This window comes from Choloepus didactylus, chromosome 25 (genome assembly GCF_015220235.1).
Source record: "Choloepus didactylus isolate mChoDid1 chromosome 25, mChoDid1.pri, whole genome shotgun sequence".
Taxonomy (NCBI): Eukaryota; Metazoa; Chordata; class Mammalia; order Pilosa; family Megalonychidae; genus Choloepus; species Choloepus didactylus.
In genome coordinates this window covers 6,931,689-6,996,089 of record NC_051331.1, presented here as the reverse complement: position 1 = coordinate 6,996,089, position 64,401 = coordinate 6,931,689, and the positions used below count along the sequence as shown (strand labels likewise).

Genomic DNA, 64,401 nt, shown 5'->3' with positions numbered 1-64,401 from the left:
AAGATGACAGAATGGAAAATGAAAGCATAAAAGAAAGAATGGGGAAAAAAATTGAAAAAATCGAAATGGACCTCAGGGATATGATAGATAATATGAAACGTCCAAATATAAGACTCATTGGTGTCCCAGAAGGAGAAGAAAAGGGTAAAGGTCTAGGAACAGTATTCAAAGAAATTGTTGGGGAAAACTTCCCAAATCTTCTAAACAACATAAATACACAAATCATAAATGCTCAGCGAACTCCAAATAGAATAAATCCAAATAAACCCACTCCGAGACATATACTGATCACACTGTCAAACACAGAAGAGAAGGAGCAAGTTCTGAAAGCAGCAAGAGAAAAGCAATTCACCACATACAAAGGAAACAGCATAAGACTAAGTAGTGACTACTCAGCAGCCACCATGGAGGCAAGAAGGCAGTGACACGATATATTTAAAATTCTGAGTGAGAAAAATTTCCAGCCAAGAATACTTTATCCAGCAAAGCTCTCCTTCAAATTTGAGGGAGAGCTTAAATTTTTCACAGACAAACAAATGCTGAGAGAATTTGCTAACAAGAGACCTGCCCTGCTGGAGATACTCAAGGGAGCCCTACAGACAGAGAAACAAAGAAAGGACAGAGAGACTTGGAGAAAGGTTCAGTACTAAAGAGATTCGGTATGGGTACAATGGAGGATATTAATATAGAGAGGGAAAAATATGGCAAACATAAACCAAAGGATAAGATGGCCGATTCAAGAAATGCCTTCACGGTTATAACGTTGAATGTAAATGGATTAAACTCCCCAATTAAAAGATATAGATTCGCAGAATGGATCAAAAAAAATGAACCATCAATATGTTGCATACAAGAGACTCATCTTAGACACAGGGACACAAAGAAACTGAAAGTGAAAGGATGGAAAAAAATATTTCATGCAAGCTACAGCCAAAAGAAAGCAGGTGTAGCAATATTAATCTCAGATAAAATAGACTTCAAATGCAGGGATGTTTTGAGAGACAAAGAAGGCCACTACGTACTAATAAAAGGGGCAATTCAGCAAGAAGAAATAACAATCGTAAATGTCTATGCACCCAATCAAGGTGCCACAAAATACATGAGAGAAACACTGGCAAAACTAAAGGAAGCAATTGATGTTTCCACAATAATTGTGGGAGACTTCAACACATCACTCTCTCCTATAGATAGATCAACCAGACAGAAGACCAATAAGGAAATTGAAAACCTAAACAATCTGATAAATGAATTAGATTTAACAGACATATACAGGACATTACATCCCAAATCACCAGGATACACATACTTTTCTAGTGCTCATGGAACTTTCTCCAGAATAGATCATATGCTGGGACATAAAACAAGCCTCAATAAATTTAAAAAGATTGAAATTATTCAAAGCACATTCTCTGACCACAATGGAATACAATTAGAAGTCAATAACCATCAGAGACTTAGAAAATTCACAAATACCTGGAGGTTAAACAACACACTCCTAAACAATCAGTGGGTTAAAGAAGAAATAGCAAGAGAAATTGCTAAATATATAGAGACGAATGAAAATGAGAACACAACATACCAAAACCTATGGGATGCAGCAAAAGCAGTGCTAAGGGGGAAATTTATAGCACTAAACGCATATATTAAAAAGGAAGAAAGAGCCAAAATCAAAGAACTAATGGATCAACTGAAGAAGCTAGAAAATGAACAGCAAACCAATCCTAAACCAAGTACAAGAAAAGAAATAACAAGGATTAAAGCAGAAATAAATGACATAGAGAACAAAAAAACAATAGAGAGGATAAATATCACCAAAAGTTGGTTCTTTGAGAAGATCAACAAGATTGACAAGCCCCTAGCTAGACTGACAAAATCAAAAAGAGAGAAGACCCATATAAACAAAATAATGAATGAAAAAGGTGACATAACTGCAGATCCTGAAGAAATTAAAAAAATTATAAGAGGATACTATGAACAACTGTATGGCAACAAACTGGATAATGTAGAGGAAATGGACAATTTCCTGGAAATATATGAACAACCTAGACTGACCAGAGAAGAAATAGAAGACCTCAACCAACCCATCACAAGCAAAGAGATCCAATCAGTCATCAAAGATCTTCCCACAAATAAATGCCCAGGGCCAGATGGCTTCACAGGGGAATTCTACCAAACTTTCCAGAAAGAACTAACACCAATCTTACTCAAACTCTTTCAAAACATTGAAGAAAATGGAACACTACCTAACTCATTTTATGAAGCTAACATCAATCTAATACCAAAACCAGGCAAAGATGCTACAAAAAAGGAAAACTACCGGCCAATCTCCCTAATGAATATAGATGCAAAAATACTCAACAAAATACTTGCAAATCGAATCCAAAGACACATTAAAAAAATCATACACCATGACCAAGTGGGGTTCATTCCAGGCATGCAAGGATGGTTCAACATAAGAAAAACAATCAATGTATTACAACACATTAACAAGTCAAAAGGGAAAAATCAATTGATCATCTCAATAGATGCTGAAAAAGCATTTGACAAAATCCAACATCCCTTTTTGGTAAAAACACTTCAAAAGGTAGGAATTGAAGGAAACTTCCTCAACATGATAAAGAGCATATATGAAAAACCCACAGCCAGCATAGTACTCAATGGTGAGAGACTGAAAGCCTTCCCTCTAAGATCAGGAACAAGACAAGGATGCCCGCTGTCACCACTGTTATTCAACATTGTGCTGGAAGTGCTAGCCAGGGCAATCCGGCAAGACAAAGAAATAAAAGGCATCCAAATTGGAAAAGAAGAAGTAAAACTGTCATTGTTTGCAGATGATATGATCTTATATTTAGAAAACCCTGAGAAATCGACGATACAGCTACTAGAACTAATAAACAAATTTAGCAAAGTAGCGGGATACAAGATTAATGCACATAAGTCAGAAATGTTTCTATATGCTAGAAATGAACAAACTGAAGAGACACTCAAGAAAAAGATACCATTTTCAATAGCAACTAAAAAAATCAAGTACCTAGGAATAAACTTAACCAAAGATGTAAAAGACCTATACAAAGAAAACTACATAACTCTACTAAAAGAAATAGAAGGGGACCTTAAAAGATGGAAAAATATTCCATGTTCATGGATAGGAAGGCTAAATGTCATTAAGATGTCAATTCTACCCAAACTCATCTACAGATTCAATGCAATCCCAATCAAAATTCCAACAACCTACTTTGCAGACTTGGAAAAGCTAGTTATCAAATTTATTTGGAAAGGGAAGATGCCTCGAATTGCTAAAGACACTCTGAAAAAGAAAAACGAAGTGGGAGGACTTACACTCCCTGACTTTGAAGCTTATTATAAAGCCACAGTTGCCAAAACAGCATGGTACTGGCACAAAGATAGACATACAGATCAATGGAATCGAATTGAGAATTCAGAGATAGACCCTCAGATCTATGGCCGACTGATCTTTGATAAGGCCCCCAAAGTCACTGAACTGAGCCATAATGGTCTTTTCAACAAATGGGGCTGGGAGAGTTGGATATCCATATCCAAAAGAATGAAAGAGGACCCCTACCTCACCCCCTACACAAAAATTAACTCAAAATGGACCAAAGATCTCAATATAAAAGAAAGTACCATAAAACTCCTAGAAGATAATGTAGGAAAACATCTTCAAGACCTTGTATTAGGCGGCCACTTCCTAGACTTTACACCCAAAGCACAAGCAACAAAAGAGAAAATAGATAAATGGGAACTCCTCAAGCTTAGAAGTTTCTGCACCTCAAAGGAATTTCTCAAAAAGGTAAAGAGGCAGCCAACTCAATGGGAAAAAATTTTTGGAAACCATGTATTTGACAAAAGACTGATATCTTGCATATACAAAGAAATCCTACAACTCAATGACAATAGTACAGACAGCCCAATTATAAAATGGGCAAAAGATATGAAAAGACAGTTCTCTGAAGAGGAAATACAAATGGCCAAGAAACACATGAAAAAATGTTCAGCTTCACTAGCTATTAGAGAGATGCAAATTAAGACCACAATGAGATACCATCTAACACCGGTTAGAATGGCTGCCATTAAACAAACAGGAAACTACAAATGCTGGAGGGGATGTGGAGAAATTGGAACTCTTATTCATTGTTGGTGGGACTGTATAATGGTTCAGCCACTCTGGAAGTCAGTCTGGCAGTTCCTTAGAAAACTAGATATAGAGCTACCATTCGATCCAGCGATTGCACTTCTCGGTATATACCCGGAAGATCGGAAAGCAGTGACACGAACAGATATCTGCACGCCAATGTTCATAGCAGCATTATTCACAATTTCCAAGAGATGGAAACAACCCAAATGTCCTTCAACAGATGAGTGGATAAATAAAATGTGGTATATACACACGATGGAATACTACGCGGCAGTAAGAAGGAACGATCTGGTGAAACATATGACAACATGGATGAACCTTGAAGACATAATGCTGAGCGAAATAAGCCAGGCACAAAAAGAGAAATATTATATGCTACCACTAATGTGAACTTTGAAAAATGTAAAACAAATGGTTTATAATGTAGAATGTAGGGGAACTAGCAATAGAGAGCAATTAAGGAAGGGGGAACGGTGATCCAAGAAGAACAGATAAGCTATTTAACGTTCTGGGGATGCCCAGGGATGACTGTGGTCTGTTGGTTTCTGATGGACATAGTAGGAACAAGTTCACAGAAATGTTGCTATATTATGTAACTTTCTTGGGGTAAAGTAGGAACATGTTGGAAGTTAAGCAGTTATCTTAGGTTAGTTGTCTTTTTCTTACTCCCTTGTTATGGTCTCTTTGAAATGTTCTTTTATTGTATGTTTGTTTTCTTTTTAACTTTCTTTTCATACAGTTGATTTAAAAAAGAAGGGAAAGTTGAAAAAAAAAAAAAGGAAGAAAAACAAGGAAAAAAAAAAAAGATGTAGTGCCCCCTTGAGGAGCCTGTGGAGAATACAGGGATATTCGCCTACCCCACCTCCATGGTTGCTAACATGACCACAGACATAGGGGACTGGTGGTTTGATGGGTTGAGCCCTCTACCATAGGATTTACCCTTGGGAAGACGGTTGCTGCAAAGGAGAGGCTAGGCCTCCCTATGGTTGTGCCTAAGAGCCTCCTCCCGAATGCCTCTTTGTTGCTCAGATGTGGCCCTGTCTCTCTAGCTAAGCCAACTTGAAAGGTGAAATCGCTGCCCTCCCCCCTACATGGGATCAGACACCCAGGGGAGTGAATCTCCTTGGCAACGTAGAATATGACTCCCGGGGAGGAATGTAGACCCGGCATCGTGGGACAGAGAACATCTTCTTGACCAAAAGGGGGATGTGAAAGGAAATGAAATAAGCTTCAGTGGCAGAGAGATTCCAAAAGGAGCCGAGAGGTCACTCTGATGGGCACTCTTATGCACACTTTAGACAACCCTTTTCAGGTTCTAAAGAATTGGGGTAGCTGGTGGTGGATACCTGAAACTATCAAACTACAACCCAGAACCCATGAATCTCGAACACAGTTGTATAAAAATGTAGCCTATGAGGGGTGACAATGGGATTGGCCGTATCGTCGATTTCTCAGGGTTTTCTAGATATAAGATCATATCATCTGCAAACAATGACAGTTTTACTTCTTCTTTTCCAATTTGGATGCCTTTTATTTCTTTGTCTTGCCAGATTGCCCTGGCTAGCACTTCCAGCACAATGTTGAATAACAGTGGTGACAGCGGGCATCCTTGTCTTGTTCCTGATCTTAGAGGGAAGGCTTTCAGTCTCTCACCATTGAGTACTATGCTGGCTGTGGGTTTTTCATATATGCTCTTTATCATGTTGAGGAAGTTTCCTTCAATTCCTACCTTTTGAAGTGTTTTTATCAAAAACGGATGTTGGATTTTGTCAAATGCTTTTTCAGCATCTATTGAGATGATCAATTGATTTTTCCCTTTTGACTTGTTAATGTGTTGTAATACATTGATTGATTTTCTTATGTTGAACCATCCTTGCATGCCTGGAATAAACCCCACTTGGTCATGGTGTATGATTTTTTTAATGTGTCTTTGGATTCGATTTGCAAGTATTTTGTTGAGTATTTTTGCATCTATATTCATTAGGGAGATTGGCCGGTAGTTTTCCTTTTTTGTAACATCTTTGCCTGGTTTTGGTATTAGATTGATGTTAGCTTCATAAAATGAGTTAGGTAGTGTTCCATTTTCTTCAATGTTTTGAAAGAGTTTGAGTAAGATTGGTGTCAGTTCTTTCTGGAAAGTTTGGTAGAATTCCCCTGTGAAGCCATCTGGCCCTGGGCATTTATTTGTGGGAAGATTTTTGATGACTGATTGGATCTCTTTGCTTGTGATGGGTTGGTTGAGGTCTTCTATTTCTTCTCTGGTCAGTCTAGGTTGTTCATATGTTTCCAGGAAATTGTCCATTTCCTCTACATTATCCAGTTTGTTGCCATACAGTTGTTCATAGTATCCTCTTATAATTTTTTTAATTTCTTTAGGATCTGCAGTCATGTCACCTTTTTCATTCATTATTTTGTTTATATGGGTCTTCTCTCTTTTTGATTTTGTCAGTCTAGCTAGGGGCTTGTCAATCTTGTTGATCTTCTCAAAGAACCAACTTTTGGTGATATTTATCCTCTCTGTTGTTTTTTTGTTCTCTATGTCATTTATTTCTGCTTTAATCCTTGTTATTTCTTTTCTTGTACTTGGTTTAGGATTGGTTTGCTGTTCATTTTCTAGCTTCTTCAGTTGATCCATTAGTTCTTTGATTTTGGCTCTTTCTTCCTTTTTAATATATGCGTTTAGTGCTATAAATTTCCCCCTGAGCACTGCTTTTGCTGCATCCCATAGGTTTTGGTATGTTGTGTTCTCATTTTCATTCGTCTCTATATATTTAGCAATTTCTCTGGCTATTTCTTCTTTAACCCACTGATTGTTTAGGAGTGTGTTGTTTAACCTCCAGGTATTTGTGAATTTTCTAAGTCTCTGATGGTTATTGACTTCTAATTGTATTCCATTGTGGTCAGAGAATGTGCTTTGAATAATTTCAATCTTTTTAAATTTATTGAGGCTTGTTTTATGTCCCAGCATATGATCTATTCTGGAGAAAGTTCCATGAGCACTAGAAAAGTATGTGTATCCTGGTGATTTGGGATGTAATGTCCTGTATATGTCTGTTAAATCTAATTCATTTATCAGATTGTTTAGGTTTTCAATTTCCTTATTGGTCTTCTGTCTGGTTGATCTATCTATAGGAGAGAGTGATGTGTTGAAGTCTCCCACAATTATTGTGGAAACATCAATTGCTTCCTTTAGTTTTGCCAGTGTTTCTCTCATGTATTTTGTGGCACCTTGATTGGGTGCATAGACATTTACGATTGTTATTTCTTCTTGCTGAATTGCCCCTTTTATTAGTACGTAGTGGCCTTCTTTGTCTCTCAAAACATCCCTGCATTTGAAGTCTATTTTATCTGAGATTAATATTGCTACACCTGCTTTCTTTTGGCTGTAGCTTGCATGAAATATTTTTTTCCATCCTTTCACTTTCAGTTTCTTTGTGTCCCTGTGTCTAAGATGAGTCTCTTGTATGCAACATATTGATGGTTCATTTTTTTTGATCCATTCTGCGAATCTATATCTTTTAATTGGGGAGTTTAATCCATTTACATTCAACGTTATAACCGTGAAGGCATTTCTTGAATCGGCCATCTTATCCTTTGGTTTATGTTTGTCATAATTTTTCCCCTCTGTGTATTAATATCCTTTATTGTACCCATACCGAATCTCTTTAGTACTGAACCTTTCTCCAAGTCTCTCTGTCCTGTCTTTGTTTCTCTGTCTGTAGGGCTCCCTTGAGTATCTCCAGTAGGGCAGGGCTCTTGTTAGCAAATTCTCTCAGCATTTGTTTGTCTGTGAAAAATTTAAGCTCTCCCTCAAATTTGAAGGAGAGCTTTGCTGGATAAAGTATTCTTGGTTGGAAATTTTTCTCACTCAGAATTTTAAATATATCGTGCCACTGCCTTCTTGCCTCCATGGTGGCTGCTGAGTAGTCACTACTTAGTCTTATGCTGTTTCCTTTGTATGTGGTGAATTGCTTTTCTCTTGCTGCTTTCAGAACTTGCTCCTTCTCTTCTGTGTTTGACAGTGTGATCAGTATATGTCTCGGAGTGGGTTTATTTGGATTTATTCTATTTGGAGTTCGCTGAGCATTTATGATTTGTGTATTTATGTTGTTTAGAAGATTTGGAAAGTTTTCCCCAACAATTTCTTTGAATACTCTTCCTAGACCTTTACCCTTTTCTTCCCCTTCTGGGACACCAATGAGTCTTATATTTGGACGTTTCATATTATCTATCATATCCCTGAGGTCCATTTCGATTTTTTCAATTTTTTTCCCCATTCTTTCTTTTATGTTTTCATTTTCCATTATGTCATCTTTGAGTTCACTGATTCGTTGTTCAACTTCCTCTAGTCTTGTACTATGAGTGTCCAGAATCTTTTTAATTTGGTCAACAGTTTCTTTAATTTCCATAAGATCATCCATTTTTTTATTTAGTCTTGCAATGTCTTCTTTATGCTCTTCTAGGGTCTTCTTGATTTCCTTTATCTCCCGTACTATGGTCTCATTGTTCATCTTTAGTTCTTTGAGTAGCTGCTCTAGGTGCTGTGTCTCTTCTGGTATTTTGATTTGGGTGCTTGGGCTTGGGTTATCCATATCGTCTGGTTTTTTCATATGCTTTATAATTTTCTGTTGTTTTTGGCCTCGTGGCATTTGCTGAACTTGATAGGGTTCTTTTAGGATTTGTAGACCAATTGAAGTCCTTAGACAATGGGATTGGGAAAGCCATAAGGACCACACTCCACTTTGTCTAGTTTATGGATGGATGAGTAGAAAAATAGGGGAAGGAAACAAACAGGCAAAGGTACCCAGTGTTCTTTTTTGCTTCAATTGCTCTTTTTCACTCTAATTATTATTCTTGTTATTTTTGTGTGTGTGCTAATGAAGGTGTCAGGGATTGATTTAGGTGATGAATGTACAACTATGTAATGGTACTGTGAACAATCGAAAGTACGATTTGTTTTGTATGACTGCGTGGTATGTGAATATATCTCAATAAAATGATAAAAAAAAAAAAAGAACATATGCTTTTCTGGGGTACACAACAGTCTCAACCCAGCACATTACATGTCTATAATAATTAAGACAGTATGATTTTGGGCAGAAAGATAGACAAATAGATCAAGGAAATAGAATAAAGGGTCCAGAAATAGACCCACACATGTGGTCAAGTGATTTTTGACAAAAATGGGTGATTCAGTAGAAGATTCCATTTTTTTCAACAAATAATGCTATACAATAGGATATGCATATGCAAAAATTAAGAACTTAGATCTATGCCTCACACCATATACAAAAATTAACTCAAAATGTATCATAGATTTAATGGATCATTGGTTTTGCCCTATACCTATAAAACTTATCAAAGAAAAATGTGGGTGAAATTATTTTAATTTAGGGTTAAAGATTTTGTAGATATAAAAATATGCAGGATGAAAAGGGCAGTGGGAGCCGCGCCACGCACCCAGCGCCGTGATGGGGCTGGAGACCGAGAAGGCGGACGTCCAGCTCTTCGTGGACTACGACGTCTACAGCCGCCATAGCGGCATCGACTACGGCGACCCCGAGAAGGTCGCCGACTTGGGTATGGACAGGGATCCTCACCGGCTCAACTCGCATCCCCAGCTAGGTTTCGAGGATGTGATCGCGGAGCCGGTCTCTACGCACTCCTTAGACAAGGTGTGGATCTGTAGCCATGCGCTGTTTGAAATCAGCAAATACCTGATGTACAAGTTCCTGACGGTGTTCCTGGCGATTCCCCTGGCCTTCACTGCGGGAATCCTGTTTGCCACCCTCAGCTGTCTGCATATCTGGATTCTAATGCCGTTTGTAAAGACCTGCCTAATGGTCCTGCCTTCAGTGCAGACAATATGGAAGAGTGTGACAGATGTTGCCATTGGCCCATTGTGTACAAGTGCAGGACGCATCTTCTCTTCTGTCAGCCTGCAGCTGAGCCACGACTGAACACTTCCACACCAGGTCTGGAGATTTGGAAACTGTAATACTTCTTTGTTATTGTAACATAGAAGCACTACTGTTCCGTTCATTTCCCAATTGTTCTAATTAAGAAAACTATTCGGATGGGCAACCATGTTTAGACATTTTTATTGGCAGATCTTTTCAAATAATCTTTTATAATTAATAGCCAAGAGTTTCATATCTAACTTTATAACAAGTAGGTTGGCAACACTTAATTTTAAAGGCAATTTTTGCTTTAGTACAGAAGTATAAATTTTATAATGATGAATTTATGATCAATGAACATTTCTTTCAAAACCCTACAATAGTTCTGTGTACAACTGTTAAAACATGATATTTCTTATTTTTTTACTTGGAGAGTAGTATTTTTAAATTAACTTTACAGATAAATTTTGATGGATATTTAGAGATAGAATATATAAATATCCTGGAAAAAGCAGTAATAGAAGCACACAGTGGGGAGAGTAGCTATCAAATATAATAAAACAATAAATGAAAATAGATTCATGAAAACATGTTCCTTTAAATAAGATATTGTTAACCTACAGGCCTATTTAACAAAATGTTCATTTTGCTGTATATTTTGTACTTAATGTAAATGTTGCTCTAATCAGATTGCTTTAAAGCACTTGTAATTATATGTTTTCTTGTTAAACTAATATATAGAATGAGTCAATGTATCTCCCATAAGAAATGTCATTGGTGAGATTGCACTGTCTTGATTATGTAAACATATATATCTTATTTTGAAATAGAATGTAAAAGACTGATATACAATCCTTTCCTTTCTAACTTTTCCAAGCAAAATCACAAAATGTTTTATGACAGATTTTTATCTCACCGTAATCTTAAAATAATCCATATCTAATTAATACTTTGTCAAGGAGATGCTTTCTCTCTTTTAGTTAAAAATTAAACCTGTATTCTGGTATTCCTATTAATGTTTCACTTTATTTTCAAGTAATGTTGGTGCTATTTAATAATATTTTATAAGAAAAACTACTTCTGGCACTTAAAGTACAATTTACACTACCGTGATTCATGTAGAAAGGCTTATAGGAGAGTTTGTTTCTTTTTGGATGCATGCTACTGAACTATATGTATAAATTAAAAACTAACAGCTATAAAGTTTGAAAAAAAATATGCAGGATACATTTAAAAAAATAGAAATTCATGTAAAAGTTACATACTTTTTTATTGATTTTGACCAATTTTTCACAGTCACATTTCCCTTTGATAGAAAATACATTAAGTAGGTATACTCATGAAATTTTCAACTACTTTACCTTGAACCAGATACACAGAGTATAATTTTAGAAAAGGAAATAATCCCAAAAGAACAATTGATTCTTTTACCAACCTGACCTTAAGTTAATCTTCTGCATTTTATTTTGAAATATTACAAGTGCAACAGGTGCTATATGCACTACTATTTTATTCTACTTTGGTTAACTTTTAAAACTTTAATGTTCTTGCAACATGAAAAAAACTGAGTAAGAAAGTTTGTTGTCTGTGAGAGTAATTCATGATATAAGATAAAAAACCAATAACAAAAACATTTTGTGCTTAAATAGCCAAAAGTTTCTTCCAAAATATCAGAAAATTAAAATTAGATAATGATGTTATTTTTTACTAAACAAAGAAGGACTCTTCATTAGAATTTTTGTTGTGGTAATAATAAAGTTTCTAGATGTGAAGAGAATAGTAATGATTTGAATCTTTTGAGGAAATGGAGAATACTTTTTAGTTTATATATTGTTGAGCAGTTTGCTGAAAACACCCATATCCATAACTGACTTTATGTTTTATATAGCCAATCTTCAAAACCAAAACTCTTATTTTTAGTAAGACTTTAAAATTTCTTACCCTAAAATTTTAAACCAGTAAAAATTATATGATCAGAGTAATTTATTCAATACGAAATTGTTTTACACAAACTAAAGTTTTATGATGGTTCATTAAGGACTCAGTTTATCTGAACCAGTGAAATTCTGAAGATACCCACCTATTTATTTTGTAAATATTTTTCTGAATTCTTTGAACTGGAGTTGAAAATATGTATATACATGAAAAAATCTTTCACATATGAACATGTCCATAAACAGAATTATAAACTTTTTAGTAATTACTTCCTGTACTTAAAATCCCATTAGCAGCTATGTAATATTTTTATTGATCAGCATTTATTCAACATTCCAAATTTTGTATATATCTACATTATTTGAGGTTACACATAAATAATAGATAATAAACTAATCCTGTATAAAAAAAAATAGAAATTCAACTTCATCAAAATTAAGAACTTCTGCTTTTTTAATGAGACTTCTAAGAAAACTTTAAAGAGTAGCCATAAATCAGGAGAACATATTTACAAATCACATACCTGATGAAGTATCCATATCCAGAACATGTAAAGAACTCGCAAGAATTAATACTCTGAAAACAATGTAATTAACACTTCACCATAGAATATTTATCAATGGTGAATGAAATCAATAGCAATGAAATTATGCTCAACATAATTATTAGGTAAATGTAATTTTAAGCCACAATGGGATTCCACTCACCTATTTGGAACTCTAAAACTGTAAAGATTGACCATATCAAATGTTGGCAAGGCTAGGTAGCAACTGGAATTCTCCTAAACTGCAGGTGAGAATGTAAAATGGGACAACCACTTTGCAAAACAACTGACAGTTCCTTAAAAAAGCAAACCTCTCCTGTTTCAGTTTGCTAAAGCTGCCGGAATGCAAAAACGGGTTTGCTTTTACAATAGGGATTTATTAGTTTACAAATTTACACTTATAAGGCCATGAAAATGTCCAAATTAAGGCATCAAGAGGAAAATACCTTCTCTGAAGAAAGGCTGCTGGCCTCCAGGGTTCCTCTGTCACATGGAAAGGCACATGGCTGGCATCTGCTGGTCCTTTCCTCCCAGGAGTCTTTGCTCTTAGCTCCTGTTCTAAGCTCTCTCCAAATGTCTCTGAGCACTTCTCTCTCTGTGCTCTCATAAAGGGCTCTGGTAAAGGATTAAGACTCACCTTGAATGGGCTGGGTCACATCTCAATTGAACTAAAAGTTCCCACCCACAATAGGTCTGCAGTGACTGGGATGTATTAAAACAACAAGGTCTTTTCTGTGGTACATAACAATTCCAAACCAGAACATCTACCTACCACAACACAGCCATTCCACTCTTTTAGGTAGGAAAAAACAGGAAATTTTTTTAGAGAAGTTGTATCATACATCCTTACAAACACTTATACTTGAATCATAGACATTTTATTTTTAATAGCCAAAAAACGAAATCAGCTGTTGAATAGAAAAACAAATTTCTGAATGTCCATACAAGCAGAATATTATTCAGGTTTTTTTTAAATGAAAGAACATTTTTATATTGTACTATTAACTGTAGAACATGAACCACCTTTGGGTTCACTGTGTTGTATATTCAGTTGCTACTTTTTTTAGAAGAATGAATGAATCTCAAAATAATTATGCTGAGTGAAAGAAGCCTAACAAAAGTACAAATTGCATGATTCCCTTTATGCAAATGTTAGGAAAATGGAAAATCTATGACAGAAAAAATCAGTAGTTGCTGAGGTACAGGGACAGACAGCCATAGGGTTGTTACCAGTTCAGTGGATGAGACCAGGATCCTACCTAAATGGAATTTAACTCCAGGTTTGGGGGTCCCACGGAGAAGGAATTCACAGATGGGACAGGCCAGCAGCAAGGTGACAGTAAGGCTTTATTTGAGATGTTACAGAGGAATCGTCAGGCTGTAGCCTCCAAGCAAGGAGACTGCTCTAGCTCAGGCTGTTTCAGCTCAGGATAGTACATGCCAAAGAATGCAAAAGTTCAAATAAACTCAAGACAGAGTTGCCCCCACTGACTTTGGTCTTGGCCTTTTATTGGTTAGAGGGGGAAGGCTTAGTCACTTGGTGTGTTAGGATTGGCTGATTTTTATGCAAATAAGGCTCTGCACTGTGGTCGGATGGGGGACCAGCCAAGAGTGACTTGTGATTGGTTCAACTGAAGGAGATTTTGATTGGTGCTTGCATTCTGGGCTATCTTGATTGGTCCATCAGGAGTGGTTCAGGATTGGCTTATTTTCAATCCTAGTCCAGTGCCCCCCTCTCTGCTAGCCCAATGTTCCCTATCCCAGCCTGCCTCAGGATGGGGCCGGATTACCAAGGATCATATTCAAAGTTTTACAAGTTGTACACTTTAAGTATGTGTAGTTTATCGTATGTCATTTGGGACTCAATAAAACAGACATACACACTCCTGTAGGCAATAGGGAATTGCGATAATCGGGGATAGTAAGCAAAGCCTGACATGGAAAGATATGGGGCGCCCCACTCGTGGGTGTGGAGGGAGAAGGGTCCATCAGCATTCTTGAGCATGAGGGTGGGTCTTTGTGGGGTTCACAGCTGAGACAGAACCTCATGGGGTTCTGCTCTGCTCAGGGTATGGCTTGCTCCATCCCTCCCCACCCACCCCGTGTGCCCACAGACGGCCTTGGTCCAGGAGGTGCACCAGAACTTCTCAGCCTGGTGCTCACAGGTGGTTTTCCAGTACCAGGGACAGAGGCACCTGGAGCTGGAGTGGACGGTGGGGCAGATATCCGTGGAGCAAATGGGCACCGGCTGGGATGATGAGGAGGACAGGTGCAGGGTGGGGCCTGGATGAGTTCAACCTCCTGCCATTCATTCCATCAGGCTCAGACAGGGCTGGGGGAAGGAGGTCATTAGTCAGTTTGACATGACGCTGTAGACAGATGGACGCTTCTATACAGACAGTAAAGGGCAGGAGACCCTGGAGAGGAGGTAGGGGTGAGTGGGACAATGGATGGGGGGAGGCAGGGGCGTGCCCATGGAAGACGGGGACCTAAAGAGCAGCAGGGAGTATGTGGGGGGGCATATAAGTGCCAGAAGAAGGAGGTGAGTGGGAGGAAGAGGTCCCTGGACCCCTGGCCCGAGAGACCTGCCTCCCCTTGGCCCAGGCCAAATTATGACCCACCCGAAGTTGAACCAGACTGAGCCAGTGGTGGGAAACTACTACCCAGTTGTGCTGGTTTGTATATTTATATCCCCCAGCAAAAGCCATATTCTTTAATGGATTCTTGTGGGGGCAGACTATTAGTGTGGATTCGGTTGGAACCTATTGGGCCAGTGTCCATGGAGATGTGACCCACCGAACTGTAGGTAATAACTCTGATTGGATAATTTCCATGGAGGCGTGGCCCTGCCCATTCAGTGTGAGCCTCGTTTTAGTTTACTGGAGCACTACATCAGCTCAGACAGAAGGAGCTCATAGCCAGCTGGAGGTGAGACAGACATTTTGAAGATGGCTGTTGGAAGCTGATGCAGACATTTTGGAGAACACCATCTTGAAACGCAACCTGGGAGCAAGCAGATGCCATCCACGTGCCTTCCCAGCTAACAGAGGTTTTCTGGATGCCAATGGCCTTTCTCCAGTGAAGGTACCCTTTGTTGATGGACACTTCGTGGCCTTAAGACTGTAACCTTGTAACCAAATAAACCTCCTTTCATAAAAGCCAATCCGTTTCTGGTGTTTTGCATTCCTGCAGCATTAGCAAACTACGACACCAGTCAACACTGGCATTTACATCACGGTACGCTCCAGACCCCAAGCCTGCCCCTCCACCAAGCATCTCACCCTCCGATTCCCTAGATGGAGGATCAGTCCCTAGGCCTGTGCCTTCTTCCACCTCCTCTGTGTCCTGCCTGTTTGCCGGGGTGGACAAGGGTGGGTGGGGGGCAGGGGAGCTGCCCCCAGGATGGGAACATGCAGCTGACCCAGCTGACCTACCGCCCTAGGGGCTGTAGCCTGAGGGACGGCTCCCTGGAGCTCATGGTGAGTGGCGTCAGAGCCCATCCAAGCCAGGGTCCTTCTTCCAGAACTTTTTCTGATCCCCCAACCCCCAGGTCACCCCAGCTGGACCATTTTCAGGCCCTTACCCAGTTCCCACCCTGCTCTCCTTATTGAACCTCGAGCCCTCTTCCTGTCTCAGTTGGCTGCCAGATGCACCCCACAGGATGGGAAGGGTGGCCTAAGATCCTTGGACCAAGCCGTCGAAGCTGAGACCCCCGTCCCCACGCCGGTTCCTTTCTCTGGGTCATTATCTATTCCTCGCCCAGGGCTTGCTGGGAACTCTTGTCCTATCCAGGTCCTCATTTTAGGTCCTTGTCTCCTCCCTGTCCTCACCTGGGTCCTATTTCTTCCTGGTTCTCCCGCCAGATGTTTCCCCTTAGGCCCGTGAAGACTTTAGGCTCCTGGTCTCCCCGCCACACGCGGACCTCCCTGGCACGTCCTCTCCCAGGCTCGCGCCCCTTCCCTGCCCGATCTTGCGCCAGGAACACCGGAAAGGGACATCAGACGGTGAAGGAGGGATATTTGAGCCTCTGCGGAGGCAGGCCCGGAAGGGAATGGGCCGGGACTGCAGGTGCGAGGCCGCCACCTCGTGATTCTGGACACAGCCCGGGTTACAGGCGGAGAAGGGGGGGGGGGGGTCCTGGCGCAGTGGGTGGTGCTGGCCGCGGGCCCTGACGCCCCTTCCAGCCATCTCCCCGGTGTCGCCCGACGCCAAACGGTGAGAGACCCGGTACAGGACGGAAAGGGGAGTGCCGCCCTTCTGCCCAAGGTAAGGACAGGGACAAGAAATGGGTGGAATGGAGACCTTGCCTTTCCTGATCCGTCCCGCTCCACCTCTGTCCCGCCTCTCGACGTGCTGGATCCGTTCCCAGCCTTGCCCCTTGGCTTTTTTTTAATCATTATTACCATTTTTTATTGCAATATGTTCCTATACCATACAATCATCCAAAGTCTAAAACAATTGTTCACAGTGTCATCATACAGTTGTGCATTCATGACCAAGACTTTTTATCCAGAAGTCGTGGCAGTCCTAGGGACCCCGTCTTGCCGTGCGACCCTGCGGCTGCCCCGCCCAGCCCGGCTCAGCTCCAGCCTCTCGGCCAAGGCCCGCCCCTTCTGGACTCAGCCCCGCCCCAACAAGCTCCTCCCTGCGCCTACAAGCCCCGCCCTTCCCGGCTCAGCTTCTCAGACCACGGCCAAGCCCCACCCGTCCCTTTTCTGGCCAAGCCAGGCTTCTCCTGGTTCAGACACAACCCTCCCTTCCAAGCCCCGCCCCCGGTTAAGCCCCGCCCCCACATCTCAGCCACTCCTCCAGCCACGGCTCAGCCCCTCCCTTCCCTTTCTAAGAGGCATCCCATCCCTAATTGAGCCCTGATCTCCCACTCTAAGCCCCGCCCCTACCTCCCGAACCTCTCCTCTTCCCTGGCTCAGCCCCGCCCCTCCCGGCTCAGCTCCTTGACTCTGCCCCGCCCCTCCGGCTCAGCCCCGCCCCTCTGCCCTCCTCTGATCGCGGCTCAGTCCCGCCCCTTCTGACTCAGCCCCGCCCCTCCAGCTCAGCCCCGCCCCTCCCGGCTCAGTCCCGCCCCTGCCGGCTCTGCCCTCCTCTGATTGCGGCTCAGTCCCGCCCCTCCGGCTCAGTCCCGCCCCTCCAGCTCAGCCCCGCCCCTCTGGCTCAGCCCCGCCCCTCCCGGCTCAGCCCCGCCCCTCTGTCCTCCTCTGACCGCTGCTCCGCCCCGCCCTTTCCCTGACTCTGCCCCACCCCTCCGGCTCAGCCCCGCCCCTCCCGGCTCAGCTCCTTTCTGATCATGGCCCCACCCTGCCCCTCCTGGCTCAGCCCCGCCCCTCCCGGCTCTGCCCTCCTCTGGTCGCGGCTCAGCCCCGCCCCTCCTGGCTCAGCCCCGCCCCTCCCGGCCCTGCCTTCCTCTGATCGCTGCTCAGCCCCGCCCCTCCAGCTCAGCCCCTCCCCTCCCGGCTCAGACCCTCCCCTTCCGGCTCAGCCCCGCCCCTCCCGGCTCTGCCCTCCTCTGGTCGTGGCTCAGCCCCGCCCCTCCCGGCTCTGCCCCGCCCCTCCCGGCTCAGCCCCGCCCCTCCGGCTCAGTCCCGCCCCTCCCGGCTCTGCCCGCCTCTGATCGCTGCTCAGCCCCGCCCCTCCCGGCTCAGCCCCGCCCCTCCGGCTCAGTCCCGCCCCTCCGGCTCAGCCCCTCCTCTTCCGGCTCAGCCCCGCCCCTCCAGCTCAGCCCCGCCCCTCCGGCTCAGCCCCGCCCCTTCCGGCTCAGCCCCGCCCCTCCGGCTCAGCCCCACCCCTCCGGCTCTGCCCTCCTCTGGTCCCGGCTCAGCCCCGCCCCTCCCGGCTCTGCCCCGCCCCTCCCGGCTCTGCCCCGCCCCTCCGGCTCAGCCCCGCCCCTTCCGGCTCAGCCCCGCCCCTCCGGCTCTGCCCTCCTCTGGTCCCGGCTCAGCCCCGCCCCGGTCCCCGCAGTTCTCCGCGCTGCGCCGGGAGCTGCCGCCCGCCGTGCACCTGCTCACGCTGGCTCGGTGGGGCCCGGGGACGCTGCTGCTGCGCTTGGAGCACCAGTTCGCCGTTGGGGAGGACCCGGGTGGCAACCTGAGCTCCCCCGTGACCTTGGACTTGCGGGTGAGCGGAGGGGGAGGGGGCAGGGGAGAGGGGGACGGGGGTGGGGGGACCCGCTCTGCTCCCGCTCAGCCTGGCCCTCCCGCGCCCCCAGGACCTGTTCTCCACCGTCAGCATCACCGCCCTGCGGGAGACCACGCTGGCGGCCAACCAGCTTCGGAAGGACGCGGCCAGGCTCCAGTGGGACACGGACGCGGGTGGGCGCCTGCCGGGGGCGGGAGGGGCTAGGAGGTCGGAGGCGGTGCAGATGCCCAGGAGAGGGGCTCACGGCCCGAGGGCAGCGTCCGGCTGTGGAAGGCTTGATGGTTTCCTGACCAGGCTCGGGAACAGGGCTGGAGGTTCTGGGGTGGGATGGACTTGGAAGGCCTGGGGAAGCATTGCCGCGGGGTGAGGCCGAGAAAGGCGGGTGCCTTCCGCACCGGGGCCTCCTCCCTGAATCCCGCAGCCGTCCCGCTGCAGCCCGTGGAGAGCCGCACTTTCCTGGCGTCTGTCCAATGGAAGAACGCAGCCCGCACTGGCTGCAACCTCGCTGTCAGGGCCAGAGCACCCTCTGCCACGAGCAGGGAGGATCACTGCCTCCCCATCCTCCTCCTACTGTTGCAAATCAGAGCTATGAAAATGCCACCCAGCAGACCTGACTCCCAGGGGTGTAAATCTCCCTGGCGACGCAGGATATGACTCCCGGGGATGAGCCTGGACCCGACAACGTGGGATTGAGAACATCTTCCTGATCAAAAAGAGGAAGTGAAATGAAACTAAATAAATTTTCAGTGGCTGAAAAATTTCAAATGGAGTCAAGAGGTCACTCCCGTGGGTACTCTTATGCACTATATATATATATCCCTTTTTAGGTTTTAGTGTATTGGAATAGCTAGAAGGAAACACCTTAAACTGTCAAACTGCTACCCAGTGGCCTTGATTCTTGAAGACGACTGTATAGCTATGTAGCTTACACGGTGTGACACTGTGATGGTGAAAACCTTGTGGCTCCCCCTCCCTTTATCCAGTGTATGGATGGATGAGTAGAAAAATGGGGACAAACACTAAATGAAAAATAGTGTGGGATGGGAGGGTGATTTGAGTGTTTTTATGTTAATTTTTTATTCTTATTTTTATTCTTTTTGGTGTAAGGAAAATGTTCAAAAATAGATGGGGGTGATGAATGCACAACTATATGATGGTACTGTGGACAGGTGATTGTACACCATGGATGATTGCATGGTATGTGAATATATCTCAATAAAACTGAGTTTTTAAAAAAATGCCATCCATCAGCCCCCAGGTAGGGGAATGACTGAGAGCGTGGGTTTCCTTTGGGCAGGAATTTTTAACTCAGAAATGTCCTCTGCACCTCTGCAGACCCTGTACCAGTTCGCTGTCATCCTACTCTGTCCCCCTCCTCCAGCCACCCAGGCCCTGGCAAAGCTGCTTTTGGAAGCCACCCAGGGGGGCTCACAGGGCCGACTCCACCTGGTCTCAGAGCAGACAGACCCAACACCACTCATGACGGTGGCACCCCCAAACAAGGTGGCAGAAGCAGATTCCTCAGGGCTCCATCCCCCAACAGAAACTTTGAACAACGGTGAGAACTGTGTTCCAGTTTGGGTATATTATAACCCCCAGAAAAAGCCATGTTCATTAGTGCAGTCTTGTGGGGGCAGATGTAATTAGTGTTGATTTAGGTTGGAACCTTTGGATTGGGTTGTTTCCATGGCGATATGACCCACCCAACTGTAGGTGATAATTCTGATTGGATAGTTTTCATGGCGGTATGGCCCCACCCATTCAGCATGGGTCTTAATTAAATCACTGGAGCTCTATAAGTGCTCAGACAGAAGGAGCTGCAGCTGCAGCTTAGAGAGACATTTTGGAGACGGCCATTGAAAGCAGACTTTTGCTAGCCCAGAGTTTGCCTGGGAGACTCTAAGAGGACCTCCCCAGACACTTAGAGAGAAACGTCCTGGGAGAAAGCTATTTTGCATCTAGAACCCCGGAGCAGATGCCAGCCACGTGCCTGTGCCTTCCCAGCTAGCAGAGGTTTTCTGGACACCATCGGTGTCCTTCAGTGAAGGCAGCTGTTCAGTTTGCTAATACTGCTGTTATGCAAAACACCAGAAATGGATTGGCTTTTATAAAAGGGGTTTTATTTGGTTCAAAAGTTACAGTCTTCAGGCCATAAAGTGTCCAAGGTAAAACATCAACAATGGCGTCCCTTCTCTGAAGGATGGCCATTGGAGTCCAGAAAACCTCTGTTATCTCAGTGGCTGGCATCTGCTTGCTCCTAGGGTGCGTTTTAAAGTGGTGTTTTCCAAAATGTTGCTCTTGGGGTGTTTTGTCCTCTCTTAGCTGCAGCTCCTCTTCAAAATGTCATTCTCAGTTGCTCTGAGCTCCTTTTGTTTGTCAGCTCATTTGTTGGCTCCAGTGACTTAATTCAGACCCACCCTGAATGGGTGGGGTAACACCTCCATGGAAATTATCCAATCAAAGGCCTTGTCCACAGTTGATTGAACCACATCTCCATGGAAACACTCAAAGGATTCCAGTCTAATCAACACTAATATGTCTGCCCCCACAAGTTTGCATCAAATAATAAGGCTTTTTCTGAGGGACATAATGCATTCAAACCAGCACAGTAGCCTATTGTTGATGCCTTTGTTTGGACACTTTTATGACCTTAGGACTATAACTTTGTAACCAAATAAACCCCTTTTATAAAAGCCAATCCATTTCTGGTATTTTGCAAATGGCAGCATTAGCAAACCAGAGCAAACCAGAGCAAACCAGCCAAAGCATCTTTCTCCAAGCTGCAGAAAACAGTTAAAGGACTAACAGGGTGAGCACCAAATTAAGAAAAAGTCTACTTAAAAGCAGTAGGATTTTGTGGCAACCTGACTGGTCCCTCTCCACCCCCTCCCCCACCCAGCATGGAGCCAACTTGTGCTCCCAGTGCAGATCCCTGATCCCGGTTCCGGAGGGAGCAGACTAACCCTTGAACACATATCGGGAGAATATATGCCTGGCACAAGTCTGTCTGGTGGTGGCCCAAGGGACTTGCCATTCCAGAACTTGCCCTGTGGGTAGACGGTGACCCAGAGAGCTCTCCTACAGAGCAAGCAAGTTGTGCTGCCTGGGGAAAGAGATTGCAGGCTGTAGGCTACACAGTGCAGTGCCCAGACAATGAGGAAACTGTTTCCTAGGGAAGAGGGGACATTTCTATCCGTGTAAATGAAGAAATTCCTGGGGTCACGTGCACATGCCCAAAACAAGAGGCCTGTGCAAAAAAGATCAAGAATCAAAATCTTCCAACACCTTGGTTTTGGACTTCTAGCCTCCAAAACCATGAGATAATACATCGCAGTTGTTTTAAGCCATCCAATTTGTGGTACTTTGTCATGGTGGCCCCTGGAAACTAAGTGTGCCACAGGGCATTGCTTCTGACCAAAGAACTCATTTCACAGCAGAGTGAGCTTCTCTGAACCTCAGCAGCCCCTTCTGTAAAATCAAGGTGACAAAGCTCTCACAAAGTCACCTTTTAAACTGCCTTGCACTGCGTGGGGCCTCAACAAATGTGGGTAGATGCTGTTATGGTTATTATTTGTTTTTGGAGTTGTTCATGTCAGTGATGTGGTGGAGCAGGGAGAGTGGGGTCTTTTAGGGCTTCAGATGTCAAGCTGAAGAGCTTGGACTTGCTCTCGAGGGCACTGGGGAGCCATGGAAGGTGTGTGAGCAGAAGAGGAACAAGGAAAGATTGCTTGGGAGCTGGGCTGGAGGACTAGAAATTGAGAGCTGGGAGACCAAGGAGGACATTGAGGCAGCCACCCAGATGTGTGGTGACCGTGGGGTGGCAAGAAAAAGGAAAAAAGAGGAGTTGAGGATGCATCCTGGGTATGGAGCTTGAATGGTGACCCCAGACCCAGGTGGGGGAGGAGCGGTGTGCCAATTTGAATGTATTGTGTCCCCCAAAATGCCATTATCTTTGATGAAGTCTTGGGTGGGCAGATGTATTAGTGTTGATTAGATTGTAATTTGAGTGTTTCCATGGAGATGCGACCCACCCAACTGTAGGTGATGACTCTGGATAGTTTCCATGGAGGTGTGGCCCTGCCCATTCAGCGTGGGCCTTGATTAGTTTACTAGAGCACTACACAAGCTCAGAAAGAAGGAGCGAGCTTGCTACAGCCAAGAGGGACACTTTGAAGAATGCACAGGAGCTGAGAGAGGAGCTGCAGATGAGAGACAGCTTGAAGACGGCCATTGAAAGCAGACTTTTGCTCCAAAGAAGCTAACAGAGGACAAACGCCCCAAGAGCAACTGAGAATGACATTTTGGAGAGAAGCTGAAGCCTAAAGAGGAATATCCTGGGAGAAAGCCATTTTGAAACCACAACTGTGGAGCAGACGCCAGCCACATGCCTTCCCAGCTAACAGAGGTTTTCCGGACGCCATTGTACCATCCTGCAGTGAAGGTACCCAATTGTTGAAATGCTACCTTGGACACTTTATGGCCTTAAGACTGTAACTGTGTAACCAAACAAACCCCCTTTTATAAAAGCCAATCCATTTCTGGTGTCTTGCATTCCAGCAGCATTAGCAAACTGGAAGAGGCAGTGAAGGGGAATTGGGCAGGGGGTTGTTTTGGTTTGCTAAAGCTGATGAAATGCAATATACCAGAAATGGGTTGGCTTTTACAAAGGGGATTTATTAACAAGTTCATAATTCTATGGTCTTGAAAATGTCCAAATTAAGGCATCAAGAGGAAGATACCTTCTCTGAGGAAAGGCTGCTGGCATGCGGGGTTCCTTTATCACACGGGAAGGCACATGGTGACATCTGCTGGTCCTTCTCTCCTGGGTTTCGTTGCTTCAGCTTCTGGCTACAGTGGCTTCCTCTCTCAGCTTCTCGTGTTTCTCTCTTTTAGCTTCTGTCTCTCTTAGCTTCCCTCGGGCTTTTTTCTCTGTGTGCTGCTCTGAGGGCTTTTTTTTTTCTGTCTTTTACCTTCCTATAAAGGACTCCAGTAAGAGGATTAAGACCCACCTTGAATGAGATGAGTCACATCTCAATTGAAACAACCTAATCAAAAGGTCCCACACACAGGAAGCAATTAAAAGAGCATGATCTTTTCTGGGGTACGTAACAGCTTCAAATCATCACAGGTTTGAGCATATCATTTGCACATGTCTTCATATGGTACATATCGTTCACTCTGCCTGAGATGTCTTTTCTTATTGTGCCTTCCTAAAAAGCTCCTTCTGATCTGGGCCCTGCCCACAGACACCTCCCTCGAGAACCCTTCTAGAGCAGTCGCTGTCTGCCATTTCCCGCTTCTCATCACGTTGTCCTGCAGCGTCTGAATCCCTGCGTATCTCACGCCTCCCTCCCCGGGAAGTTCCTCTAGGGCGGTCTCCGGCTGGATCCCTCGCAAGATCCTTGGCGCCCCTGCAAGCAGCATTTGCGGACCCGAGAGGAAACGGAGTCTGCGGGGCATTGCTGCAGTTCAGGCTGCGGCCGCGCGGGGGCAGCAGTGCACAGAGCAGATCCCCCTTATCGCTGCCCTGGTCACACTGTCCTTTCAGTTTCTCAAAACAAACCAGCTCCAGACAGTGTTTGGATTTGGGACAGTTTTCATGCCTACAAAATCCATCTTTGTGGTTGCTTTGTGAATGAATAGTCAATGTAAATTAAACCTTCAGAAAAACAGTCTCCCTTAAGCCTTGAGTTAAAATTACAACTATGGGGTTACTTACAGTTGTAATTTTGACAATTTTACCTGGGAAAAAAATTGTCCATCATTTTCAAGGAGGCCCTTCAATGGATACCCAGGTCCATTTACAAAGTTAATGGGTGAAAATCGCTTAAACCTTTTAAAATTCCCCATCATTCAGTGGCTGAGAGATTTCAAATGGAGTCGAGAGGTCACTCTGGTGGACGGTCTTACACACTATATAGATAACACTTTTTAGGTTTTAATAAATTGGAATAGCTAGAAGTAAATACCCAAAACTATCAAACTGCAACCCAGTAGCCTTGACTCCTGAAGACGATTGTATAGCAATGTAGCTTACAAGGGGTGACAGTGTGATTGTGAAAACCTTGTGGATCACACTCCTTTTATCCAGTGTATGGATGGATGAGAAGAAAAATGGGACAAAAAACTAAATGAAAAATAGGGTGGGATCGGGGGGATGATTTGGGTGCTCTTTTTTACTTTTATTTTTTATTCTTATTCTGATCCTTTCTGGTGTAAGGAAAATGTTAAAAAATGGATTGGGGTGATGAATGCACAACTATATGATGGTGCTGTGAACAGTTGATTGTACACCATGGATGATTGAATGGTTTGTGAATATATCTCAATAAAGCTGAATTTAATTTAAAAAAGTAAGCATATAAATAGGAGGACTAAGGTTCTCCTGAACTTTCCAATACTGCCTCCAAATTTATTCAAATTATTGTATACCTTTCAACTTAAAATTACAAGTCTGAAATCACTTAATCATTTCTGGAAGGAGACAGGAAAATCTAGTAACACTTGTTGCCTCCAGAGGGGAAGTAGATGGGGGACAAGAGTGGGAGGGAGATTTCTCACTGCAAACCATTTGGGACCTTTTGAACTGAAATTATAAAGTGTGGTGCTTAAGGGGTGCAGAGTTTCTGCTTGGGGTGATGCAAATGTTTTGGTAAGGGATGGAGGTGATGGTCGCACAACATGGTGAATGTAATTAACACCACCAAATTGCCTACTTGAAAGTATGTTGTATATATGTCACCACAATAAAAACTTTTAAAAGCATGTAGAGCTGTACAACAACACAATGGACTTTAATAGTTAATAACAATTATAATAAATGTTGGCTCACCAGTTTTAACAAATATACCACACTAATGCAAAGGGTTAATAATAGGGAAGAGTGTATGTGTGTGTGTGTCGAAGGGTGTTCAGATTTGCTAATGCTGCCGTCATGCAAAATACCAAAAAAATGGGTTGGCTTTCATAAAGGGGGTTTATTTGGTTACAAAGTTACAGTCTTAAGGCCATAAAAGTGTCCAAGCTCTGGCGTCAACAAGTACACCTTCACCAAAGGAAGGCCAATGGTGTCTGGAAAACCTCCGTCAGCTGGGAAGGCACGTGGCTGGTGTCTGCTCTGATCCTGGGTTGTGTTCCAGCTCCTCTCTCAGCTCCTGTGTGTTCTTCAAAATGTTGCTCTTGGGGCATTTTGTCCTCTCTTAGTTTCTCCAGAGCAAACTCTTGGCTAGCTTCAGTAAAAGTCTGCTTTCAATGGCCATCTCCAAAATGTCTCTCTAAGCTGCAGCAGCTCTCCAAAATGTCACTCTCAGCTGCTCTGAGCTCCTTCTGTTTGTGAGCTCTTTTATAGGACTCCAGTGATTAAATCAAGACCCACCCTGAATGGGAGGGGTCTGTATCTCCATGGAAATAATTCAATCAAACGTTTCACCCACACTTGATTGAGTCACATCTCCATGGAAACACACAATCAAAGGATTCCAACCTAATCAACACTAATACGTCTGCCCCCACAAGATTGTATTAAAGAATATGGCTTTTGGCGGGACATAATGTGTCCAAACTAGCACACTCCCCTTCCCTGCACATTGTTGATAACAGTGTGTGATAATCTCCACACCCTTGTGTCACAGGACACTGCTGAAACTCTGTCCTCACAACCCCCTTGTCCTAACCCTTATAAACCATCCCCTGGCACCCCTGCTTCTGTGGAGTGCTAACTTCCATCTTTCCCAGCCCACTGCCGCCATGGAACCATATCTCCTGTAAGTAAGCCCTATTAAACGCATGTCTGACTCTATGCCTGGCATGTTTTTCAGACCTAAGGCTGAGCTGGATTGAAACAGCAAGTCACTTGCTCAACATCACAGAGCTTTGCAAGAGGCAGAGCCTGGCTTCTAATCTTAGCACTCTGTTGCCTCCTGTTACTTTTATTTTTTTATATATATATAAAAATATATATTCATCTCCCCCAGGGATGAATAAATTATTTCTTTAATGGCTGTAACTGAGGTTTATCAGAGTTCAGCTGTGAACACTTAATGTTTGTGTGGTATAAATTTTACACCAAAAGAAAAAAAACTATAAACATGTATTGACTTCTAGTTGATGAAATGAGCACTGAAGTTGTTGAGAAGTCTACAGATGTCTGCAACTTGCATCAAAATGCATGGAAAATAATATGGGTGAATGGATAGGGATAGAAGAGAAGAGAAGAGATAGATAGATTGATAGATAGATGATAGACCAATAGATACAGAAAGATGATTAATGATAGATAGGTAGATGATAGAGAGAAGTAGGTGATAAATGTAGATGATAGATAGGTATAGAAAGATCATTGATGAGAGGTACATATACAGATGAAAAATACATAGATGATAGCAATAGGTAGGTAGATAAAGATAGATGGTGGGTGGATGGAAGGATGGATAGATAGATGGATGATAGAAGGATAAATGGATGGATGGATAATGGATAGATGGATGGATGAATGGATGGATGGAAGGATGGATGGTGTGCCAGTTTGGATGTATTGTGTCCCCCAAAACACCATTATCTTTGATGCAATTTTGTGGAGGCAGAGATATTAGTGTTGATTAGGTTGGAACTTACTGATTGAGTGTTTCCATGGAGATGTGACTCAATCAACTGTGGGCTAGACCTTCGACTGGATAATTTCCATGGAGGTGTTACCCCACCCATTCAGGGTAGGTCTGAATTAAATCAGCTGACAAACAGAAGGAATACAGAGCAACTAAGAGTGACATTTTGGAAGAGCTGTAGCTAAGAGAGGACAAAACTCCCCACAAGCAACATTTTGGAGAACGCCATTCTGAAATGCAAACTGGGATTAAGCAGACACCAGCCATGTGCCTTCCCAGCTAACAGAGGTTTTCCCGATGCCAATGGCCTTTCTCCAGTGAAGGTACCCTATTGTTGATGCCTTAGCTTGGACACTTTATGGCCTTAAGACTGTAACTTTGTAACCAAATAAACCCCCTTTATAAAAGCCAATCTGTTTCTGGTGTTTTGCAAAATGGCAGCATTAGCAAACTGGAACAGATGGAAGGATAGATAGATAGATAGATAGATAGATAGATAGATAGATAGATAGGTGATAGATATCATGGATAGATAATAGAAGGATGATACAGGTAGAGATTATATAGATACAGATAATTTAGACATCTATGACATAGATAAAGACATTGAGATAGACATAGATATCCCTTTGACTTGCTTTTTTTCAGACTGATCTTGCAAAAACAACAGTTCGGACCCCATTCTCCTAACTGGTCACCCTCCAAATCTAGATGCTCCCTAGCCCCTGACCCCCACCTCCAGACACCTGCCATCACCTCCCACCTCAGGCTCCCATCACACCACACCCAGAGGTCTAATACTCACTCCCCCCTTCACTGATTCATTTCTCAGAATTCATGTTTAACAACGCACACACACACACCCACAAACTGTGGGAGCCCCAGGCCCAGGGCCTTCTCTAAGGCCTTGAAGACGGTGCACACAGCAGCTTGCATGATCTAGCTCAGTTAAGGTGACTTACTCTCCTTGTAAAATCAGGCCTCTGGCTCTAAATGTCATCTATGGCTTATCTTCCTCCTGAAACTACCTTCTCTCTGAAACTCCCCGAGATAGTTATCTACAAGATGACCTCTAATCTTCCCTCTTCCCCGTTGCCTACAATTGCTCCCTCCCTAGATTACAAGAACCAGACTCCCATTCTTTTATCCTAACCCTTATAAACCACTCCCTGGCACCCCCTGGTTTTGCAGAGTATCTTCATGTTGAGCTCTGAACCCGCCGCCCTTCAGAGCAGCTCCTGAATTCAGGGCAACTGTGACCGACTTCCCACCCTGTAGGTAAGCCCCGAATAAAAACCCGTGTCTCAAAACGTGTCTGTGTCCTGTGCTTTCTTTAGTCCTTCGGCTGCAGAAGCCCCTTGGGCTGTGATGCAAACACACACACCCTTGCCCTAAGCACCGAGTGTACACTGACTCTCTGAGATCTGCCTTCATGGAAACTCCTGGTTGGGATGGGGGGCAGGAGGCTGCGTGGACAACATCAGAGAGCGGGCAGTGGGTGGCAGGGGTTGGTTACTTGAGGCACAGTGCCAGTGTGGTTCCCAGATGTGGCATTCAAGCCAAGAACTCAACGTCAAGAAGATGGGGGGAAGGCAGTCCAGTGGACAGCGCAAAGACCCCGGGGCGGAAATTTCTGAGCATGGCAACCAAGACGTGAGAAGAGGTGCAGAACCTCACCATTTCTCTGAGATGTGTGTCTGGGACATATTATAAAACAATGGAATTAACCTGTAAAGAGACTGGTTGAATCCACTCAAGGGTGGGTGGAGGCCCCTCACTCAGAGCAGATAGAAGACAGAGGGACATTCCTTCACTCTGTCCATCATTCCTCAAAATAATGATTGAGCAACCACTATGTGTGCTCCTGTCTCTAGAAGCCAGGTAAGTAGCAGGGAACAAGACAGAAAATTCTTGCCTCTGCAGAGATCTTTCTCAAGTGAGAGACAGACAGAAGAAAAGATAGATAAGCATGTGGTTTGCCTGGCAGTGATAAGGACCATAGATAAAACTCAGGGCAGGATAAAAGCCAGACAGCCATGGGGGTGAGGAGGTGCCTTTGAGATAAGTCAAAGAGACTCAACTGCAATGGGGGAAGAAAGAGGGCAAAGGGCTTGAGGTCAGCTAGTGCCCGGTGTGGGGCAACAGGGAAGGAGGTGAGAGCCTAATTCAAGATCTACAACAGCCTTGGGAGGTGGAGGAGGGGTGGATGGGGAGGAAGGAGGCTGTGAGCTCAATCCTGACCCACCTCCACAGAAAATCAACAGATGAGGGTTCCAGGGAAGGAACGGAGGGAGACAATTTTCTGAACCCTGGAGGTGACAACAAATGTAGAGCGAAAGATTCCACATATGCTCGCCTCTTAGGACGTGACCTTCACAAGGGCTGGCTTCTTTATTCACGTGGGCACATAGTTTTTGTCTTTTTTAATTAAAAATAAAAAAATACAGTAAAGCACAGAAGATAGTTCCTAAAATACACTCCTTTACCCACCACATGAAGAAACAAATGTAACAGATTCAGATAAGCATTTTTTTTCGTTTTTTGTGTAAGAAAGAAAACTGTAGGGATTAAGTTGAAACTATCCCTAATTCCATTCCCTTCCCACTCTCCCCAGAAAAACAACCTCTGCCCCGATTGTAGGGTGGAAGTTTTTGTCCCCTGTGTTTGCATCTATTCCACTGGTAAAATAATGGGGCTTTTCAAGATGAAATTCAAACAGTACATAAAAATATGTAATATAAAGAGAAGACCTCATCCACCCTGTCCATACAAAAAAAGGGGATATAATTAACAGCTAGATTATAAATTCCTCTAGACTGTCAGTGCTCACCAACAAAAATTCCTGTCTGTGAATACAGAGCATACAGTAGGCACTTAATACATGTCAACGGAAAGAGTTTTTAAGTTTCTTGGATCATGCCCATTTTAAAGTAAACTTTTTATTTCATAATAATTGTAGATTTACAGAAAATTTGCAGAAACAATAGCTCCAATCATCTCACATCAAGCATTGCCTTTTTGTCAACATCTTACATAATACATTTGTCACAACTGAGAAATTAACCTTGGGGCTTGGCTCTTAAGGAAATGTCAGACTTTATCAGGATTTCATTGGGTTTTCCACAAATGAACTTTTTCTGGCCCAGGACCCACATCACATTTAAGTCCTCCTGTCTCCTCGATCCCCTCCAGCCTGTAGAAGTTCCTCGGTCTTGCCTAGTTTTTAGTGACTTGGACACTTTGAAAGAGTGCTGGCCTGGCATTTTGCAGAGAGTCCAGAATTTCGGTGTATCTGGTGTTTTTCCCATGATTAGACTGCGGTTAGGGGTTTGAGGGAAAAAAACCACAGAGGCCAAATGTCCTTCTCATCAGATCAGGGGTACATGATATCAAGGAGACAAATCACTGGTGATTTTGATCTCTTGGTTAAGGTGGTGGCTGCCTGGTATCTCCACTGGAAATTTACTCTTTTTTGCCTTTCCTTTGGATGAGTCACCAAAGTCCAGCTCATATTGGCAGTGGGGGAAAAATAAGCACCACTTCTTGGAGGGAAATGGTCTACTTAGACTATTTGGAATTCTTCAGTTAGGAAGATTTTATTATTATTATTATTATCATTATCATTATTATTATAATTGTAGGGACATAAATACAACATAACGTTTCCCTTTGGAACCACTTTCAAGCATGCAATCCAGTGGCGCCAATTACATGCGCAACGGTTGTGCCACGCGGGCCCCACCCTTCACCAAAGCTGTTAGGACAGAGTCACCTTTCCCTCCTCACACCCATTTTAAAGACGAGGAAACTGAGGTTGAAGAAGACACCCAGGATCCTGCCCACCCCCCAGGGCAGCCCGGGGCCGAGGCCCCACCCAGCGCGGCCACCCTGGGCCGTGGCCCCGCGGGCGCCCCCCGCGTCCTCGCCAAGTGTCGCCTCCCGGCCGGCGCGGGGAGGGGGACGCGATCAGGTCCCCGGGCGCAGCGGCCCGGGACCCTCCGCCGGCCGGGCCCGCCCTCCGAGCCTCCGCGTCCCCATTTCGCGGATGAGAGACGCGCGCCCGGGAGGCGTGGCGGCGCGCGGTGGCCGGGCAGGATTCCGGGGCGCGGCCCGTCGGGGCAGGTAGGAAGCGCGCGGGCCCCGCAGGCAGCGGGGAGGGCTGCTGGGGGGCGGGAGGCAGAGTCCCGGGGGTCCCGGGCTTTCCCCCGCGGGTGATCACCTGGGCCGGCCCCCACGTGGACACCCGGCCGCCCTCGACCCCTGGCCATGGGCGCACGCAGCCCTGCCCAAGGCAGGTGGGACTCGCCGGACCCACGCGGGCGGGCGGGTGTAGACGCGGCTGTAGACCCGGGCAGGGACCCCCAACACCCTCCGCGCCGGGGCCCCGGGGGAGGGGTCCCCGCCTGCCCTCGTGACCCACTTCCTTCCTGTGTGTCCCAGTCTGGAGGGAAGGGTGGGGCGGGGAGGGGAGGGTGACAAACAGCAGGCCCCCGCCGGGTGCGCCGGGGCGAGTCACCCGCAGCTTTCGGGGCTTCTGTCCTCCGTGTTGGAATGAAGGGGACCCCTCTGCGTTCTCCGGGACTTGGGGTGCCAGGGCGCAGGTGACTTTTCCCGTCCCCACCCAGTGCGGAGGAGGTAGGCAGGTATGGAGCAGGTCATACCTGCTGCAGGTGCAGGGCCTCCAGCCCCCGGAGGCTGCCCTCAGGGTCACAGTGGGGCCCGAGGGTGCCAGGGTCAAAAAGTGGGGGGTCACATACGTGCCACAGGTGCCTCTGCTTGGGTCCCTCCTGCAGGAATTGCGGGTGGAGGGGCATGGGCAGGACTTCCTGGAAAAGGGAGGTGGCTGCTGTTTGTGTGCCTGGGAAAGGGGAAGGACAGCAGGGCACATAAAGCCTACCACAGGCAGGTGTTGTCCGGTACTCGTCACACCCCAGACTCACAACCCACATTCAAGCTGCAAGGCAGACACACAACCCACATTTGAGCTGCAATGCAGACAACTCACATCTGAGAGTCAATGCAGACACAGAACCCACATTCGAGATACATCACAGACACACAACTCACGTTTGAGCTACAGTGCACACAACTCACATTTGAGAGTCAATGCAGACACACAACCCACATTTGAGCTACAACGCACACAACTTGCATTTGAGCTACATCACAGACACACAACCCACATTTGAGCTGCAACACAGACACAACCCACATTTGAGCTGCAACACACAAACCTCACATTCAAGCTACAATGCAGACACACAACCCACATTCAAGGTACATCACAGACACACAACTCACATTTGAGCTACAGTGCACACAACACACATTTGAGAGTCAATGCAGACACACAACCCACATTTGAGCTACAACGCACACAACTTGCATTTGAGCTACATCACAGACACACAACCCACATTTGAGTTGCAACACAGACACACAACCCACATTTGAGCTACAACGCACACAACTTGCATTTGAGCTACATCACAGACATACAACCCACATTCGAGCTGCAACACAGACACACAACCCACATTTGAGCTGCAACACACAAACCTCACATTCAAGATTCAGTGCAGACACACAACCCACATTCAAGATACAACATAGACACACAACTCACATTTGAGCTGCAATACACACAACTCACATTCGAGAGTCAATGCAGACACACAACCCACATTTGAGCTACAATGCACACAACTTGCATTTGCGCTACATCACAGACACACAACCCACATTCAAGCTGCAACACAGACACACAACCCACATTTGAGCTGCAACACACAAACCTCACATTCAAGATTCAATGCAGACACACAACCCACATTTGAGCTGCAATGCAGACAACACACATTCAAGAGTCAATGCAGACACACAACCCACATTTGAGCTGCAACACACAAACCTCACATTCAAGCTACAATGCAGACACACAACCCACATTCAAGATACAACGCAGACACACAACTCACATTTGAGCTGCAATACACACAACTCACATTCGAGAGTCAATGCAGACACACAACCCACATTCGAGATACATCGCAGACACACAACTCACATTTGAGCTACGAAGCAGACACACAACTCACATTTTAGCTACATCACAGACACACAACCCACATTCAAGCTGCAAGGCAGACACACAACCCACATTTGAGATACATCGCAGACACACAACTCACATTTGAGCTACAGTGCACACAACTCACATTTGAGAGTCAATGCAGACACACAACCCACATTCGAGATACATCGCAGACACACAACTCACATTTGAGCTACGAAGCAGACACACAACTCACATTTTAGCTACATCATGGACACAACCCACATTCAAGCTGCAACACAGGCACACAACCCACATTTGAGCTGCAACACACAAACCTCACATTCAAGATTCAATGCAGACACACAACCCACATTCAAGATACAACGCAGACACACAACTGATATTCAAGCTGAATTGCAGACACACAACTCACATTTGAGCTGCAATACACACAACTCACATTCAAGAGTCAATGCAGACACACAACCCACATTCGAGATACAATGCAGACACACAACTGACATTCAAGCTACAATGCAGACACACAACTCACGTTTGAGATATACCCAGCCATACACAAGACCTCAAACAAAAACACACAGGACCCACCTCAGGCCCAAAACATGGACATGCAAATCCCTGCCTGCCCAGAACCTGACAGGACCTCACGTGAGAGCCCAGGCACACATACAGACACACCACACGGGCTTTGCAGACTCCACTGGACACACTTGCACACACACAGGACTCTCAGGCACGTGACACACCCACACAGCCCACACAGGCCCCCTCTGCTACACCCAGAAGGATGCCCAAACGCAGGCAGACAGACACATCCTCAGAGTTCGCAGCCATGCATGGCGTGTTTCAGGCCACACACACTTGGTACACACGACAGATGAGATGGAGGCACGGGGACAGCTCAGGACACTGCCCAGATGGGTGCATGGGGGGCAGGCACACACACAGGCTGTGCCCACATGTGCCCACAGACTCCGAGCTGGGTCCCGTGGGCAGCACTGGGGAAGTTGTAGCTCACATGACCCAGGGGTGGGGGGGGTTAGTTCTCGGGACACACAGCGGAGAGATCGCGTCACCCTCACTGGGCGTCCACTTCTGCCCCAGGGAATAAAGGCTCGGAGGCCGTTCTGTCTGCCCTGGAGCTCATCTGCCACTTGGATCCCCCGCTGCTGCCTGGCTTGTGCCCCCTTCCAGGGTGAGTGCTGGGCAGGAGGCCCGGGGCCGGCCAGCACAAGTCACCCTTCCCCACCCACCCACTGTCCCTTCCAGCCGGCTCTGGCTGTGGCATCCTGAGAACTAGGGCACCGAGGGGTTCCCACCCAGCTGGCTCTGCAGCAAGCCGTCCCCTCTCCCACCCCTCAGGAGTTGGCTCTCAGGAGCTTGCCACCCATGCCACCACCCCGGGGCCCCCCAGACACCCTTCTCTCGCTTCCCAGATGGACACAAGGACGGCACTGCTGGCCCTCATCCTGCAAGCCTCCCTGGGGATCCCCCTGGCTGAGGGTGCTGCCCCCACCCTGCGCTTTCTGGCCGTGGGGGACTGGGGAGGGGTCCCCAACGCCCCGTACCACACGGCCCGTGAAATGGCCAGTGCCAAGGAGATGGCGAGGACCGTGCAGACGCTGGGTGCAGACTTCATCCTGTCCCTCGGGGACAACTTCTACTTCACTGGGGTGCAGGATGCCAATGATAAGAGGTTCCAGGTGGGCACCTGCTGGGACCTGGGGCTGGGGATGGGAGCGGGGAGAAGCCAAGAGAGGGAGGATGGAAATGGAGGGGGTACGTGCAGTCACCTGGAATACTCAATGACTCCCTTGTCCCCCCTGGCATGGCGCGGTGGGGGGATCACACCAAAGGCAGCTCCTTGATCCTGGGGAGTTGGGGGGCCTTTCCCACCTGTTGCAGGAGACCTTTGAGAACGTCTTCTCCGCCCGCTCCCTTCGCAACGTGCCCTGGCACGTGCTCGCCGGCAACCACGACCACCTCGGCAACGTCTCCGCACAAATAGCCTACTCCAAGATCTCCAAGCGCTGGTGAGCCTGCCCTGGCCCCCCTGCACCCCGAGTGGACCAGAAGCCCACATCCTGAGCTTCTCAGCCCCAGACGCCCACCCATGGCCTCTATCCCACCCTCCCCAACCTCACCCCACTGCAGGAACTTCCCCAGCCCTTACTACCGCCTGCGCTTCAAGATCCCACGGACCAACGTGTCCGTGGCCATCTTCATGCTGGATACGGTGACCCTGTGCGGCAACTCGGACGACTTCGTCAGCCAACAGCCCAAGAGGCCCCGAGACCTGGGGCTGGCCCGCACCCAGCTGGCCTGGCTTAAGAAACAGCTGGCGGCGGCCAAGGAGGACTACCTTCTGGTGGCCGGACACTACCCCGTGTGGTCCATAGCCGAGCACGGGCCCACGCACTGCCTCGTCAAGCAGCTGCAGCCACTGCTGGCCACGTACAGGGTAACTGCCTACCTGTGTGGCCACGACCACAACCTGCAGGTGAGGGGTCTGCAGGGGTGGGAGCAGATGGGGCAGGGGCCTGGGGGCCAGGGGAGGGTGGGGTCCCTGCCATGGCCAGTGATCCACAGGGCTGGCGTCCCTCTGCTCTTTGGGGGACTTCCGAATGTCAACTCTCTCCCGTAAACTCTTTCCATGGAAAACGCTCCAAAGTTCCCCCCAAAATCATTATCAAGATCTGCCAGGTCCCAATTGCAGACGTGGTGCTCTAGCTGTGAAGAAGGAACTTTTCCTGCTTGCCTTCTATGGGTGGGGAAACTGAGGCACAGGGGGATTAGGTACCTGGCCCAATGGGGTTGGCTGTGGTGACCGTGGACTCGAGGTTAGGTGGCTACGGAGCCCTGTGATCAGCCTCCTGGAGGGGCTGGGGGGATTCACCGACCCCGTGTCCCCTGCTCCCCAACCCCAGTACCTGCAGGATGAGAACGGCGTGGGCTACGTGCTGAGTGGAGCCGGGAACTTCATGGACCCTTCCACGCAGCACCAGCGCAAAGTCCCCGCCGGCTACCTCCGCTTCCACTACGGGGCCGAGGACTCCCTGGGTGGCTTTGCCTATGTGGAGATCGGCCCCAAGGAGATGAGCGTCACTTACATCGAGTCCTCGGGCAAATCCCTCTTCAAGGCCAGCCTGCCCAGGAGAGCCAGGCCCTGAGCCGCCACAAGGGACCCCTCTGAGGCCCAAGATGCAGGGGTCTTCCTACCCCCAGGACCCTCCCGGCCACGGGCAAGGCTCTCCCTTAGATCTGTCATGCGGGGTGGGAGGTGGGGAGCACAGCAGGAAGGGGGAGCTCGGCGGAAGATCCGGAGCACCACGTGGCCCTCATGTCACGGATGCCCCGTGGATGTGTAAGGGACAAGGAGGGACACGCACCAGACTGCAGAGCCAGGCCCGAGTTCCCAGGGCGGTGGGGGAGCAGAGACGGAAAGCTATCTCCTGAACCAAGCATCCTTCTGTCACTGCCATGCAATAAAGAAAAAAATAGTTGCCAGTGCCCAAAGTGTGCCATGAGCATCTCTTCTTTCCTCCTCTGCCTGTCCAATTTTATCACCTGCCTCTGCCCCAAGTCCTTGCGTGAGCCTCTATCTCTTAGCCCTGAACGACTGGCCTTCTAATGTGATTGTGATTCTAAGTAAAAGCCAAGAAGCAAAGAGGGTACAACACAAGGAAAGTCTTCCTCACAGGCCAGGTCTGTCCCCCAAAAGCCCCCTACCTTCAGGGGCACCCATCCTGTCATTTTGTTTCCTCCCACGGTCGATGCCTCCGTAATAAAAAAAATCATCCCCTTTTTACACCAAACACAATAGCCACAGACTTCCGCCTGGCTCTTTCTACTTCACCACGACTCTCGGATTGTTCATATCAGAGCACGCGTTTTTGCTCATTAGAGTGTGGAATCGGTAAATACATTCAGATGGTTCCGAAATCTAAGGTTTAAAAAAAAAAGGTGAAACATCTCCCCCACCTCCCTGCCCCAGTTCACCCCATTTCCTCCCCCTGTCCTAACAGGAAATAGCTTTTTATTAAAAATGTCTTCTGTTTCCTTCCTGGATTTCTTTGTGAAAATAAAAACAAATGTGAATGTTTTTCTTCCTTTTCTTTCCCACTGATCTGCACTTCCTTTTTTACTTTCTTTTTTTCATCTGAACCCTATCTTTATATATATAAACATATGAAGCTTTTTATAGTAGTGGCATGTATATAACTCACCATGCTTTTTTTTTTCCTTTATTGGAGAAGTTTTGGGTTTAGAGAACAATCATGCATAAAATATAGGATTCCCATACACACCCTTTTATTAACACATTGCCTTGTGTGGAACATTTGTTGAGATTGATGATAGCACATTTTTATAATTGTACAGTCCGTGGTTTCACTTAGGGTTCACAGTTTGTGTAGTGTAGTTCCATGGGTTTTTCTAAAATTTTTACTCTGTTATCATATATAATACAACATTTCCCCCTTTAATCACATTCAGGTATACATTTCAGTGCTGTTAATTAACCTTGCTTTTTTAAAAAAAACTCAACTTTGTTGAGGTGCAACTGCCACATTGTAAGTATACAGTTAGATGAGTTTTGACAAATGCATACAGCTGTCACCACGATCAAGATACAGAGCTACAGAACACTTCTGTCTCCCCAAAAGATCCCGTTTGTGTCTCGCTGTTTCTGCTTGTTATACCACAGGGTGGAGATCTGCCCTTGCCAGACCTCAGGAGAGTGTCTGGGCTTTTTCTGTGGCTGCAAAGACCCCACCCGTGGCCAACTCCACCGTCCATCCAACCAGCCACCAGTTAAGCATCACCTGATTTGCTGCAGTTGACAAAATGCAATACACCAGAAATGGAATTGCATTACAACGGGGGATTTATTAACTTACAGCCTTACAGCTCTTAGGCAGTGAAAATGTCCGAATCAAGGCATCAACAGGATGATACCTTCTTCCAGAAGGAAGGCTGCTGGCGATAGGGACTTTCCTGTCACATACGAACGCACGTGGTAGCGTCTGCTTGTCCTTCTCTCCGAGGTTTCAATGCTTTCTGCTTCTGGTTTCAGTGGCTTCCTTTCTCAGCTACTTTGGGTTCTCTTTTGTGAGCGTCTCTGGAGCTTTGTTCTGTGTTTTATCCTCTTATAAAGGACTCCAGTAAGAGGTTTAAGACCCACCTTGAATGAGGTGGCTCACATCTCAATTGAAAGAACCTCATCAAAAGGTCCCATCTACCATAGGTCTACACCCGCAGGAATGGATTCAGAGAACATGACTTTTCTGGGGTACATACAGCCTCAAACCATCATAACTGCATTCCTGCTCAAAGAATGCTGCAATAAATAACCCTGTACACTTGTTTCCTGTGCTGGCAGAGTACATTTATCAAATAAACAGGATAATCTCCCAGGGGCAGAGAACTTGTCTTTCTTTTTTGACAGCCACAAGCTCCCGTCCTGTATCACCAGCTCCCTGCTGGTACCTGTTGAGGTCCTTTCCAATCTTTCGTTGCCGTGGAGATCCCCGGACCCGTGGTTTTTGTGCATCCATGCAAGGTTGTATGTAGGAAATCTTCCAGAAGCAGAATTATTACAGAACGATGAGATCTGAAAGCAGAGTGGTTGCCCTGAGCTGGAGACTCTGGGGGAGCCAGTTCCCCTCTAAGGAGAGTTGAGTAATACCCACCACAGCGGCCAGAGGCATCGAGCCCAAGGTAGTTCACAGAAACCGCTTCCGAGGGTAACCCTCAACTGCCACTTCAGCTGTGACAGGGCAGGGACCCAGCTGTTTGGCTCCAAATGCCAGCCGAGCTGAGCGAAATGAAATGGCAACCCAAACAAAATGTAGCTGAGGTTACCTGTGGGGAGAGGAGACCAGGTAGTGGCACCTTCCATTTGCTACTTTATAGATGCTGTTGGATTTGTTACAAGGTGCATGTGTTACTGTTATCATCAGACAAGTCATCAGATCAAAATGCCAGCCCTGAGTTTGTCCAAGCTGACACTTACCAGGAAATTACTAGAAGCCAAGCTCTAGCCTGCAAAATCATCCCCCCTAGGCTGGAATCCAAATCATCTCCTTTTCTCAGAGGAGAACTCTAGGAAGTGGCAGCCTCTCAGCCTTAATCACGACAGGCTACACAGCCAACATGTTCCTCTGCCTCTTCCCACTGACTCAGAGGCTCCAGGCTGGCGGGAGTCTGAATCAGAAGTCCCTTAGCCCCACATCCCCATTCACAGCAGAAGGACCCAGAGCTCAGAAAGCAGAAGTGACACATCCAGGGTCACACGGGGGGCGAGTGGCAGTGGGGGGGATTGGGAACCCAGCCCCCTCGTCCACACCAGCCAAGCACTTCCTCCGAGCACCAAGGAGCAAAGTCTCATGCAAGGCAGCTGGGGACCCAAGGATCACCAAGAAGAAGAAGGCAGGGTGGGCATTTGCCCTTAAGGAGTCCCCATCAAGCTGCAGGGACGATGCCAGCCAGCACCCAGCCGTTACTAGAAAGTTGCTTTCTAAACTGCAAGGAAAACGATGGCAGGATGCCTCATGGCTAGTTGCGAGGACTTATGTCTTCTCACTCTTCCTGAGCAATCGCACCTGATTTTAACCATCACTGACATGTATGTGCCTCCCAAATTCAAACCTATAGCCTGGACCTCTCCTCGGGACCCCAGCTTGTCCAAAACAGCTTTCCTCCTCTCCCTGCTCCACCGCTCCCACCAGGTCCTGAGACAGGTTGCAGCACCCTGTTGAAGCAAGCTACTTGAGATCAAGCCACACCCAAGGTCAAGAACTGTGAATGAGAAAGACCACATCTGCTGCCTTACCCAACAGCAAACATCGTGGTCATCAAAACAGTATGGGTTCCCCACCTCGATGGTTGCTAATGTGCTCACAGACATAGGGGACTGTTGGTTTGATGGGCTGAGCCCTCTACCATGGGGCTTGCCCTTGGGAAGACAGTTGCTGCAAAGGAGAGGCTAGGCCTCCCTGTATTTGTGCCTAAGAGTCTCCTCCGAATGCCTCTTTGTTGCTCAGATGTGGCCCTCTCTCTCTGGCTAAGCCAACTTGAAAGGTGAAATCACTGCCCTCCCCCCCTACGTGGGATCAGACACCCAGGGGAGTGAATCTCCCTGGCAACGTGGAATATGACTCCCGGGGAGGAATGTAGACCCGGCATCGTGGGACGGAGAACATCTTCTTGACCAAAAGGGGGATGTGAAAGGAAATGAAATAAACCTCAGCGGCAGAGAGATTCCAAAAGGAGCCGAGAGGTCACTCTGGTGGGCACTGTTACGCACAATTTAGACAACCGTTTTTAGGTTCTAAAGAATTGGAATAGCTAGCAGTAAATACCTGAAACTATCAAACTACAACCCAGAACCCTTGAATCTTGAAGACGACTATAACAATGTAGCTTATGAGGGGTGACAATGTGATTGGGAAAGTCATAAGGACCACACTCCCCTTTGTCTAGTTTATGGATGGATGAGTAGAAAAATAGGGGAAGGAAACAAACAAACAGACAGACAAAGGTACCCAGTGTTCTTTTTTACTTTAATTGTTCTTTTTCACTTTAATTTTTATTCTTTTTACTTTTGGGTGTGTGCTAATAAAAATGTTCAAAAATTAATTTTGGTGATGAACGCACAACTATATAATGGTACTGTAATGATTGTACGCTTTGTTTGACTGCATGGTATGTGAATATAACTCAATAAAATTTAATTTAAAAAAAAACAGTATGGGATTGGCTCAGGAAAAACATTGAGAATTTGGCAGGGCAAGATGGAATCCAGAAACAAATTCAGGAACAGGTAAGCCTGTGATGTATGTTGAAGATGGCATTGCAACCTCATGAGAAACGGTTTTTTTTTTTTTTTTTTTGCTTTGTTGATTTGCCAGGAAGAAGACGAAGGCTGAACCCTACTTCAAATCATAGACAAAATTAAATTTCAAAGGGATAACGATTTGGGTGTGAAAATAAAACACAGGAGAAGATGAAAACAAATGCCCACACGGAGATCTGCATGAAATGATTCATAGCAACTCTATTTATAATTGCCCCAAACTGGAAACAACCCAAGGGTCCATCAACAGTTGGAAGGATAAACAAATTGTGAGTTAAACATACAACAGAATAATAAAAAGGAACAGACTATTGATACACTTAGAGACACGGATGAGACTCAAATGCAGTATGCCCAGTGAGAGAAGCCAAACTTGAAGGCTACATAGTATGTGATTCTATTTAAATGATTTTCTGGAAAATGCAAAGCTAGAGGAACTGAAAACAGATCAGCAGGTGCCAGATCAGGGGCTGGGGTTTGGAGGAGGAGTTGACTACAAAGGGGCAGGAGGAAACTTCTTGGCAAGATGGATATGCTCAATATCTTTTTTTTTTCTTTACATTTTTTAAGTTGTGAAATATAACATATATACAGAAAAGTGATAACTTTCAAAGCACCATTTAACAAGTAGCTAAATAGCAAATTTCAAAGAATGTCATGGGTTACAGTTCCACCATTTTACTTATTTCCTTACTGTGAAATATAACATATATACAGACGTGATAACTTTCAAAGTACAAGTTAATGAGTGGCTATGGAGCAACTTTCAAAGCATGTTGTGGGTTACAGCTCTACCATAACAGTTATTTCCCTCTAGCTATTCTAGTACCCTGGAAACTAAAAAAATAAAATTAAATTAAAAAATTTAAAAATGTTTATATAAAGATTCAGTATCTGTAATCTTTTGTTAAATCCTGTCTTGTCTGTTGCTACCCCTCTCTCTCATTTGATCACTTTCTCATTCTTCAGGGACATCTGGGTAGTGACCACCCTAACTTGTTTATATTGTTCACTATCACGATTATGGTGATGGTTTCCTGGAGCATACACCTATGCCAAAAAGTATCAAAATTTACAGTTTAAATATATGCAGTTTATTGTTAATGATACCTCAATAAAGCTGTGAAGGAAAGAAAAGAAAAAAAGGAGGGGGGGAGAGACAGAGGAAGGAAGGAAGGAAGGAATGGAGGGATGGAGGAAAGGAGGAAGAAGAAAAGAAAAGAGAAAGAAAGGGGAGGTAAAGAGGGAGGGAGAGAGGGAGGGAGGGAGGAAGGAGGGAAAATAAAAATTAACCTCGCAATTTTCAAGCAAATGAAAAACATATACAGCCTGTAACCCAGCAACGCCATTTTTGGAAATCTATCCTTCACAATAAAAGACCAAGTCTTGAGGGTGTTGGTCCAAAACTTGTACTGCATCCTTGCAATGGCAGAAATCAGAAAGCTCCTGGAATTGTCCATCAGTAGGATAATGGTTGAATATACTATGGCAGAGTTGCACTACGAATTCTGTAGCTACTAATGGATTGCCCATTGTGGAAATAGCAAGTTGCAGAGTAATGTGTGTAGTGTGATCCCATTCTGAGCTACCCAAGGGTAGTTACCCAACAAGAGTAGCACTGCCCCCTAGAGGAAATCGTGCAGGTGGGATTTAGCCAATTAATGGTAACAGGGCTCCAGTATCTAAACAGTGAACTACATTTGAAATACATTTCATCACAAATTATTCCCTGAACACTCTAATAAAGCACCTCTTATCAAAGTCACCAGTGACCAAGCACTTGCCAAAGTCAACAATCAACTCCCTTTCCTATCTCACTCAAACTCTCAGCCACATTTGACACCACGGACCACTCTCCCCATCTTGAAACATCTTCTTCTGGAGGTTTCCAGGACAGGATATCCACCTCTTTCTCCTTCTTCACAACTGGTATACTAAGTCATTTGTTGGCTCCTGTTCCTATCAACTTCTGAGGCTAGGAAGTCTCTGGTCTCTCTCTTAGCCCTCTTCTTTTGCCATACTTTGCCCCTCACCCCTAAAACCAGGTGATCTCTTTGAGCCCCAAGACTTAAAAAATTTCCAGATGCTAATGACTCTTAAAATTTCATCTGGATCCTTCTCCCAAGACCCAGATTCCCATTCCCAATAACCTGCTCCATATTCCCCCTTGTTTGTCTCAAACTTATCGTGGCCAAAACCCAACCCTTGGCTTCCCCCTCCAAATCCTCCCTCCTAAGCTTTCCTAATCTGAGTAAGAGAGGAGCAAGCAGGGACTCCAGGCAGTAGAAGTCATTCTTGACATACCTCTCCCCCTTCAGCCCCCCAGAAGTTCTAGAGGCACTACCTTTGGCTGTTTAACTTCTACTCAGGCTTCAGATTTCAAGTAGAGCATGAGTTCCGCAGGGAAACTTTCAGAACCTCTTCCCTCATCATATGCTCTCAGATTTATGCACCCCTCCTCTGCTATGCCCAAATGTGCAACAGTTGATTGTCTACGATTGTATCCATCTGTGATGGTTAGGTTCATGTGTCAAGTTGGCCAGGTGACAGCATCTAGTTGTTTGGTCTAAGAAGCATTGGCTTGATTGCTACTGTGAAGACATTTCCTGGACTTAAATCATCAGTAATTTGATCGCATCTACAGCTGATTACATCTACAGTCAACTGAGATGAGTACCTTCAGCCACGAGAGGCATCTCATCCAATTGGTTGAAGGTTTTAAAAGGAGAAGGGATGATTTCAGCAATTAGAAGAGAGAATTTCCATCTCTACTTCAGCCAGCCAACTTCTCCTGGGAAATTCATTGAAAACCATCATCAGAGTTCCCAGCTTACACCTTCCCCACGTAATTCGGCCATGTGCATCCCCAATCAGGTGAGACAATTTTTATAAATATCTCCTATTGGTACCATTTCCCTAGAGAACACTAATACACCATCATCTCCACTAAATTATGGGGACTTGCCCACCCACGTACCGCCCCCGCCCCCCAAAATTAAAAGGACACGCTTCCATACGCAGGCGCACTGTGAGCCCACCCCACAGCCAGGCCCGGAATGCGAGTACGCATGCGCACAGAGGAGCTGGCCAAGGGGCGGGGCCTGCGCGCCGGGGATGGACGGCACATGAAAGGACAGGGGTTTCCGCTTCCGCCAGGAACCGGAAGTCGCCGTCTCCCGGGTGAACGCAGCCGTCGCAACGAGGGACAGCGAGCGCAGGTGACGGTCGCGAGGGCGGGCGTTGTGGCCGGGCCGGGCCGTCCTCCACCCGGGGGGTGCTCGCGGGGTCCTGGCGGAGGCGGCGGAGGCCCCGGGCCTGGGGGGCGGCCCCTCGGGGAGCTTGACTCCCCCGGGCCCCTACCCGGTAGGCGCGGCCGCTCGGGGGCCTGGCTCCTGCGGGCGGCCGTCGGGAGGCGACGCCGAAGTCCCGGTGAGCCGCGAGGGACCGCTCACCCGCCGCCCCGTGGGTCACGGAGGGGTTGGGGGCTTACCTCTTTTCCAGCCCCTCTTGGCGCGCCGCGGCCTATTTCGTGCAGGCTAAACCCCTTTCCTGGGACGGGGCAGGACGGAGGGTCCGTCCCCGGCCTTACATAAATCAGGGGATGCTGGGTCTCATCCCCGTGGAGTCTGATTCACCAGACATTTTTATTCATTCAACAAGTAGGTATTGAGTGCTTAATCTGTCCGCGTGCTGGGGATTCAGCAACTGACGAAAGAGACCAAAATCCCTGCCCCCCACGGAACTGACACTCTAGTAGGGCGAGATCTGGGGATCGGCTTAAAAATCAGCATTTCTCGAGCATCTTCAGGTGATTCTGTTGCAGGGGTCCCAGGACCGGGTTTGGGGAACAAACCAGCAACAACAAACCCCATTGTTCAGGGCGGGTAAAAGCAGTGGTTAAGGAACCAGGGACAGCTTACTTCAGCCTGCAGATCTTGTGGCGTCCGGCTGCTGCTTTCCTCTTCTGTCGTGTCTCATACCCTTCTCCACGTTGCCCACTGAGCTTCATCCATGTCACTCTTTATTTCTCAAAAAAAGTTTATCCTGCCTGGGGCCTTTATACTTGCTATTCCCTCTGCCTGGATTATCTTGCACAGCTGCCTTCTCTCATCATTTAGGCTTAAATGGCCCGTACGCAGAGGGTCCTTTCCTCTCTCCTGGTTATCTGAAGTAGCCGCACTCCAGAAGCCTTCACCTAACCTGTTTTATTGACCTTGTGGCACTTACCAACATTTGAAATTAATCTAGTTTATTGGTTTACTTGTGAAGGGTCTCTCTGCCTCCGCTAGAGTATAAGTTCCACGAGAGCAGACCCCTTGCCTGCTGTGTTTGTTGCGGTGTTGCTCTGGTTTAGCAGGGAGCCTGGCTTTTGTTCATTCATTCATTCACTCAGTGAATATGTGTTGAGTGCCAGCTCTTTGCCCGGAGCTGTTCTAGTTTCTGGGGATATGGTAGTGAACAAGAAAAGACGAAAACTCTGCCCTCGTGGAATTTACACTTGAAGGCCGTGGGTGGAGAGGCAGGGAGACCAGTGAGGAGGCTTTCGTGATCATCAAAGCCAGAGATGACCATGTTGCAGGACCAGGGCACTGGCCATGGAGGTAATGAGATAATGGTCAGATTCTGGGTGTATTCTACAGATAACAGCTGCAGGGTCAGGATCAGGGAAGGGGAGTGAGAGAGAGAATCGAAGGTGATGCCAAGATTTTTGGCCAGAGCACCTGTGTCCTAGTTTCCTGGGGCTGCTGTAACCAATGACCACAAACTGGGGTGGCTTAAAACAACAAAAATGAACTCCCACAGTTCTGGAGACGAGACGTCTGAAATCCAGGTGCCAGCAGGGTCAGTTCCTTCTGGAGGTTGTAAGGGGGAAACCATCCCATGCCCCTCTCCCTGCTTCTAGAGATGTTTGCCAGCCATCCTTGGTGTCCTTTGGCTTGTGGTGGCATCAGTCCTGTCCCTGCCTCTATCTTCACGTGACCACCTTCTCTGCATCTTTCTGTGTCTTTTTCTTTCTCTTATAATGACACTCTCATTAGATTTAGGGCCCCACCCTAATTCAGGATGATCTCATCTCAATCCTTACCTTAATTACATCCACAGAGACCTTCTGTCCTGATAAGGTCATATTCTGAGGTTCCAGGTGGACCTGAATTTTGTAGGCGGGGGGGTGCTATTCACCCCACCACAACCTGGAAAGGTGGAGTTGCTATCAGTGGAGCTGGGGGATACTGGGGAGGTGGGGGTGAGTGGCCCAGAGCTTGGTTTTGTGGGCATGAGGTGGGGGTGTGGCCGAGGCAGGTAGATGGACAAATCTGCAGTTCAGGGGAAACATCCAGGCCAGAGACCTGGGAGTCCTCGGTGTAGAGGAAGCACCTGAAGCCCTGAGAGTGGGAGAGCGATCCATAGGGGTGAGTGTGACAGAGGCAAGGGGGTCCGCAGAGTCGGAGAAGGAGGAAGCAGCAGCAGAGGAGACTGGAAGGGGCTGTGGTGAGGTGGAGATGAGAGAACATGGGGTCCCGAGAGCCCCCCGGGAAGGGTGGGGGAAGTGGAGAGTGAATGGGAAGGAGCACAGGTAGCACACACACAGTCGACAGCTCTGTGCTGGAAAAACCCGCAGAGAAACGTGGCAATAGCTGGAAGAGGGTGAAGAGGTGATAGTGAATGCATTTGTTATGATCCTGGAGAGAGAGCAGGTTTGATGTTGCAGGAGAAGTGGGGTGTGGGATCCAGAGCACAAGTGAATGAAGGGCTTTTGCAGGGAGCACGGGCACCCTTCTGCAGCAGAGGGGTGGGGGAAGGTGGAGCGGGTGGTCCTAGGGGCCTGTGGACCTTCTCTTCCGATTGCTTCCATTGACTCAGCAAGTCGGAAGCCCCCCCTTCAGTTAAAGAGAGGAGGGAGTGTTATCATGTAGTATGTGCTCAACAGGGATGAACGAAACTCTGGCCTTTATCCTGGGAGACCCTGAAGGCTCTGACGTCTCCTGTCACGGAGGAACGATGCTAAACCATGGGGAGAGGGGTGGGGGGCTGATGGGAAGGGTCACTGGTAGCGAAGGCAGAGCCCAGAGCACTGCGCCTGGTGTCAAGAGGCTCTCGGTGGGCGCTGCTGCTGCTTCCCCACCAGCTGACTCCAGGAGTTCTGTCCCTGGACATCCCTCTGGCACCTGAAACCTGTCATTGTCCCCAGCACCCTGTTCTTCCTGTGTGCCAGACTTCAGAGCATAAGGCCACCTCTGCTTCTCCCCACCGGCTCCGTCCCCCAGCTGGGAGTCGTCCGGACTGTTCCTCTCCCTGCACCCACCGGCCCTGTCGATGTAAATCGACAGTCTCTCTCACCTTGTGCCTTCTCCCCAGCCCTCTGACCCGTCCTTTCCCTCCCCGTGGCCTCCAGGACCCTTCCAGACATTTGAAACCCTCCCTCCTGTCCCTCCTCCCCCTTTAGCCTCCCCCCGTCCTCCACCTGCGTGGTCACCAGACATCCGCCCCTGAGCTTCTGCACTGGTGTGCCTCTACCTGAAACGCTTGTCCCCACTTCCCTGCCTGGCAGCCCCTCCCCTGGGGAGAGGGAGCCCCCGTGGGCCCCACTGGGGCTCTGGCACGTCCCCTGCCAAGAGGAGCAGCCAGAACAAAATCTCCGGCTCTTAAGCACCTGGGCTTTGCCCGGCCCCGCATGACCAGCCGGGCAGAGTCGTGGTGTAGCTGCTTCCTGGGGCAGGTGCTGGTGTGGGTGGGCTGGCCCTGGGCTGAGCTCTCCACTTACCCCCACTCGTGTCAGCCTCACAGGGCCCCGAGAGCTTGAAGTATTCTGTCCCCAGGGTCACACAGTATGCAGAGGAGCCAGGCTTAGAACCTAGGATGCTTGGTCCCAGAGCCTGCTTTCCCCCCCTCTGCCTGGGGTGTGCCAGCGTCACCTGCCTGCTGGGGACCTCAGAGGCCGGGGCCCTCCTCCACCAGGGGTCACTGCCAGGCCCCCTTCCTGGCCTGCTCCTAGAGCATTGAGGTGGGGGGACTGTGTGGTCCCACAATCGCTGACTTCTCCCCCCCCACACACGCACAGTTGCACCCTCCTGGGGACATGGGGCGCCGCAAGTCAAAACGGAAGCCGCCCCCCAAGAAGAAGATGACGGGCACCCTGGAGACGCAGTTCACCTGCCCCTTCTGTAACCACGAGAAGTCTTGTGACGTGAAAATGTGAGTGGGGCGCCCAGGCCTCCCCGGTGCTGCCTCGGTGGGGGGACAGCTCCCCCCTGTCCCCACCCATCTGGAGTCTGCCCCCTGCCTCCCGGTGGTGGGGGGCACCCCCCACGGGCCCCCGTGCTCACCAGCTGCTTTCTCGCCCCGCGTTTCAGGGACCGAGCCCGCAACACCGGAGTCATCTCCTGTACCGTGTGCCTTGAGGAATTCCAGACGCCCATCACCTGTATCCTTGGAAGAGCGGGCCTTTCCCCCGGGGGTGGGACGGGGCAGGGGTGCAGCCTGCAGAGGCGTGTGTGGGGAAGGGGCCTGTGCCGCAAGACGCCCTTGACCGCAGCGGCTCAGATCTGTCAGAACCGGTGGACGTGTACAGCGATTGGATAGACGCCTGCGAGGCGGCCAATCAGTAGCAACACAGAGGACCCACCCCCTTGTCGGCCCCACCCACCAAGGAGCTGCGACCCACCCGCTGGGCACCAAGCCAGAGACATTCCAGGGCTCCAGGGTGTGGGTCCGGGGCTGTGCCGCCCCCGTGTGTGAGTGTGTGTGAGTGTGTGAGCGTGGGGGGGAGAGCTTGCCGGCCCGAGGGCCCGGTGTGGAACCAGTTTCCTGACGCCCCTGCCCTGGGCAAGAGGCCCAGCTCCTCACCAGCACCTTGCCCGCTTTAACTGGGCTTGCCGCCCTCCTTCCCTGCCTTCCGGTGTCTGTGGCCTGGGAGTGGAAGCTGCAGACCCCCAGGCCTCTTGGCTGGGCCCTGGCGGGGGGGTGGGCGACGCACCCGTGTTAACTGGAGGCCTCGCTTCCCGTGGTGTTACTTTGGTCGAGAGGGCAGACGTTTGCTCTGTGTCCCTCCACGTCACCCGGGACAGCTGACAGTCACAAGCCCTTAAATAAAGCGGCCGATGCAGACGCCTGGCTGTCCGCGATTTCCTCATCTGTCCCAGCACCCGGAGCTCAGTGGAGGGAGGCGGGGGAATCTCCGAGGCTGAGGCTTCCGGAAGCTGCCCAGCGGCCCCTGGGAGGTGGGATTTGCTCAGTCCTTCCAATGTTTTATTCGCTCAACGAGTGTTCAGGGTGAAACAGGCAGGGCTGAGTCCTTGGGACACCGATGAACTTGGACATGTGGCTAAGCACATACAGAGTCACAGGGAAGAATGGCACGGGGAGGTGGGAAAGAGCTGGGTGGTCAGGGAAGGCTTCCTGGAAGGGGTGGCACTTGAGGCTGGACGCTGCTCTCAGGGCTTGCCCCTGTAACCCCATGTGTGAGGCAGGTGTTTTGGTGACCCCAGGTTTGCATCTGAGGAAACTCAGGCCAGAGAGGGAGGGATCCAGGCTCACAGCCAGGTGAGGAAGGAGGGGCGGGGACATCTGACATGAGCTAAGGGGCTGTGGCAGCGGGGGTGGAGGTGGAGGGGCCTAGAGAAGGGTAACGGCCTTTAAAAAGGGTTTTGACGCTTTTCAGAGGGTGATGAGTCTGGGGAAGGTGGGGATGAGGACTGGGCCACATGATGCCCACAGGGGCCTCAGAGGTGACAGGGCTGGGTCCCGCCCCCCTTCCTGGCCTTTGAGCTGGGCAGCAGGTGACCTGTGCTTCAGCTCCCCGTGGAGGGGAGGGAAAGATGAGAACCTTCCTCCAGGGGCCAATGGAGGATGCAGTGAGCGGGCGGGAAGCTTCTGGCACGATTATGTGGGCTGCCAGGCTACTGAGTGTCCCCTGAGGCCCACCCTGTCCTGGTGTGCCCCTCCCTGGAGCTCCGAGAAAGTCCCCTGGCCCTGGGGGAAGCCCGCAGACGGGCAGGCACCCAGGTGGGGGTGGGAGGGAGATGCACCCCAGGAGGCCAGCAGGAGGGGGCCTCGCTCCTCCGGCACCCGGGGCCCTCCCTGCCGCCCGCCGTCCACCCCAGCCTCCCAGGCCGAGTGCTAATATGGTGCTGTTTTCCCCAGGAGCAGGGCCCCGGGCCAGGCGCGGGTCCCTCTCGGCCTGGCCTCCTGTGCCAGCCCTGGGGAGCCGGCTGCGCGGTAGCCAGGCCAAGCGCGCCTGGAATCCGGTTTACGAGGCCCCGGGGGCTGCTGCCTCAGCGCGTGCCCATCTACTGGTGTCTGTCTCTGCAGGTCCCCACGTTCCAGCCCCGGCCCCTGCCCTGGGGTGGGGTAGGGTGGGAGATGGCCACTCCGTGTCCCTCCGCATCGCCACGCCCTCGCCTCGGAACTCCGACAGTTGGTCCCCTCTGACATGTGGGGAGGTTGGCACCCTGCCCACAGACTCTTATGGGCCCTGGCCCACGAGCCAGACTTGGGGCTCAGCCCTTGGAAAGGGGCTGCTTGGCTGCTCTGTGCCACTTGGTGAAGCGACGTTGCCCTGAGCCCCCCAAGAGCCTGTCCTCAGGTGGCTCCCCCTAATCCTCCCACCTCCCCCCCGGCCCAGGGTGGAAGGGCTCGCCCCACCTGCAGGGCCTCCAGGACCCCCAGCTCCTCCTCCATTCCCATTGGTCGGTACCTGGACCTCACCAGGGGCCAACGATCGGGAGCGTCACCCCGTCTGGCGACCCTGATGCTTCCCCGTGACCCCACGAGGGTCACCATCCCCATTTCCCCAAGGAGACGGGATGGAAGTGACTTGTCCCAGGTCACCAGAGCCGGCGTTCACATCCCATTCTAGCCCAGCACCCTTCAGTGCCCCTCCTGAGCCCCAGGGTGACCCCAGGATGTGGGCGGGCCTGGGCAGGGCACAGTGTGTGTGCGTGTTGTGGAGGTGTGCTGGAGAGTGCACGAGTATGAGCGTGTGTGCACCCAGGACTGCAGAGTGTGTGTGTGCGCGCGTCGTATTTGCAGAATGCACGTGAGCGAGGCAGGGCCCCGCCTGCCTCTAGCCCAGCAGCCGTGGGGTGTGGGTGTACAGACGCGTGTGGCGGGAGGGCGCCCGAGCCGGGTGGGTACCCGTATGCTGGAGCCATGCGGACCCCGAGACAGAGCCGCCCCAGGCCTCGGTGATTCGACAGCATTTATTGTGCTCCAGTGAAACAGAACAAGAAAGTGCTCGCTCCAGACGCCGCCACGTCCACGTTCGCCAAGGCGCTGCAAACCAAACCGCGTGTGTCCGCTGGGCCCCGGGGCATGCAGTCGGCTCCCTCTGCGGGACGGGGGTGGGGGCAGCGAGCCTGGGTTGGGTGGGTGGGGAGCTTCTGGTCCTGGGGGAACCCACCTGGGAGACAGTTGGGGGAAGGGGGAACAGCCAGAATAGCCTTGCTCAGTGCGTCCTTGGGAGGCTGCCGGGAGCCCCCTGGGCTCTGTGGCGGACCCTGCAGCACTGCCAGGAAGGGGGAGGACCCCTCTGCCCCGCCCGGGCGGGTGCCAGGGAGGCCGAGGGGGGGGTCGCCGTGCAGGGGAAGGGGCCGGCCCGCCTCCTCGGGGTGGGGCGGGGGGCAGGGGGCAGGCGGGGCGGGCCGGGGAGGTCCCTAGGCCGAGTTGTAGTAGTTGTGCAGGTGGTGGTTGTGGGCCGGCTCGCCCAGCTCGGCCTCCTCGGGCGTCAGGCAGTACTTGGGGTCGTAGACCTGGCGCGGGAGCCCGTACACCGTCATGCCCCGCTGCGAGGCCCCCTTGTTGCTGCCCATCTGCAGGCTGACGTTGAGCGTGTCGCAGTGCTCCATGCCCAGCCCCGGCTCGAAGATCTGCCGCTTGGTGCCCGGCGCCGTCATGCCAGCCTGCAGGATGGGGGCGCTCGGTCAGCCGGGCCGTGGCGCGGGGTCCCCCACCCCCTCGCAGCACCCCCAGCGCACCTGACTGGCCCCCTTGTTGGTGCCCATCTGCAGGCTGATGGTGGCCTGATCCAGGGGCTGGTCCGTGCCCAGTTTGGGGTCATAGAGGTGGCGCCGGGTGCCGTAGGCCGTCATGCCCTGCTGGCTGGCAAACTTGTTGGTGCCCATCTAGGGGGCAAGAAGGAGAATTGCATCCGGTCCACAGGACGTGTCCATAGCTGCCCACTGTTTCAGACGAGGAAACCGAGGCACAGAGACAGCATCGAGGGCCCAAGGGTCCACAAGCAGGATGTGGCTTGGAGCCCCAGGGCCTGATTTCCGGGGTCCAAGGCCCGAGAGCTCATTTCTCCAGGCCTCAGTTTCCTCGCCTGTACAAAGGGTACGATGCTAACAGCACGGACCCCCGAGGACGGTTGGAGGGTTCATTGAATCTGGGCAGAGAACAGGCTTCTAGATCAGTTAATGACAAGTCCACTGTCCCCGAAAGGCTCCTGTTGGCACCCAGGGGCCCTCCCAGCGTCCCCCACCTCCCCCCTGAGCTCACTCAGCAGAGACCCAGGCATGGATGGGACAGCACCTGCAGCCCAATGATGTTCCGCCCTTCTCGCAGCTTCCCGGGCTCAAACTTCCTCTCCTGCTTCTCGGCATACTTCACCCCCACGTTCACCTTGTTACCTTTCGTCTTGGCCTGGGAAAGGTGAGGAGGGCAGGGGCTGGCGAGGGAGCCCCGGGGCTGCTCCGTCCTCACGGAGACTTTGTGCCACCTGCTCTGTGTGTGCCCCCCGCCCAGCCAGGGCCACCAGAAGCCGGGAGGACGTGGCCCTGCCCACACCTTGACTTGGTACTTCTGTCCCACAGAAGTGGGAGACTCCGATTTCTGCTCTGTTAAGCCCCCTCCTGATCTGTGGCTTCCCCGTGACAGTAACCCTGGGAAACTAAGACCTCCCTGCTGGCGGCCCACAGCCCCCCGTCTTGGTGCCCCCCCATGCCCACCCGCCCCAACACTCACCATGCTAGCCAGAGCCAGGAGGGTGGACTGCACCTGCGTGTGGTTGGTGTTCTCAAACAGGTCATTGGCCTCAAAGATGTCATGGGGCTTCACCCCGTACTTAGTGATGGCCTTGATGAAGTTGCCGATGTTCTCCAGCTGGCGGGGAGCGGGCGGCGGTCAGGGCTGGTGGGTGCTGGGAGGGGCGGGGCGGGGTGGGGAGGGTGATCTGCGGGGCCTGTGGGCGAGCGGTGGGAGAGGCTGAGTCCCGGCTCACCTGGTGCCAATTCTGGGTGGACTCGTTCACCTTCCTCACGGAGCCCGGCTGGAGCTTGTTGATGAACCTACGACGCAGAGGGGACGGGCGTGAGGAAGGTGGCTGGCCCCGTGCCCACCCCAGCGGGGCAGGGGCCGGAGGCCAGGCAGAGCGTGACACCCACCTCGATGTTTCCCATGACAGTCCCCAAACCTTCCCACCAGCCCCGTCAAGACTGAGATGGGAAACCACTTTGAGAGCAAGATGCAGGTTCCTGGGCCCAAAGTCCCCTTAGCTAAACACATCCAGGTCTCCCAGGTTTCTCACCCCTCTGGCAGCTGTGCCTCAGTCCTCCCTCCTTTTGCAGATCTCCGAACACCGCTCAGGCCTTGGGCCCCTTCTCCTTGCTCACTACACCCTCCCCGCTGATGCTCCAGCCACTCTCTTGGCTTTAGGTGCCACCGATCGGCCATGGACTCCCCCAGTGGCCACCTGCAGCCCAGCTTTGCTCTCAAGTCCAGCTCCCAGTGAACACGCCGTGTCCCAGACTCCTGGCACCCACCTGTCCCTGCAAAACTCACTCCGCCCCCCGTCCTGTCTCAGAAATGGCGTGAACATCCAGGTATCCCTTCCTCTCGCCCCCTCCCCGACCAATCCCTCAGCACATCCTTGAGCTCTGCCTTCTGAATACGTCCAGAGCCCCCCACTCCTTGCCTCCTGCATGCGCGTGCGCACACACACACACACCCCTGGACCGAGCCATTGGCATCTCTCTCCTGGGCTTCCTAGCTCTGCCCGCCCCGTGAGCCCCCGGCTTCCACCTTGTCCCCTACAAACCAGAGTGACTCTTTTAAGACAAATCAAGTGGCTCCCCAGCGTGGAATCTTCTGGCGATCTCCCCCTTGCCTTCAGGATGAAATCCTGAGTGACTAAATGGAGAGGGACTGAAAGGCCCCTCCCCGCGTCAGCCTTGGATGCCTCAGGGACTTCGCACTGCTGTCCCCTCTGCCCGGACCCGGCCTTCCCTCAGCGTCCTCGCGGCTCGGCCCTCACTTCATCAAAGGCTCTACTCAAAAGTGACCTTCTCCGAAAGGCCCTTCCAGAGCATTCCATCAAAACGAGCACACACACCCCCACCCCTGCCTGACTTCTGTCCATGGCACTGGACGCTCTAGAAAACATGTGCAAGAACTACAGCTGCATGGTGCAGAGCCCAGTGCCTGGCACACAGCAGGAATTCCCAAAACGCTTGTTGTGTGAATGAATGAATGAATGAATGAATGCATGAGCAGGTTGGTGGCTCTGCACCCAAGTCCCAAAGGTACCCCCTTTGTTACTCCGACTCCCCATCCTTGTTCATGGTGGGATGTGGTGGAACAGGACCTCACCCCCAGCACACCCACCCCCCACTTGCACCCGGGACAGCCACCATCATTGCCCACTGCCTTTTAGCTGTGACCCCTCTTTCTTGGGACCCAGGCGGGCCAGTCCTGGGTAACAGGATGCTGAAGACTCTAGATCCTGCTGCCGTTTGGGCTGAGGCTGCAGGGACTCTGGGCAACATGCTTGACCTCACTGAGCCTCAGTTGTCCTTGTCTGTTAAATGGGCGCAATGACCATTTGTCACCCCAGAAGAACTGTTTTGTGGTTGTGGCTCTAAAGCATCCAGCCAGCTTCAGGCTCGTGGCCGTTTGAGGGGCCGAGGGGGGCAGTGATGGATGCCCGTGTCGGGGGCTGGGATGGGTGCCCCACTCACTCGCAAAGAATGATGCCGTCTTTGAGGCCGTCCATGAAGTTGTTGCCGATGCGGCGCCCCGTCACCCCTTCGATCCACTCTCGCAGCTCCTGCTCCCGCTGGGGGTCGTACTTCTGGGCCAGCTGGGGGTGGGGGACACCAAGAGGGGGGCGAAGATGCGGTGGGGAGCGGGCTGGCTCCCCAGGCCTGTTCTCCTTCCTCGCCCCTTCCCAACTAAGGCGATTCTGCCCCAGGACCCATGGGGGGAGGAGGGGGACTCGGTGGGGTGGGGGGTGGCTGAGGGCCAGCGCCAAGGTGGCACCTGCCCAGGGGACCATTCCGGGCATTCTGAGGTTTGGCATCAGAAAGCGCGGACGACAACGGGGTGGGGGGGAGACACGCCTCTCGGTTCCCCCTCCAGGCCAAACTTGGGCTTAGCTCCCCCTGGCCCTGCCCCCTCCATCCCCGCGTTGCTCCACCCTCCTGCAGAAAAAGGGGGTGCCCCGGAATCCCGGCTTGGAGGGGCTGCTCTGACATCAGTTTCCAGCTCTCAGTCTCACCTTCTCTTGGGGTCTTTACCTGGCTGGGGTAGGTGGGTGGGTGGGGTTGCTTGTTCCTGTCTTACCCCCCACGTGTGTCCCTTATTCTCTCTCCGTGTCCCCAGACTCGTTTCTCTCCCCCCGCCCAGCTCTGTCTTTCCTTGGCCCTGTTCACGTCCCCATCGCCCCAGTAGCATGTCGGGCCACGGGCTGGGTCACTGCCCTGACATCTCTGCCGTTGTCTGTCCGTCCCTCCGTCCCTGCCCGCAGGTTCCCCGCCTCCCCTGGCCTGTCTCCCCTCCCAGCCTCCCTCTTATCTCCCCAACTGTCTAGCCTCCCGCCTGCCCTGTCTCGGTCTCCCAGTATCCCTGTCTGCGTCTCTCCCGGCGGCTCTTCCTCTCCCCACTTTGCTCTCCTTGCTTTTTCCAGAATCTTCTGCCCTGCCAAGGGGCACAACGGGCTCCTAGCTCCTGGAGGGGGAAGGTTGGGGGGGTGGGTCAGGCCGCTCCTTCTCCCGGAGGGGCCCTTGGAGTGGGGCTGGGGGGATGTGCGAGGGGGGCGGCCCCCTCACCTGGCCCGGGCCCTGCCGCCCCCCTCCCCAGCAGCCCGGCTTTATAAAGCAAACCGGCCCTTATATAGCGCGGCCCCGCGGGCCGGGCTCCCCGAGGCCGCCTTATATGGCTCGGCGGCTGCGGCTCTGGGGCTGGTGCTTGGTGGGGAGGGAGAAGGCGCTGGGATCTGTCTCCCGGCAGGAGCCCCCGCCCCCCACCCGCCCCCTCCCCCAGCCCCCAGCAGCCCCCCGGCCCGGGTTCCAGTCCCCAGCTCCCCGCTTCCTCGCTGGGGGACCCTGCAAGGAGCCACCCTGGGCCTCAGTGTTCCTGCCTGTCAAATGGGGCCAGGCCTCCTCCCCTGGCAGGGCCCATGGGTGCATTCCAGTGGGGGTGGGGACCTCAAGTTCCCTGTCCTAGAGAAACTGACCCCATTCAGTTTCTGGAGTAGGGGGAGCCAGGCCAGGGGCCCAGCTCTGTGTGGTGGGCCTGGAACCTGACCCTGGCTACCTGCTTTGTCTCTCTGAGCCTCAGTTTACCCTCCTGTAGGATGACAGTGGTGTCATTAGGAAAACCTTCCCATTCCCCCAATGCCTGATTCCTCCCTTTCCCCCCAGCCATCTCCCACACTTTTGGGGCCTCACGTCCCAGGAAACCCAGTTCTCAAGTGCTCCCCCATTTCTTTGTCGGGCTGGGGATGGGGGGAAAAAATCAACAAGTGGGTACCACATCCCCCTCCTTGGAACTAAAGGAGTTACCAGAGGACTCTGATCAGGTGGGGATCTGCTCATCTGTGGCTGCCTGCAGGGGAGAGGGGGTCCCTGTTTAGCCCCCCCCAACATTCACCGAGGGCTCTGGGATGCTCACGATGGGGAGCAAGGCACCCCCTCCTCCACGCCGGTCCCCCTTCCCCTCCCGGGTCCCCAGTCACCTGGAGAGGGTTCAGGGAACCCCGAGAGCAGGGCCTGGCAGAGTGTGGGGCCTGCCCGGGATGCCCCCCGGCCCTACCTTGTTCTTCACCTCGGCCGACAGCCCGTAGGCAGGGCCTCGGTTGAAGTGAGCAGAAGACATGCCGGCCGGTGGGCTGGGGACTGGGGACGGGGCCGCGGTGGCGCGCACGCGAGGACCGTGGCAGCAGCTGGAGCTCCCTCTGCACCCTCTTCCCTCCTCGCACGTTTTTGAAGCTCCGGAGGCACCCGGGCCTCTTCCAGGGCCGTCCCATTGGCCGCGGGGGCCTGCCAAGAGGCGGGGCGACACCCCCCAGCCATCCCCCCTTCGTGATGTCAGGGCCTTGGTATTGGGAGCTGATTATGTCATTGTTTCCACCTAGGGGGCGGCCTGGGTTAGTCTTTGGGGGGTGGGGGGGTGGGGAGGTGGGCCAGACAAGAGGCCAAATGTCCCCCATTCCTCCCCGCTGTCCCTTGGGCCTCTGGCTGGTCTCTGAGCTCTTTTGTCCCAGAGGCCATCCCTCCGTGGCCCTGAGGTCCCCAGTCTTTGGCCTTGAGGCAGGAGGGTCGCCGTGGTGGTTTAGCAAGCCCTGGTGTCCCTGACACCAACAGTCTGTAACTTCCACGAGTCCCTTCCCCTTCTCCGGGCCTCTGCAGCCACATCTGTAAAATGGGCTCTGGAGAGTGCCAGCTCCATGGGGTGTGGTGAGGATAAGAAGCAATTATCCCCTCCTGGCTCAGGGGAGGAGCTCAGCCCATGGCATGACATCTAGCTGAGGCTCTGGCACCCTGGTTCTGTCCCCGACAACCCCTCCTAAAGACCCCCCCATGTATGGGTCACCTGAACTGCAGAGGGACCGACTCAGTGGGTCCCAGGCCATGGACATCTCCCCTATGTCCCTGTCCCAGCCCGACAGGCCTGGAAGAGGCACCCGCAAGCAGCCCCCACCAGGCCACACCTCAGTCCAGGATGACGGGGGCAGATGACGTGCCACATATGTCCAGACCACATCAGTCCACCTGGCTTATGTTAAGGGCTCGCTAAACTAAGGGCATGGATGTGATGTGGCCAATCTAACAACAGCCCAAATATCAGTCCCTGTTCCTGTCACCTAATCCTCTCAATGCCTGAAGAGGTGGAAACGGTTGTCCTACATACTTTACAAATGGGGAAACTGAGGCACGGGTGTTTCCGGGGGGTGTAGATTCACGTCCCCAGTATCAGCAGGATTTGAACCCAGGCCCCTGCCCCTAGTGCTATGGGGCTGCCCTGGACGTAGGAGGATGTTTAGGAACATCCCTGACCTCCAGCCTCTGGATGTCAGGACCACGTCCCCACATCCTATCAGGACCACCAAAAATGTCTCCAGACACTGCCACATGTCCCCCGGTGACCGATTCCCCCTAGTCGAGAATCCCTGAGGTAAAGTAATAGGCTAACGACAGGCTGATGGTGTGGAAGGATATGTTGAAGATACACTAAAATACACAAAAGGAGCTAACAATTGGCGCCAGCTGTGTGCACGCCCTGTCCTCAGCGCTTTGGAGCTATTAACTCAATCCTCTCGCGACAGCCCTACCCTGAGGCCGCCTCGACAAATGGGGAAAGTGAGACAGAGAGCGGGGAGGCTGGCTGCTCTGGGTCCCACAGGTCCCCGGCGGCGGGGCCGGGATTCGAACGCGCGGATTCCCGACTCCGGCCACGGCGAGGCGGCTCTCGGCGGGCCAAGGTCGCTACTGCGCATGTGAGGACCGGAGCTGGCGGCCGGCGCCCCCTGGCGGTCGGGACGGGGCGGGGCGGGGCGGGGGCGGGGCCTGGCGCGGCGCGAGCAGCGGTGACGCCACGCGCTGAGTCACTCGGCCCCGCCCCCCGGCCCGCGGCCTCTTGGCCATTTATAGAATCCGCGCGGGCTCTGAAGTCACCGCCCAGGCACGACGGGGGCGGAGTGGGGGAGCCCCCCGCGGCGGGGCAGCCCGGGGTCCCCCGAGGGGGCGGCCCTTGCTGGGTCAGTCTGGCCCCTCCGATTCTGGGCCTGTGTCTGTCTGATCTGTCTCTGGGTCGCTGTATGTCTGTCTCCAGCTTTGTCCGTCTGTCTGTCTCTCTCTGTCTCTGGACTACCTTATTCCACTCCCATCCCGGGCGCCAGCCCCTTTGCCTCAGTTTCCCATCGAAAGGAGAAGTGTGGGACCTCATAAGAAACTGGGTTTTCCCGAGGGTCCAGGGCAATCATGAAAGAAATCCCTGCCTCCCCTCAACTGGGGTTCCCTAAAACCTTCCTGACTGTAAGAATCGTTTCAAACCCACACAGTTCTGTATATGTGCGTCTTTGGGGAGCAGGGGGAGACTCACAGACCCCTGCCCTGCATCTGCTAATCCCAGCAGCCCTGCTCTACCAGCCCCCTCCTCGCCTAGCTTTCCCCTCCAGAAAACAGGCAGAGATCGTTATTCAGGAGCACCCCCTCTTCCAGGCACTGTGCCAAGCACAGCCCCATTTAATCCTCACCATCACCCTTGCAAAGTGGAACTATCAGGCCCATTTTATAGATCTAAGGAACTCTCCAGAGCTCCTCCTGATCCTGCCACACTTGTTTCTTGACCCCAAAGCATGCTCCCACCCCAGGACCTTTGCACTAGCTGTTCCTTCCGCCTGCCTGGAACACATTCCCCCAAGATGCCTGCCTGGCCTCTCCCTCACTTCGTCTCAGTCTCTGCTCAAATGTCACCTCCTCTGAGAGGTCCTCCCTGACTACCTGCTCTAAAATCAAAGCAACCTCCATCCCCAGACTGCGAGATGGCAGTTCATTTAAAATTTGTGTGCTGACAGTGGGTATGTTTACCCATAAAAACTTTTAATTAAAAAAGAAGTGGTTAAAAAATAGTCCTCACCACTCTCTATCTCCTTCCCTCCTTTCTTTGTATCTCCAGATATATTATGTATGTATTTGCCAAAAACGGCCTCATCCCTCGAGAACAGAAACTCCAGGAGAGCAGGGGGGCACTTTGCCTCTTTTGTGTCCTGCTCTACTCCAGTGCTCAAAATGCTCCTTGAATAAGTGGAATTAAAATGGATGAGCCGGGACTTCAACCCATGTTGGTCTGAAAAATTGAGGCTTAAACCACGCACAGAGGAATTGCATAATATCCCAGCCACCTCCTGGATGGGTGGAGGAGAGTTGGGGTGGGGGTCCCCTTTACGTTTCCTTTCCTCCCCTCCCTGAAGGGCTAATTGGGAGAGATAGACGGAGCGTGAGAGGGGCCTTGAGTCACAGGTTGTGGCAGTTATTCCAGACCATTCTGTAGCTACCCACTCCCCTGTCCAGCCTGGAACTCTGCCAAGAACATGTTTTGTAGGGTCTGGTGGAACAACAGAGCTTTCTAAGAAACTGGACAGGTAACTACAGGCTGGCAGACATCAGAATGTTTGACAACATGGGATGCTAGGGAAGTTGGTGGATGTGGGCAGTTTATTGATAGCTTTCAAAGTGACAGATGTTCCTGACTTCGGAACCAGCAAATCCTCTCTTTGGACTATCCCCCAAGAAGTTGAATCATAGGTTGAAAAATTCTATATGTGCAAGAACCTTGGAGAAAAAAAAAAAAAAAACTTGTAATAAATCACTCTGTAGATCCATTAACAGGGGACAACTGAGATAGAGATAAGCACTTTGTTTCAATTAAATAAAGGCAGCATGAAGCTATGGTTCCCTATCATTATGTGGGTTTGGGACATGGCCTGGGGCTTCCTGGCTGTGTGACCTTAGAAAGATAGCTTAACCTCTCTGTTACTGTGTCCTCCTATGGAACGTGGGACTATTAATAGTTCTGGCTTCCTAGAGTTGATCCTTTGTTTTTAACTTTCTATTTTGAGATAACGTTAGACTTCAGAAAAGTTGCAAAATAGTACACATCTTATGTAACCATACTACAATCCTCCAGTCTAACAGCTTGACCTCTGTACGATATTATTAACTAAACTCGGATTGCATTCAAATTGCTCCAGTTTTTCCCCTCGAATGTCCTTTTTCTGTTCCAGGATATCTCATCAGCATTTGTCTCCTCGGGTCTCCTCAGCCTCCTCTGGGCTGTGACAGTTCCTCAATCCGGACCGGGACGCTTCTGAAGAGTTATTTTGTGCAATGTTTTGCAGTCTGGTTTGCCCGATGCTTTCCCACGATTCGACTGAGGTTTTCACCTTCCTGCCAACCGGAGAGGTGACGCGCTCTTCTCGGGCCATCACATCAGGGGGTCATGACGTCAGTACGCGTGATCACTGCTAACGTTGGCCTGGGTCCCTAGCTTAGGATCGCATCTGCCGGGACCCTCCCCTGTAAAGCTGCATTTTCCGTAGAGTGATTTGAAGGGTTGCACAATAACGCGTCTACAGCATTGCAATTCCGTGTTGAGATCAAATATGTAAATTGCCCGGGTTTGCATGGACCCTTTCTGGAAGGATAAATAAGAAGAGTAAGAACCGTGCTTGCTTCCGAGGGGGGTCGCTGGGAGGTCTGAAGGCCACGGCCGTGTCGGCGCCTGCCCCCTCCCACGTGTGCCTTCACCCCCGCCCCCGCCGAGCGCAGCGAGCTGCGCCTGCGCATAACTAGGGGCGCCCAGCAGAGGGCAGCAGTGCGCCCTGCGCTGCCCACGTGGCCGTCAACGTGCCGGGGAGGCGGTGTGCGAGCCCTCCCGGATCGGCAGCTGATTGGCAGCAGCGCCCCCTCAACTCGGCCAATCACAGGAGTCCCGGCGAAGCGGATGTGCTGCGGCTGCGCAGAAGTGTTGGGGCATCCTAAGAGCATCTGCGTTTTTCTCACGGCCCCATGCCCGCTGCGTGCGTCGCGAGGCCCGGGGACTGCAGAAGTGGCTTTATGGGGGCGGAGAGCCCTCCTCGCCCGGGGCCACTGCCAAGGCTCCGTTTTAAGTGCTAATCCGCCAAGGCTATGAACAGCCCCAAACTGGGGCTTTCTCTGGGGAAGAAAGGCTGGGTCCACCCCAATCTGACCTCTGCTCTTCTCTTATTCCTGCTCAATTCTCTGCTGACCGCTTTCAGGTCTTTACTCCAAGATTAATTTCACAGTGAGGCCTCTTCTGACCACCCGCTTTCAAGCCACACCTTCTGCCCTTTCCCTGCTTCATTTTTCCCCCATATAAGTTTTTTTTGTTTTTAAATAGATAGCGTATATCACTGTCTTAGTATCACTGTCTTAATTTCCTAGGGCTGCCTTAAAAAGTACCACAAATTGGGTGGCTGAAAACGACAGAAATTTATTGTCTCACAGTTCTGGAGGCCAGAAGTTAAATCAAGGTGTGGCGGCTCTGTTCCGTGTCCCCAGCCTTCCTCTGCTCCTGGCAGCCTAACTTGTCTTTCACTGATTTCACATGACTGTTTTTTTCTGTGCCTGACTCTGTGTCCAAATTTCCTCTTCTTATAAGTACACCAGTTACATTGGATTAAGGCCGCCCCCTCCCCCTCTTCAGTATGACCTCATTTTAACTTAACTAGTATGTTTTGGTTTGCTAATGCTGATGAAATGCAATATACTCAAAATGGGTTGGCTTCTAATAATGGAGATTTATTATCTTACAATTTACAGTTCTAAGGCCATGAAGATGTCCAAATTAAGGCATCAACCAGATGATACCTTCTCTGAAGAAAGGCTGCTGGCAATCCAGACTCCTCTGACACACGGCGATGTCTGCTGGTTCTTCTCTCCCAGATTTCATTGCTTCAGCCTCTGGATCCTCCATCTGTGGCTTCCTTTCTCGGCTTCTGTGTATTTTCCTGTGCATGTTTCTGAGTTGTATCTCTCAGCTTCTGTATGTGTTTTATCCTCTCATAAAGGACTCCAGTAAGCAGATTAAGACTCACCTTGAATGAGGCGAGTCACATCTCAATTGAAATAACCTTATCAAAAGGTCCCATCCACAGTAGGTCTGTACCCACAGGAATGGATTAAAAGAACATGGCTTTTTCTGGGGTTTATAAGAGCTTCAGACCTCCACACCTTGTAACATCACATTCACAGGTACTGGGGTTATATTTTGAGGGGAATGCATTCCTCCATAACAACCATGCATTTAGAAAAGTGTACAAATTACAGCTCAATGAATCATTTATCATTCTGTAAACTTTTCTGTTGAGCCACTACTTAAAGCAAGCAAAAGGCACAAATCTTAGAGAACTCAGTGAAATTTTATACACGTACACACGCATGTCATTGCCACACAAACTCATGCTATAAAAATATTTCTATAGAACCTGGGTCTTTTATCTGTCTCTCACGCTAGAATATTGCTCCCCAATGTCAGAAATCTTTTTTTAACACCCACACTGCTGTTCCCCAATTCTGGAATATGAAGGATTGCCTGGCTTGAAGGGGGCACACAACACATACGTGTTGAATGAATCTGAGCCTTCTTGGGGTGACCTGGGCACAGCCTCAGGCTCCTTTGCAACTCCCCCACTCCACTGTGGCCCTGAGTCCAGATTCTTCCTTGCCTCTTGAATCCGTTCCCATATGATCCTCTGGGGCCTGAGGCTCCCCCAACCCATGCAGTAGTGGGAACCCACAGCAAGCTGGCAGGCCTGGGGCCTTGGACAGTCACAGGATGTTGAGGAGATCCACGACCAGTGGAACCAAGATAACCCCCCATATTTTAGAAAGGCATCACCATCATGCTCACCACATCGAAGACTCCAGAAACGACTGCAGCTGTCAGCAGGGCCGCTAGCATGTTTTAGAAACCATGTGTGGACCAGAGAGTGGGGACAGGAGTGAGGGAGGGGGGATGCAGGAGAGAGGCAGGAGAGGCCCCACATGCCCGCCAGACCCAAGGGCATGAAATTGACCAAGGACTGTGAGCAGACAGCATTTGGCGCAGAACTTAGTGACAGAATGCCACCAGCCTTGGGTCTGAGGAAGGATGCAGAAAGCCCAGTGACAGGACCAAGCTGCATAGAAGACAGTCATATGGGGCTCCTTTCAAAGCCTCAGATGGACACACAGACAGAAGCAGAGAATCCCAGCAAGGAGAAGGGATGGTTGCAGGGGTTTTGACGTTGGGGGTGAACATCAGGAACAGGCATTTGTGCATGCACTCATTTTGGTAACTAATATTTTACAGACTTAACATGTTCCAGGCCATGTCTCAGATGTTGGGGATATGGCATTCAGTAAGGCAGACAAAAACTCCCTGTCCTCTAGACTGTAAGCTT

The 64,401-nt window shown here is 50.0% G+C and overlaps 5 protein-coding genes across 10 annotated transcripts; 4 read left to right on the top strand and 1 right to left on the bottom strand.

Moving 5' to 3' along the window:
- The first annotated feature begins 9,627 nt into the window (after window positions 1–9,627).
- On the top strand, window positions 9,628–10,298 carry LOC119520564 (caveolin-2-like). Of its 2 annotated transcripts, XM_037818504.1 has the most exons (2): window positions 9,628–9,776; window positions 9,965–10,298. In XM_037818504.1, the coding sequence occupies exons 1-2, from the start codon at window positions 9,628–9,630 to the stop codon at window positions 10,152–10,154; spliced, it is 339 nt and encodes a 112-aa protein (XP_037674432.1). In that variant the 3' UTR covers window positions 10,155–10,298. The 2 variants fall into 2 exon arrangements, with proteins under 2 accessions (XP_037674432.1, XP_037674431.1); XM_037818503.1 differs by having other exon boundaries at window positions 9,628–10,298.
- A 5,647-nt stretch (window positions 10,299–15,945) lies between these two features.
- LOC119520351 (lysosomal alpha-mannosidase-like) lies at window positions 15,946–19,067 on the top strand. Its single transcript, XM_037818148.1, has 5 exons — window positions 15,946–16,014; window positions 16,413–16,603; window positions 16,720–16,801; window positions 18,428–18,664; window positions 18,756–19,067. The coding sequence occupies exons 1-5, from the start codon at window positions 15,946–15,948 to the stop codon at window positions 19,050–19,052; spliced, it is 876 nt and encodes a 291-aa protein (XP_037674076.1). The 3' UTR covers window positions 19,053–19,067.
- A 12,108-nt stretch (window positions 19,068–31,175) lies between these two features.
- On the top strand, window positions 31,176–36,883 carry ACP5 (acid phosphatase 5, tartrate resistant). 3 transcript variants are annotated; one of them, XM_037818338.1, is made up of 6 exons: window positions 31,176–31,410; window positions 34,472–34,562; window positions 34,804–35,070; window positions 35,273–35,400; window positions 35,522–35,867; window positions 36,295–36,883. In XM_037818338.1, the coding sequence occupies exons 3-6, from the start codon at window positions 34,804–34,806 to the stop codon at window positions 36,535–36,537; spliced, it is 984 nt and encodes a 327-aa protein (XP_037674266.1). In that variant the 5' UTR covers window positions 31,176–31,410; window positions 34,472–34,562; the 3' UTR covers window positions 36,538–36,883. The 3 variants fall into 3 exon arrangements, with proteins under 3 accessions (XP_037674266.1, XP_037674267.1, XP_037674268.1); XM_037818339.1 differs by lacking the exon at window positions 31,176–31,410 and adding an exon at window positions 31,765–31,889; XM_037818340.1 differs by lacking the exon at window positions 31,176–31,410 and adding an exon at window positions 31,814–31,931.
- Window positions 36,884–44,360: 7,477 nt separating this feature from the next.
- On the top strand, window positions 44,361–49,328 carry ELOF1 (elongation factor 1 homolog). Of its 3 annotated transcripts, none has more exons than XM_037818343.1 (4): window positions 44,361–44,440; window positions 48,283–48,416; window positions 48,575–48,645; window positions 48,765–49,328. In XM_037818343.1, exons 2-4 carry the CDS (start codon window positions 48,301–48,303, stop codon window positions 48,827–48,829), a joined length of 252 nt encoding a protein of 83 aa, XP_037674271.1. In that variant the 5' UTR covers window positions 44,361–44,440; window positions 48,283–48,300; the 3' UTR covers window positions 48,830–49,328. The 3 variants fall into 3 exon arrangements, with proteins under 3 accessions (XP_037674271.1, XP_037674273.1, XP_037674272.1); XM_037818345.1 differs by lacking the exon at window positions 44,361–44,440 and adding an exon at window positions 44,456–44,651; XM_037818344.1 differs by lacking the exon at window positions 44,361–44,440 and adding an exon at window positions 44,824–45,030.
- A 2,075-nt stretch (window positions 49,329–51,403) lies between these two features.
- On the bottom strand, window positions 51,404–57,411 carry CNN1 (calponin 1). The gene is made up of 7 exons (XM_037818342.1): window positions 57,249–57,411; window positions 55,175–55,296; window positions 53,440–53,506; window positions 53,184–53,321; window positions 52,752–52,862; window positions 52,196–52,342; window positions 51,404–52,120 (listed from the first exon to the last, which is right to left on the bottom strand). The coding sequence occupies exons 1-7, from the start codon at window positions 57,309–57,311 to the stop codon at window positions 51,875–51,877; spliced, it is 894 nt and encodes a 297-aa protein (XP_037674270.1). The 5' UTR covers window positions 57,312–57,411; the 3' UTR covers window positions 51,404–51,874.
- Window positions 57,412–64,401: the final 6,990 nt, after the last annotated feature.

Coding starts and splice junctions, on each gene's coding strand:
- LOC119520351 (XM_037818148.1), top strand. CDS start 15,946: ATGCAGCTGACCCAGCTGACCTACCGCCCTAGGGGCTGTAGCCTGAGG. Junction 16,802..18,427: donor GTGCCGCCCTTCTGCCCAAG/GTAAGGACAGGG, acceptor CCTCCGGCTCAG/CCCCGCCCCTTCCGGCTCAG. Junction 18,665..18,755: donor CCGTGACCTTGGACTTGCGG/GTGAGCGGAGGG, acceptor CCGCGCCCCCAG/GACCTGTTCTCCACCGTCAG.
- ELOF1 (XM_037818343.1), top strand. CDS start 48,301: ATGGGGCGCCGCAAGTCAAAACGGAAGCCGCCCCCCAAGAAGAAGATG. Junction 48,417..48,574: donor AAGTCTTGTGACGTGAAAAT/GTGAGTGGGGCG, acceptor CCCGCGTTTCAG/GGACCGAGCCCGCAACACCG. Junction 48,646..48,764: donor ATTCCAGACGCCCATCACCT/GTATCCTTGGAA, acceptor GCAGCGGCTCAG/ATCTGTCAGAACCGGTGGAC.
- CNN1 (XM_037818342.1), bottom strand. CDS start 57,311: ATGTCTTCTGCTCACTTCAACCGAGGCCCTGCCTACGGGCTGTCGGCC. Junction 52,863..53,183: donor TCCTGGCTCTGGCTAGCATG/GTGAGTGTTGGG, acceptor CACCTTTCCCAG/GCCAAGACGAAAGGTAACAA. Junction 52,343..52,751: donor GGAACATCATTGGGCTGCAG/GTGCTGTCCCAT, acceptor CTTGCCCCCTAG/ATGGGCACCAACAAGTTTGC.
- LOC119520564 (XM_037818503.1), top strand. CDS start 9,628: ATGGGGCTGGAGACCGAGAAGGCGGACGTCCAGCTCTTCGTGGACTAC.
- ACP5 (XM_037818338.1), top strand. CDS start 34,804: ATGGACACAAGGACGGCACTGCTGGCCCTCATCCTGCAAGCCTCCCTG. Junction 35,401..35,521: donor TCCAAGATCTCCAAGCGCTG/GTGAGCCTGCCC, acceptor ACCCCACTGCAG/GAACTTCCCCAGCCCTTACT. Junction 35,868..36,294: donor GCCACGACCACAACCTGCAG/GTGAGGGGTCTG, acceptor CCCCAACCCCAG/TACCTGCAGGATGAGAACGG.